The sequence below is a fragment of the Amblyomma maculatum genome, chromosome 2 (genome assembly GCF_055883805.1).
Source record: "Amblyomma maculatum isolate TAMU_Amacu chromosome 2, ASM5588380v1, whole genome shotgun sequence".
NCBI lineage: Eukaryota > Metazoa > Arthropoda > Arachnida > Ixodida > Ixodidae > Amblyomma > Amblyomma maculatum.
In genome coordinates, this window is record NC_139345.1 from 80,761,180 (window position 1) to 80,833,001 (window position 71,822).

General features: G+C 47.1%; 3 protein-coding genes across 3 annotated transcripts; 2 read left to right on the forward strand and 1 right to left on the reverse strand.

Annotated features, from left to right (window-relative positions):
* Positions 1–4,009: 4,009 nt before the first annotated feature.
* On the forward strand, positions 4,010–12,598 carry LOC146199114 (sulfotransferase ssu-1-like). Its single transcript, XM_084592709.1, has 3 exons — positions 4,010–4,027; positions 6,894–7,169; positions 11,987–12,598. The coding sequence occupies exons 1-3, from the start codon at positions 4,010–4,012 to the stop codon at positions 12,596–12,598; spliced, it is 906 nt and encodes a 301-aa protein (XP_084448835.1).
* Positions 12,599–15,258: 2,660 nt separating this feature from the next.
* Positions 15,259–24,405, reverse strand: LOC146199115 (sulfotransferase ssu-1-like). The gene is made up of 3 exons (XM_084592710.1): positions 23,990–24,405; positions 22,867–23,236; positions 15,259–15,453 (listed from the first exon to the last, which is right to left on the reverse strand). Exons 1-3 carry the CDS (start codon positions 24,403–24,405, stop codon positions 15,259–15,261), a joined length of 981 nt encoding a protein of 326 aa, XP_084448836.1.
* Positions 24,406–37,192: 12,787 nt separating this feature from the next.
* LOC146199116 (endochitinase-like) lies at positions 37,193–60,027 on the forward strand. Its single transcript, XM_084592711.1, has 9 exons — positions 37,193–37,268; positions 40,292–40,516; positions 44,969–45,231; positions 47,723–47,826; positions 49,157–49,280; positions 50,849–51,043; positions 54,500–54,622; positions 56,312–56,622; positions 59,746–60,027. Exons 1-9 carry the CDS (start codon positions 37,193–37,195, stop codon positions 59,912–59,914), a joined length of 1,590 nt encoding a protein of 529 aa, XP_084448837.1. The 3' UTR covers positions 59,915–60,027.
* The last annotated feature ends 11,795 nt before the right edge of the window (positions 60,028–71,822 follow it).

Consider the following 71,822-nt stretch of genomic DNA (forward strand, 5'->3'; position numbering starts at 1 on the left):
GTCTTGGTGCCCTTTTCTGCTACGCCGGATCCGCGCAGCCTCGCTGGAGTTGCTCCCCGTCGCTGCCTCTCTAGGCCGGTAGCGTCGATTCATAGGGCACCTCGACTTCAAACTTCTACCTTGTCAGCCTTGGCTCACCGAGGTAGTATGCCACCCTCCGTGTACGTCAGTACGAGGCGTCGACCTCTCGCCACTCCGCCGGAAGTCGCTTGGCCGATCATGTCTCGATTGCGCAAGTAAAACAATTCGTGTCAATTTGCCGAAACACTGCCGGAAGCATAAATGCAGGCCGCTGCTTAAGGAAACAGTCATTCTAGGGCGGGGAAAAACAAAGAGCCAACGCGAATTCCTGGAGGCGTTTCACGCTATTAAAAATGACGAGACTTGTGTCAGCGAAACTTCTGTTACCTTGTACGATAAAGAATTTCAGTTTCTAAGCTCTTACAGCGCACATATATAGCGTGCTGTTAAGGTAATTTTTCCCGTGATTGTCTTTTTGATTATTTCTCTTGCCATGTGCGCATGTGTTGCTTCTTCGCTGAAGGGTATTTATGAATGTCAGTTTCTTAGCAATAAACTCAGTTGTTAGTCCAGCGTTGTGTTGTGTGCTTCTCTCTTTGTCTGCGTCTTTCCGCTGGTTTTGATCCTTACCAATATGTACTAACTGGCCTAGCTCTCCACTCTATTGATCGTGCGAAGGCGTGGGAATGGATGGGCTTCCCTGTACGGCAGGTATTTCTTGCTGTTTTCTTCTTCTTCCTTCGTTCGTACAGAGTGGTGTTGGTGACCACCGCTGTGTCCGTGGCTCAGCGACACATTGCGGCGCAGAGATGAGAACTTCGCTTCTCAGACTGTACACATTTATTTACACTTCTTACAACTTATTTACATCAACGTCGTCAGATGCGACATCAAAAAATAGAGAGCTAACTGCAAATGAGTGAACGATCGGAGGTCAGAGGCTAGCAGAATCAGGCCTTGGCCGCTAGACTTTAGGCCAGAGTCCCTTGACACCTCCGTCAGCCTAGCCTCCCTCCTCGAACAACCCGTCTGTCCTCGACTCTCGTCCGGACCCAACTCTCCTCCGAGCCCAACTGCCTCAATGCTCGCTTCCTTAGCGTTACCAAAATTCGAGTCTAGTCCGTTGACCAATAAATGACTAGTCACTCTGTGGCCAATAACATGCAATGTTTCAAAATGAGCTGGCCAATCACTGTGCCACATATACCCATCTCCTACGCTTGTCACGTAAAACAAACACAAAACACGCACTCAGCAGCGAGGGGTTGCGCACGCACATACATCTGCGATTTACACGTCTCCCGAAGTCTTCCCTCATTTGACGCAAGAGGCGCCAAGCAATCGCAAAGGCAAACGACGTCGAGGGTTACACTTCCGAAAACACACACATATAAACACACACACGCAAACCTCAGGCCCGAAAATTCCGATCGCTGCCCTTGGTCGGTTGCGCGCGGGCGGCGGATTCAAAGGGACGTCCAGGCGTCTTCCCGAGAAGACATGTCAACAGCGGCTCCCTCTGCAGCGCGTTCTCCTCAGCCCGTGTTTCGCCGCGTTTCGGGATTTATGGCCTCCTCGCCCTTTCCCCTCAAACCGAGAGACAGAGCAGTTAGCGCCGAACCCACAACCACTGCGCTTACGCTATGATTTCTAAATGCTCTGTTTTGACTCCTTCGCGGCACGGTCGAAGCGCGACTTCTCCGAGAATCGGGACGGACAGAACCGGCAGCGTCGCCCGCTCCCATGTATTCTGGCACCACTTCTGAAAAGCGGCCGCCTGCGCGACCGTCATAAATAAGCCAGCGTCAAGCTGCCCCTTGACCTTGGCCGCCCCTTCGGAACATCCCCCGCGACAGTGGACCCGCGGATAAGCCCGCAAACTTAACTGTGTGTAAGAGAGGGATGGGTGAAGTCAGTATAGTCACATCAATCCCATATCAAGTCACATCACTTCGTGACCGTCATAACATAACAGCAAAATCACAGCCTATCGATCAGGCCCGTGCTTTTTATGAAGCGGAGCAGTGCCTGGGAGGCCTTCACCGCTGAAGATCGCCGCGGCCAGTGACCTAGACGCTCCAGCGCATGGCAGAGACACTGTCTTTTCGTACTGTATATGAGGCACTCACATGTAGGGCTATTTGCCACACCTATCACAAAAGAATAAGAGTTTGTGAATGCTACACCGATGAACGATTTCAGGAAACTAAATGCGCCTTTCACTTTTTTGTTCCCACCGAAATCTCTTTTTGAGCGTAAAAAAGACATACTGGAGACAAAGTTCAGATTGATTTCCGGCTCTGGTGGTTATTTGGGTCTGCGGTGTATGACAGTGCGAAAAAAATTCGTGGGGAGCTGAAGCCCCACAAGCCCTCCCCCTGGCTACGCCCCTGCAAATCACATATATATGCTCCTCCACCTGTAAGAAGTTTTGCTTTCTCAAGTCTCGTATGACCAGTTGTACTCATTAAGACATATAAATTCATAGTAATACCAAGCTTCGGATATTTCTGAATAGCATGTCGGGGACCCCTATATAACAGGTAACGAGCAGAAAGTTGAAAGAATACGACACTTTGAGCCGCGCGTTATCTTCAATCGGTATAAGCGCCCAATATGTTGTAGCTGACAGCAAATCACGTCTCAAATTCCTGCTGTCGCTATATTTGTTCCCGACTAAGTATCTGACCTGAAAACTATATCGTCAAAGATTCCACGCGACCCTTATATGCCATAAGCGCTGCTCCTGTCTCGCACCCAGTTCTGCGCGCACAACTGCATATAAATACTCAGGATTATCATCGACAAACTTCACAATCTCGATAAACCAAATGTAGAACCTTTGATGGATCTAAAGGAATTTTAGAACGACGAAGCCAGCTCCTAGCAGGCTTATTATATCAATGTCTTGTGTGTGCTTGTGTTGTCTTGCAAAAGCCAGGCAATAAAGAAAAAAAAAATACTGCTTATAAATACTCCTTTTCTCCACTAACAGCTCCTAAACGGAACTCTCTGCCTCACAATTCCTAGTTCTTTCTATCTCCTTGATTGATGTACTGTATCTGTTTGGTGCCACACATTTCGTCATTAGGTCTCATTCCGTTAGGTACACTTTTTGTATTATTCCGCATTGTTGTATATAGATTGTAGAATTTATTACACTTGCTGACCTTTTATGATTGCTAATGTTATGAATCATGAATACTGGTACTTATGTATCCTCTCTCTTCTGCTTGGACACAGTTATTCATAAAATAAATAGCTAGCATTACCGAGTGATGGCGCCCTCGGGCACTACGAATCCCACTCGACAAGTTCATGGCTACAAGGCCGACGCCAAACTGAACGTCTCACTATATAGTCAATAAATAAAAATCAGTAGCTTGAATACTGGCTTGATAGGAATTATTTACATGTGAATTTGCACATTAAAATTTCAGTCGTTGTTCTGTTGTTATTCGTGAGTTTCTGCCCCCCCCCCTTTTTTTTTTCCCCCTTCTTTTTCTGTGTGACGCTGTCTTATTAGAGTGTTAAACTCTTATGTGAGAGTTGCACGCATAAACGTTTTTTTTTTTTCTAACCGTATCAGTCTATGACCCCATTCAGCCGCTCACTTATGACAGCCTTGACAACTATAGTGCCAGAAGACGAAGAAGAACGCTCGTTAGCGCGTGCCTCCGCTGAGCGCTTGGTGCCTTTGCCGGTTGGTTCGGTTCCACAGCGTCCAGCGTCTGTTTCCGCTACGAGTTTCATCACCGACTTCGCGACGTCTGCTTGTTTCGTAAAATAAGCGAGAACTCGGGAGCCTGACATCGTGGGGACGTTTGAACGCCGACGTCTCAGGCGCAGCGCGCGTGCATCTTCGTGGACGAGGAAGGCTCGTGTTCGAAGGGGGCTCGTGTTCGAAGCTCGGGTCGCTTGGAAAGCCAAGCATCGCTCTCGGCAGACTACTCTCCCGTCGCCGGTATCCTCTGCTGTAGGGACAACGATGGGCTGCATTCCTATGGTGAGTACCTGGATGTATGCGATTTTATTACTACTGCTTTGTACGGCTCCTTTCAACGCTGGAAGTAACTTGAGAAAGCGGGGGCTTACCGCTCAGGTCGGCCTCACGATTTGGGTATGTGGACAATGGACCGCCTGCGACGCGTATAGTCCTAGGTTTTCCCCTTGTCTACCCTTCCGCGGTGGCACAGCGACTGATGAGCCAGCAGAGGATGCGTTTTCTATTGCAACCATGGCGGAAGCTTTTCACTGGAATGCAAAACGCAAAGCGCCCGTGCACTCTACGATGTCAGTGCACGTTAAAGAACCTCGAATAGTCGATATTACCGGAACTCTCCACTACGGCATCCCTCATAGCCGTTGTTGCATTGAGTCGCTGAAACCTCCTATACATGGGATGGCCTGACAGGCACAGGGAAGAGCTGTAACGAATAATTTTAGTCAAAAGCCGCAGTAGTAAAAATGATGCGTGACAGTTCCTTTTATTTCGTCGGACAAAGCTGGTGGTCACAGCGAATCCCCCCCATGCAGCGATTGCTCATTGTGCCTGTGCATTTATGCGGCCCCATTCGTGAATCAGTCACCTTGAAAGTTGTTTGAATAACGTGCACTGTTGCAGTCTGGAACAACCGATGTTCGCCCATAATGGTCATAGGCTGTTTCGCTCGTGAGAAGACAAAATGAGGGGGAGGTGGGGGGGATTTGTGAGCCGCAGTTTGACCACTCCTGCTGTGTACCGTACCAGTTATTTCCTTTGCCCTCTTAATGTATTTACTGCAGAGCATAGTAGTGGAAATATTTCAAGTGTAACTTCTAAAGCCGGCGCTACATTTCCAGTGCGAAAACATTTATTTATACGGACGCGAGAAACGAGCAACGACGAATGGTTGTCCATTTCATGACTTAGTACGTCGCAGCCTTGGCACGGGTAACTGAAGTGAAGCTTTTGCACAGTTTCATCGGTCTAATCAGGTTTAACCTCCGATAATTTTAGCCTGCGAGCACTATATATATATATATACTCCAAAATGTCAAACCCAGTCAAGAATGCCGTGACTTGCAGATGACGTGCTCAGATGAAAAAAAAAAAAAAAATGTTAGAGTGGAGCAGCTTCGAGTTTAGGTATGGTAGGAAGCGACTACTAGACGTTGTAGCTATCACCGCTTTTTTTTCTTCTTTATTAAATCGTAGCTATTACCGCAGCCGATCGACTAGTGTGCTGATGTCAACCCATTCTTGCGCCGTGCGATGCACGTCGTCGTCTGCACCAACTTCCGTCTGTCCTCAAAAAATTTCGTACATCATATTCAGTTTAACTACATTGAATCCCTATCTTTTTTGGTGCGAAAGTTGTCGCTATGCGTACCTGCACCTCATTGTAATTGATGAGCACGTGCTTCACCTGCCTTGCATTGCAGTCAAGGAGCATGAAAAAACAAACTAAACAAAACACCGATGAGTGTCGTATAGCATCTGAGATCCATGGGTCAAACACCCATGTGACAGGAAGCGGCACCTAGTTTTCTTAAAGCCTGGATTGACCCGCTTGCACTCCGTTTAGCAGTAGAATCGGGGCATGGAAAACAATAGCGCTGCTGTACTTTATGGGTGCGTTGCTCATTAAAGCAAACGTAAAGGCGCGCGGTCCTTCATACCAGCTCTAATGCCGTTTTCATGGAGATGACGAATAGGTGTGCGAGATACGTGTGAGCTAGATACTAATCGACATCTATATTCTACTTAGTATACATCTTCATCCTGTAACGCCTGAAAAAGCCAAGCATGCATCAACACGTGAAGAAGGTGCACTCGACTAGCCATATTCTTCGAATGATATGTGATGTACATAGAAATTAGAATGGAGATCAAACGTGAGGTCCATTCACAGTCTAACGTCTTTTAGATTACTGCTCGCATGATAACTCGGGTTATCATGCGACACGCAAAGGGGTACCAAGAACATATATTCCTTACACACTTGGAGACCATTCTTCTCTATATGTGAAGTAGAAAAAGAGCAAAAAGGTAGCATATTCTTTCCTTATGTTTATGTTTTTATTAGTAGTTGTTCGTTGCACGTAATTCATGTTTCACATTCTGACTGATATACGTGAAAAGTATCGAATATAGTTCCGTCAACTTGGGCCGAACAGAAAACGAACTTCTCACGTGCACGATGATGGCGGCAAGCAAGATGGTTTTTGGTTGGATTCTGTGCACAATCGTCGCAGAATCGTCTGCATCACGTTAGTTGTTTAGTTTGCTCAGCTGTGCTTGATCTCACGTGCGGAAACTAAGTGGGCATGATCGATGGACACCACATCAGAATACAGTGACTTGAGTGCGGAGGTTCACGTTATTGCTCCCGTGCGGCGGCAGTAAATGAATAAGACGACGACCTGCCGCGGCAATGCATAGCGGTTTTTGGTGATGACGAACAGCGTTCAATGACCTCAATCGCCAATCCTTAAGCACGTGGTTGAAGAGCGCTTGGGCGATGTATGCTGTTTTTTTTCAGCAATGTGGTTAACTTCGGCAGTGTCTGCAACAATTAAAAGGAGCCTTATGTCTATCAAATTTACGTCTTTCCACCAGTCTCTCAAAGCGAGAAATGTTCATCATGGATTACCGACTGCGCGGGGGCTCAGCGGTGATGACGTTCGACTTAAGATCATTCTTTTGCAGGAAAGCAGTGTTTCTGCGGTATAACTTCTGTTTTCCTAATGACCAAGGTTCTGAATCTTTGCCTTTTTTTCATATATTAACTTCAACGCTTTTCTCAGTAATGAAACTTATCCGTGACCTCAAATTCCCCCCTGAACCCAAACTCTTCTGCGATTAAGCGTATCTTTCTCCATTGTCGCAGTCCGGCAACCGGCTGGGCTTCCAACAGGCCGTCAAGAAGCCTAAGTACGTGTACGTAGAAGGCATCCGGATGTCACCTACGCTGACGCAGGAGAACGTCATCTTCTCGCTCAACTTCGAGCCGCTGGACACGGACATAGTGATCGACTCGTACCCCGGCTGCGGCAGTTCCTGGGTGGTGCAGATCGTCTACCTGCTGCTCAACAACGCCCACCTGGGGAAGATCTCCGAGTCGCTCACCAAAGAGGTCTGCTACCTGGAAGCCGAAGGAAGCCAGGTATGCGCCTTAAGTGGAATCTCCCTCTCTCTCTCTCTCTCTCTAGAGAGAGAGAGAGAGAGAGACACCTGTACTACATACAGAACAGCGGACTCCGACGAAATAGTAGTAGTTCGCCTCAGAAGGGCAGGTTGCGCAAACGCTAAAATGAGGTCTTCTGAGTTGTGGTTTGTCGGGCTCCCTGCCATGATTCTTTACTTTTCAGCTGTTTAGCTTTGTATAGTTCTCGGTTTTCTGTTCGGGAACAATTTGGCTTTGGTAACGAAGGTTTTCGTATCAGATTTAATTTCAAGGAATAATTTTGCGAGGAAGATTATCTAAGCGCATTGTTACGGCAGTGTGGCTAGCTGTTCAACGAAATACGCGGCCAGCGTGCCAAATGATCTCGCTTCAAGCCTGAGCGAAGTACTACAGTTACCTATACTGAGGAGCTATCATCAGTGATGATCCATCGAGGAATTTTACTTTTTACAAAAAGGTATCGATCGAAAATTGGACCTGAACAGAAAAAAAGTATTCTTCAGGAGGGGTAACATTAAGAGATAGGAAGCGTGCAGAGTGGGTCAGAGAAATAACTCAGGTTACTGACATTCTAGTGGAAATTAAGAAGAAGAAATGGGCATGGGCAGGACATGTAGTGCGAAGACAGGATAACCGATGGTCGCTTAGGGTAACAAGCTGGATTCCAAGGGAAGGAAAGCGTAGCAGGGGGCGGCAGAAAGTTAGGTGGGCGGATGAGGTTAAGAAGTTCGCAGGGGTCAAGTGGATGCAGCCAGCACAGAACCGGGTCAAGTGGAGAAATATGGGAGAGGCCTTCGCCCTGCAGTGGGAATAGTCAGGCTGATGATATATATATATATATATATATATATATATATACTGCCACACCTCTGACCATCTTCTGGCGCCACCAAGTGGCTGAATGTCTTGGCATGTGGCTAAGCGTCATCTTCGTCTCTCTCGAGCTTCTCTTGATTAAAAAAAGGGCCAGCTCGGTTGTTGTGCTGCTTGTTACGTGTGTTGGTGACATTTGGTGAATTGTGCAGGATAAGATCCCATGTACGTTGCTCCCGAAGACGTCAGTGACGCTGCTCATCAACGCGTGTACATGACTCCTGTCCATAAAGCCAGCCGTCGCCTCCGAGGCCTACAACCTGAATTCTAACCACTGTCCACCCCGCTACGAACCATGACATCCACGACGAGCAGCCAGACAAATCAGCCTTCCAGCAACGCCCCACCGTTCGTCCTTCTCGCACCGCGATCACCGCCATCATTTCATGGTGACCGGTTAGAGGATGTGGAAGACTGGTTGGCCAGTTTTGACCGTATGGCTGAATTTACCAATGGGACGACGAGCGGAAGCTAATGAATGTGTACTTCGCGCTGCAAGACTCGGCCAAGACGTGGTTTGAGAACCACGAGGCATCCTTTGTCAACTGGGCAGCCTTTCGCCGTGAGTTGCTCACAACATTCAGCTCGAGTGCGCGCAAAGAGAACGCAGAGATTGCAATTCGTTCAAGGTCTCAACAGTCAAATGAGAGTGTGGCCATGTTTGTCGAGGACATGACGCGGCTTTTCAGTCGGGCCGACCCTACCATGCCCGAGGCAACGAAGGTACGGCACCTCATGCGCGGAGTGAAGGAGCTGGCCTCATGCGTGACCCCCCAAGAACTTTCGCAGATTTCGCGAGAGAAGCTATCAGCATGGAACGTTCTCTGCAGGAACGGAATGCCCAATACGGCCGCCAGGCAAGCGTAGCGGCCACACCCTGCTGCGCATCCGTGCCAGTAGCCAGGGTCGAGGCATTGCGGGAGCTTGTGAGGAGCATTGTCCGCGAAGAGCTGCAAAACCTCCACTTGAATGCTCCCTCTGCAAATAATTATTCTACCGGGGACGTCATCCGTGATGAAATCCGGCGAGCGGTGCAGCCACCACCAGCACCACAACCGGAGCCAAGCATCATGACTTATAGTGATGTCCTACGTCGATCTGCTTCCGAGCCAGTTCCATTCCGCCCCGTTGTCGGACCACCGCCTCGCTACATGTGCCCCGTCGAGCCGCAATACCAGCGTCCCGCTATCAGCAAGGCGCACTTGTGGCGCACGTCCAACAGACGGCCGCTCTGTTATCACTGCGGCGAACCTGGTCACATTCTTCTCAATTGCCCATACCGGAGAATAGGCTTGAGAGGATTTCCACCTAACGAGCCTCGACCCCGCTATGGCGAAAAACCACAGGAGATTGAGGAGTACTTGGCTGCTAACGAGATGCACACAACGTCACCACAACGGCAGTCGCGATCGTCATCTCCGAGGCGTTTTGCTTCGCCCAGTCGGTACTCCTCCTCTGGGCAATTCAGAGGCACGTCCCCTCACCGGGAAAACTAAACACGGCGACCTCTGGGGGTGAGGCGGCCGCTACGTCTCAGATTAAACAGCCTCCACCCGACGATTTGACGCGACGGCTTGAGCGGCGATGACCCGATCCGATGAACTTACCGACGTGCTGCGAACGCATTGTTTCCGGGGAAATTTTTGTAACCGCCGACAGTTGTGATGTGACCGCACTTGTGGATACCGGCGCCAATTTCTCCGTCATGAGCAGCCAGCTAGCCACGGCACCCCGTAAGGTTCTGACGCCTTGGTCTGGGCCAATGATGCGTACCGCCGGTAGTCATGTGATGACGCCGATTGGCATGTGCACATGCCGCATACTTGTACGGTCGTCCGTTTCGTGTCGTGAGCGGCCATCACTCTCTATGTTGGCTGGCAAACCTGAAAGATCCATCGGGTCGGCTTGCTCGATGGAGCCTTCGGTTGCAAGAATTTGACGTTACTATCGTGCACAAGTCCGGCAAGAAACACAGTGATGCTGACTGTCTGTCCCGCGCCCCTACTCCCTGCCACGCGGACGGCTCCGACGACGATTCCGCTTTCCTCGGTGTTATCGCGACGTCCACCTTATCCCGAAAGCAGCGGGCTGACCCTGAACTTTTGCCCTTCATTGAATACCTTGAAGGAACCGTGTCATCTCCTCCTCAGCTCTTCAGGCGCGGACTGTCGTCATTTTGCCTGCGCGATGGTGTACTCTAGGCTAGCTGCCGTTGTGCACCGCTACGTCCGTACCTGCCGTGAGTGCCAGTGGCGGAAGACACCACCCATTAAACAAGCTGGCTCCTGCAGCCTATCGATCCCCCGAGATTCCCATTTCAACAGGTCGGCATGGACGTACTGGGCCCATTTCCGAAGTCCTCCATGGGTAACAGGTATATAGCGGTTGCCACTGACTACCTCAGCCGCTACTGTGAGACCAAGGCAATTCCCCGTGGTACCGCAGAGGAAGTTGCGCATTTATTCATTCACAACATTGTACTTCGTCATGGTGCGCCAACAGTCGTCTTAACTGACAGAGGAACTTCGTTTACGTCGGCACTCACGAGTGAGGTACTTCAACTCAGTGGCACTACCCACCGCAAGACAACAGCCTATCATCCTCAAAATAATGGACTGACTAGTGGCTAAACAAGACAACTGCCGATATGATTTCTATGTATGTAGACGACGATCATGGGAACTGGGACCGAATTCTGCCGTACATCACGTTCGCATATAACACTGCACTCCAGGAAACAACACGCTTCATTCCATTTCATTTGGTTCATGGACGCGCACCCTTGACTATGCTGGATGCCATGCTTCTTCCAGATTCTGCTGCCTCCACTGTCGTGGGGGCTGACCAATTTATTCGTGACGCAGAAGCTGCACGCCAGCTTGTCCGACAGCGAATTCGGCACCAAGTGCACGACGCCCAGTGCTACAACCTGCGACACCGAGAGGTGACTTACACGCCCGGCGACCAAGTCTGGGTATGGAGCCCAATACGGTTGCGAGGGCGCTCTGAAAAGCTTCTGCGCCGTTACTTTGGACCTTACGAGGTGCTCCGCCGCCTCAGCGCGGTGAACTACGAGGTGCTACCACAAGGCACTGTCCGCTCCTCTCGGCAGCCGAAATCTGAAACAGTTCACGTTGCCAGAATGAAGCCATATTACAATCGTTAAACCATTTAGAGTCCAAGCCAGAGACTGTCGAAGATGCCGTCAAACTACTCAACGTTATGTGGCCAGCTGCCTCCAGTTCCAGCGTTTCAAGCACGCAACCTGCTCTCCACCGGGTCATCTTCAGCTTTTAGCGACTACGAACCCCATTCGAACAGGCGGGAATTGACCTTCTAAGATCGTTTCCCCGTTCCTCCAACGGAAACCGCTGTGTCATAGTGTGACTTTTCCATTATTTCCCTACGCTTGCGGCATCGGGTCGATGCCTCTTGGAAGGGGGCAATATCACACCGCTGACCATCTTCTGGCGCCACCAAGTGGCCGAATGTCTTGGCACGTGGCTAAGCGTCATCCTCGTCTCTTTCGAGCTTCGCTTGATATATATATATATATATATATATTTAGCATTTGCTCTTCTCTGCAGCTAGATCGGTTTCGTGTAATGTCCAGCGATCGAGTGACATGAGATTAAGACCCGGCCTTAGAAACATCCACTATGTGGCGCAAACAAGTAATATGCGCAGTCCTGTACACATATTAGAATTCAAGGTGCATATATAATGCCCAGAAAGCCTATAGAAATACGCTTGTGGTTATTGCGTAGCTGGTGTTCAGTGAGATATCAGCGCTTGCAAGGCTGTCTTGCCAGTAAAGTCGGTGTTGATCTCTCACTGAGCATTGACTGAAGAGCAATACAGACTTAAAAGATGTGCTGTGAATCCTCAGCTATGCTTTCTCGGCAATAGACACGTGTACGCAGGTTGACATTTACAAGCCCCCGCGCATCATTAAGACGCACCTGCCGTTCAACGGCATCGCGTACAACCAGGCGGCGAAGTACATCTACATCGCCAGGAACGTGAAGGACTGCTGTGTCTCCATCTACCACATCATGAAGACGTACCCGGACGACTACCAGTTCTCAGAGGGCACCTTCGAGGACGTCTTCGAGTGCTTCATCCGGGGCGAGATGGAGTACAACGACTACTTCGACCACCTGCTGCCCTGGTGGAGCTACAAGAACGAGCCCAACATCCTGTTCCTCGTCTACGAGACCATGAAGAAGGAGCCTAAGGAGCACGTGCAGATCATCGCCAAGTTCCTGGGCGGCGTCGCCAACGACATAATCCAGGAGCAGTCCAAGCTGCAGTCGGTGCTGCGGTTGTCCAACATCCTCTTCATGAAGCTCAAGACGCGGGACTACGCCTCGGTGATGCCCAAGAGGAAGTTCTTCGTCCGCGAGGGTGTCATCGGACAGTGGAAGAACTTCTTCACGGGCGAGCAGTCGAGACGCATGGACAACAAGTTCTTCCAGAGGACTGTGGAGACGCCCATGAGCCTGCTCTGGAAAGGCATGGGCGTCTTCGACTGACCCTTCACGGGCAGCGTGCTGCGCACGCGTGTAATTTATATTTCCTGCAACACAGTTGTCGTTAAAAATTAAGAGAAAATACTTGTTGGCGAAGTCACAGATAGTGGGAGCGCGTTAAAATGTTTTCTCTCGTCACATTATAAACACGATTCGCTTGAAATGAAGCAGGCGCGTAGATAGCAATGGTTCAATGACCTTTACAGGTAGGAATAACCTGCAGCCATACTTTTTCTTAGCGAGAACATGAGCCCCTTAATGAGCGGAGCTTTGCTTTTTTGAAGGCTCGCATTTGAAATTAGGTTTACTTTTTGGATAACGTAAGCTCGTTGGCCCTGTATCCGGAAAGAACTGGCAACATTAAGATTGTTTCATTTGCCGCGAGAATGTGATACTATTTTGCGTCCCACAGGAACTGTTTAATGACGAATTCATCTGTGACGTTAGTTTCTTTCAATTTTCAGATTACCTACCCAAATCACTTCAATATGTGCCCTGTGCCGGCTTTATGCGCCATATTGAAGACTGCATTTTCGCCTTTGCTACACAATTCTCCACCATCTTTGATATTTACAAAGCAGTGCCAGAAAACTCCCATTTACGGCGCGGGTAAAGCGCGTTCGAGCGTCGCGCGAGGCCGTCGCCTTCCCCACGTCGGATTCTTGGCGTCAGCATCGGAAAAGCATGCTAAAATAATGCTGAAATACATTATGTATATAAAAGCCTGTGTGTGAAAACTGACTGCTTCTTTTGTATAACTCACTCATATTGATATGCTGTTAGGAGTGGTAATTGCTACACAGGAAAGCTTCTGTTTACAGTCACGTATAGCAGCTGCTGCCGGGGCAGCGCCGCTCATTGGCCTGCCGCATGCTTGTGCGCTAGCTCCACGGATATGACTGTGCTGAAACCTAACCAAATTTTCGTTCATTGAGAATGAAATTGGCAGCGATTTTAGAGATGCTTGTATGCATGTATGTGCAGTTACAAAGCATTCCATTTTTTTTTTACGAGCCAATTAGAATTTCTCGGAAGACAAGAGCCACGACGCAGATCTCGAGGCTTTCATTACTGCCGACCATAGAGTTTACCCTTACCTAGAGGGAAGGCTGTGCTGCAGTCTATGGGAGTTTGGAGTCCTGACGACCGGTTCAGCCACCATGGGCGCTCAAAGCATCATGGGCCGGAGAGCTATCGTGTGCAGAACTACAACTTTTGTCCGAAACTAATGCAAAGATAAACGTTGTTCTACCGTAAACAATTTTCTAAAATTCAATTTTGTGACTATAAATTGCAAAAAGAGAGAAACAGCATTCAGTGTGAAATTTGCTCTTTCTCCTATTGGCTTAGTTTTGAGCAGCACAAATACCAATATTTTGCACTTAATAGGCACACTTTGAAAAGAAAGAAACGTTTTGGAAATATTTATGGTTGTGCAATCACTTAAGGAAGTTTTTAGTAGCATTTCGGGAAACAGAGGCCTTTTATTGGCGACGCCTGCTTTTGCGCCTTCACTACTCTGGCTTTTGCGGTCTATGTACGCACCTTGAGATGATGATGATGACGACGAAAAAGAAATATTGCAGTAACGCTACTCCATGCACCCGAGAAAAACCGACTGTCCTGCATCAAGTAGCACACCGGCCCATGATTCTTAGCGCGCCAATGATGGCTGAAGTGCAACGCCCTCAGCTTTCCCTCTAGTTAAGAGTGTAAGAAACTCTATGCTGCCGACAAATGCTATTTGGCTCGTGACGTTCTCGTGGCTCAGTCGCTCGGTTGCACGGGCGACGGCACCGACGCCGGCGATGCGGTTCATCCGTCGAAGGGGCGCTTAAAAGCTGTGCTCTAAAATTTGCATAAAGGCCGTATTGTTTTTCCCTATGTTTATTGGCCTAGCAGTCGCCGAGAGTTTCGTAGCACGCTGCTTTCAGCGACTCTTATAAATTCAGCTTAACTGAGTAGGTTCATGCACGAATTGTTACATTCAAATTATGTACGCCATGCACCATTAGTTTTTGTGCCTAGCATGTCATGGGCTTGTCGCGTAAGCTCACTGTAGGAAGCGGCAAACGTAATCATAGTGCTCTGGCACTTACTTGCCGCTTTACACAGCAGTCAGTAACCTAATTTTAAAACTTTTCCGGTATAGCCAACCGAAAAAATTTCCTGAATCCGGGCCGAACGCAACGTATGCGATCCTTGGGGCGCTGCCGATCGTAGGGGTGGCGGGGGTATATAAACGCTCGGCTTTCGTGGATATGAGTCTTCCATTGGCAATTGACAGTGATCAGTAGGATCATACAACTAAACAGATATTTGAACGTTTAAGTTTAAAATAACCATAGAGTCCCAACAGAGTCCGCGCAAGCATGGTTCTGCTGTGAAATGCTGTCAGCGCTCGCATATTTATTTCTGATGGTCTTAGCCAATAAATGGGATTCACCAGAAATTCGAAATTCCCGCGCACGGTTTGAGTGTGCAGCGCCACGCGGTGGTAGCTATGTGAAGTAGAGTTTTTCCAGGCATCCTGGGCTTTGCCATCGTAAAAGGAACCACAAGCGTAGACATATCGTTATTTCGCAAAAAACAAATGACCACAAGAGGTCAAAGGCTGGGCTGAGAGAAGTCCAGCGGTGCAACTCGTGGCCGAGCTTCGTCGCCTAAATGGGGAACACGTTGTACTCGTTCCACAGCTTGGCGATCTCCGTGCCCTTGGTTTTCTCCTGGAAGACCAGGTCCATGCGTTTGGACTGGCCGCACGTGAAGTAGTTCTTCCAAAACTTGCCCGTGGACAGGCGAGCTATCTGACGGTCGGGGGATGAGCCATTCGTCCCAGAAGACTCGCGCATGCGAACCTGCGTTTAGAGGTATCGCATTGATTCATGCTTTAATATGCATTATTCTACAGATGCAGAGAAGACAAACGCCTCGAGCTTTGCGCGATGAACGAGTCGAAATGAGATTAGAATCGTCGCAAGCCATCGAATGCCAGTCCGGCGCCGTCTTTTGCCTAGCTGCGAAAACAACTCAGCGCAAGCAGACGTGTGATGCAAGAAGACAGACACGAACACATGGTCCGAAAACTGGGCTTTGAGTGCTTCTATACCCCTCTCGCGTCTTTTCCGCTAAGCTGTTTTGTTTTATGTGTTCTATTGCCAGCTGGCTCAACAATCCTCATTAAAGTTCACCACAGCAAGAAAAGTACTTGAGAAAAGCTTGCAAGGCCAGGGTAACTGAAGAGCACACGAGAAGTTGGCATCGCTTGAATTTAGTTGTACATTGGCTCCTTGAAGCAGGGCAGTCAAGGCAAGGCAAGCAAGGCAAGGCAAGGAAGGCAAGAAAGTCAAGGCAAGCAAGGCAAGCAAGAAGCAAGCAAGCCAAGCAAGCAAGGCAAGGCAAGACAAGCAAGGTAAAACGAGCAAGTCAAGCAGGCAAGGCAAGCAGGGCAAAGAAAGGCAAGGCAAGCAAGCAAGGCAATGCAAGGGAGGAAAGCACGGAAAGGCAAGAAAGTCAAGGCAAGCAAGGCAAGTAAGACAAGCAAGCAAGGCAAGCAAGCTAGGCAAGTAAGCAAGGCAAGCAAGACAAGCAAAGGAACCAAAGGTGGGTACCCTATGCAGGTCTTGAAAATAGCTGCTGCACTGTCAGAAAATGCTGGCATGCAGTTTTATCCACTCGCAAAGTCATACAAATAAACGATAGTGCCCATGAGGACGAAACAGAAATCGGAACAGCGAATTGCTAATAACAATAGTATCAGTCATTAATCTTACCAGTCCTCGATGCAACACAAAGGCTTGAGTATGCCAGTGAATGTCTTCCGTCACATTTATTTTTTTTGTTTCGTGTGTGTTGTGCTGTACGACGCATTTCTATCTACTTGGCCGAACTTCGGAGCCACGACGTCGTCGCAATGCCTGGAGCGGCCCCTACTTACGTGACGTTTCAGAACCCCCGCGTCCCAAAGACCTTTCACGGGGACACCTATGAAGACGTCGACGACTGGTTGCAGCACTACGAAAGGGTAGCTGCCTTCAACCTCTGGGATGACGCCGCCCGGCTTCGCAACGTCTACTTCAGCCTTGAAGATGGCGCTCGGACATGGTTCGAGAACCATGAAGACCAGCTGTCATCTTGGAGTGAGTTCAAGCGTCATCTTGCGGCTGCTTACGGTAGCTCAGATCGCCGCGAACGGGCCGAACGCGCTCTCCAATCTCGGGTTCAAATGCCCAACGAGACGGTCGCGGCATATATCGAAGACATGACACGCCTCTTCAAGCGGGCAGACCCTACAATGTCCGAGGACAAAAAGCTGCGCTACCTTATGCTTGGCGTTAAAGAGCAGCTTTTTGCTGGCCTGGTGCGCAGCCCACCGAAAACTGTCGCAGAATTCCTTGCGGAAACATCCACAATAGAAAGAGTGCTTCAGCAGCGAGCTTCGGCACAGAATCGTACCGTCCACGCCACCTCCGTCTCTGCCGAGTTACCATCGCATGGCATGGACGCATCGGCGCTACGTGAGCTCGTACGTTCGATTGTGCGCGACGAACTCAGACTGCTGTATGGCGCACATCAACCAGCTTCTACCTCCATTGCGAGCGTTGTCCGCGACGAAGTGCAGCAAGCGCTCCGGCCTCCGTTTCCAAGCGGTGAACCTCACCCTGCTCCTCCCCTTACGCCACCTGAGTGCCAGCGTCCCACATACGCCGAGGTGCTACAATACTCGCCACCCCAGTCGCCGACCCTCATTCCTGCTAACGTAGCTGCACCAACAACTCCGGCTCCCGTGATCCAGTACGTAACGGATTCCCGACAGTCTAGACGGAAAGCAGACGAGTGGCGTACCCCCAACCGACGGCCTTTATGCTTTCACTGCGGCAAACCAGGACATGTCTATCGGCGCTGTCCCTACCGTCGACTGGGCCTCGAAGGTTTTTCCGCCGATTCTCCGCGGCCTCGCTACGGCGAACGGCCCCGAGCCGTTGAAGATTTCCTCAATGACCAGCGCCGTGGTGTTCCGTCTCGTCTGCGGCAATCTCGATCACCGTCGCCCAGGGCTCGCCCTTCGCCATCTGCTGCGAGGTCCTCATGGGCAGCGCAGGGCCGATTGCCCAGCCCCCAGCGGGAAAACTGAAACCAGCGACCTTCGGGGGTAGGCTCGCTGGACATCGCTGCGCGGGAGACCCCCCATCGACGCGGACACGGAAACTCTACGAATTGACATTGGAAAAGTCCGCGGTTGCCGATTATAACGCTACCTCGACGCCACCACGACGCACCCGCAACGACGACGAATTGCCGGTGGAACCGACGACGCACCAACGCACCCGCAACAACGACGAATTGCCGGTGAAACAGACAACGCAACAATGCACCCGCAACAACGACGAATTGCCGGTGAAACAGACGACGCAACAACGCACCCGCAACAACGACGCATTGCCGGTGGAACAGATGACACGACAACGCACCCGCAACGACGAAGAATTGCCGGTGGAACGGACACCGCAACAACGCGCTTGCAACAACGACGTATTGCAGGTGAAGCATACCGCGTACACCGACGCAGAGCACTCAAACACTCAGAAGCCTGATATTCGCGAGAAGCTGTCGTTGGACATACCAGTAATACTGGATGGTCGCCATGTTCGAGCTTTGTTGGATACTGGCGGTGATTATTCTATTTTGAGCAGCCAGTTTGCCGCGATTCTCAAGAAGGTTTTGACTCCGTGGGCTGGCACACACGTTCGCACTGCGGGTGGTCATCTGGTTACTCCTCTAGGCATGTGCACGGCCAGGGTTCAAATTCAAGAGTCGACATTTGTGGTAAGCTGCCTCGTTCTGAAAAGCTGCTCACGTGACCTAATTCTGGGCGTAGATTTTCTTCGTGAATATGGCGCAATTATTGACCTCCGGGATTTTAAGGTCTCGTTTTCAACTGAGAAAGCAGTGGCACTCAGCAGTACACAGCGACCACTCAATGTGCTTCGAGTTTATGCGGACAGTGTCACGCTGCCACCCCGAACCAGCACCTTCGTTAATGTCAAATGCAATGCACTTCACGATGGTGATGCAATAGCCGAAACTAACCTCTCGTTACTGTTGACGCAGGGAGTCTGCGTGGCTCGCAGTTTGATCCATCTTAACTGTGGCCAGTCCAAGGTACTTGTTACGAATTTTTCGCACGAGTATCGACACCTTTTTCGGAATACTTCCGTAGCTTTCGCGGAACGCATATCTGAAGTCTCCGAGTGCTTGTCCACAGAAACCGTACCACCGCCCACATCCCTCGACAACCTCGATATTAGCTCAGAGCTATCGGTGAACCAGCGTGAACAGCTGTTTTCATTGTTACTTGAATTCAGAGAGTGTTTTGCATCATCGTCAAAAGTGCATCAGACTCCCATTGCCAAGCACCAGATCGTGACGTTCGACGATGTCCGCCCAATTCACCAGCACCCCTACCGCGTCTCTTCAACCGAGCGCGAAGTTATTAAGTCACAAGTTAAACAAATGCTCGAAGATGATGTTATCCAGCCTTCAAATAGCCCATGGTCCTCCCCAGTCGTTCTAGTTAAAAAGAAAGACGGCACGTTACGTTTTTGCGTCGATTACCGCAAGCTGAACGCCGTAACCAAGAAGGATGTATACCCCTTGCCGCGGATTGACGACTCTCTCGACCGCCTTCGGCGTGCGAAGTACTTTTCGTCAATCGATCTAAAAAGTGGCTATTGGCAGATTGAGGTAGATGAGCGAGATCGTGAAAAAACGGCCTTTGTCACACCCGACGGACTTTACGAATTTAAAGTTCTACCTTTCGGACTTTGTTCCGCGCCGGCCACATTTCAGCGGATGATGGACACTGTCCTCGCCGGGCTTAAATGGCAGTGTTGCCTAGTCTACCTAGATGACGTGGTGGTCTTCGCAGAATCGTTTTCACAACATCTTAAACGCCTGCGGTCAGTACTCGAAGCCCTTCGATCCGCTAACTTGACGCTTAAGCCACAGAAATGTCACTTTGGCTACCAAGAGCTTAAATTCCTTGGTCATGTCGTAAGCGCCGCCAGTGTAAAGCCCGACCCTGACAAGCTTACTGCTGTTTCGAAATTTCCGATTCCACGTGACAAGAAAGCTGTTAGCAGATTTCTCGGCTTGTGCAGTTATTACCGCCGTTTTATCGATAACTTCGCTGATCTTGCTGAACCGCTGACTCGGCTCACCCGGGGAGACACCCCTTTTGTTTGGAGTCACGAGCAAGAAGCTGCTTTTACCGAGTTGCGTCTCCGTCTCCAATCGCCGCCTATTCTAGCCCATTTCGATGAGCACGGTGAAACAGAAATCCACACTGACGCCAGTAACATTGGCCTTGGGGCGGTTCTCGTGCAACGTCAAGAGGGTGTGGAACGAGTCGTCGCCTATGCCAGCCGTGCTTTATCCCGCGCCGAGATGAACTATTCAACTACTGAGAAGGAATGCCTCGCCATAATTTGGGCGGCTGCAAAATTTCGCCCCTACCTTTATGGTCGCCCATTTAAAGTGGTCACTGACCACCATTCCTTGTGTTGGCTGGCCAACCTGCGTGACCCATGCGGCCGCCTGGCGCGATGGAGCCTTCGCCTACATGAGTTTGACCTTACTATAGTCTACAAGTCTGGACATAAACATGAAGATGCTGACGCGCTCTCTCGTGCGCCCGTCGAGCTCGCTTCACCACATACGGGTGACTCTGGCAGTTTTCTCGGAGCTGTTGATGCTTCAGATATGTCTCATCAGCAGCGTGCTGATCCAGAGTTACGAGCCCTGATCGATTATTTAGAAGGTCAGCCAGTCACAATACCTAAGTGCTTTTCTCGGAGCCTCTCAACTTTCTGCCTGAGAAGTGGTGTACTCTATAAGCACAGCTCTAGATCCGATTCGAGAACCTACCTCCTCGTGGTACCCGCAGCTCTGCGAGAGGAAATCCTTTCCGCGTGCCACGATGAACCAACTTCTGGCCACTTGGGCTATACTCGCACACTTGCTAGAATACGAAAAACATTCTACTGGCCTAACCTTGCAACTGTCGTTAAGCGCTATGTTAAGAGCTGTCGGCAATGTCAGCGTCGGAAGGTTCCGCAATCAAAGCCTGCAGGCCTTCTCGTGCCCATAATACCACCACGCGCACCGTTTGATCAAGTCGGCATGGACCTTCTCGGTCCTTTCCCTCGATCCTCCGGGGGCAACCGCTGGATAATCATCGCCACAGACTACCTGACTCGATATGCCGAGACCAAAGCGTTACCTAGTGGTACAGCATCGGAGGTTGCCCATTTCTTTGTACACCAGATCATGCTGCGGCACGGTGCTCCGACCTGTATTATTACTGACAGAGGGACTGCCTTTACTTCACAAATGATGGCCGAAGTTTTTCATCTCAGCGGTACGGCGCATCGAAAAGCTACTGCTTACCATCCGCAGACCAATGGGCTGACTGAAAGGCTTAATAAGACCATTGCGGACATGCTGGCGATGTATGTCGACGCCCAGCACAAGACTTGGGATGCTATCCTACCATATGTGACATTCGCGTACAATACGGCAGTCCAAGAGACGACACGCTTCACGCCGTTTCGCCTAGTTTACGGCAGAGAGGTTCGGACGATGCTGGACGCAATGCTCCCTTGCGAAACAGATACCGAGCTTTCTACTGACGCCGAACACTTTGCCCAACATGCTGAGCAAGCACGCCAACTAGCACGCGTCCACATCGCCCAGCAACAGGACAAGGATTCACGCCGGTACAACCTCCGCCACAGACAAGCTTCCTACAACACCGGGGACCAGGTGTGGGTGTGGACTCCTGTTCGACGCCGTGGCCTATCAGAAAAGCTGATTTGCCGTTACTTTGGACCATATAAAGTCTTGCGGCGCCTCAGCGACGTTAACTATGAGGTCCTCCCAGATGGCCCAGAGCAGAGAGGCCGTCGGCTACCTCGTCCAGAGACAGTTTATGTCCTACGCATGAAGCCGTATTTTACGCGGTAACTGAAAGACGGCATCTGCAAACTTTTTTTTTCATTTGCTTTTGTCCACCTGTGTGCACGTGTGCCGTGTGCGTCACGCTTAAGGAGGGAGGAATGCCAGGGGGCGCTCGCAGCGAAAGACGTTGAAGTGGCGCTCGGAGAAAAAGGACGAAGTGAATCGGCTCCGGACTAGAAGGACGTACCTAAAGCTTGGACCTTATAATTCCACCTGCACCGGCTCTGATAGCCTAGCCCTAGTCGCCAATATCGTGACAATATATATATATATATATATATATATATATATATATATATATATATATATATATATATATATATATATATATATATATATATATATATATATGACGGAAAGAATCCAACAGTCGGCGAGGCTAAGGAAAGCGTTGGGGATGGTACTTTATGTCTTTTTTTTTAATGTTTGCTTGGATAATCATAGAAATTAGTAATGTAATCTGTTTAGGGGAAAGAGAAATAAACACAAAGTAGAAGAAAAAACAACGTGCGATGGTGGGAACCGAACCCATGACCTCCGAATACCGCGCCCGGTGCTCTTCCAACTGAGCTACATCGGCCGCTGTCCCCCCTGCTACTTGCTTGGGTATTTATGTTGTCTGTATACGAACCTTGAGAGTGTTGAGCGAGGGCGAAAGCTATATATATATATATCAGACATGACAGTAATTGAATTACAGTAATGAAATTACTGTAAGTTAATTACTTTTTCGGTAATTTATAATGTAATAAATTATTTTTCGGTTTGGAAATTTAGTAATGTAGTGAATTACTTTTTGGTAGTAATTTCGCAGCAAAGTAATTAATTCCTCTCGAAATTACTTTTACTAAAGTGCGCCATCACTCCTTCAATAGACAGCAAAGTAGAGTGCGCGAAAGCAGGAACGACGTGCTGCAATCCGAAGCCAGCGTAACGGATTGGCAAAAGGAGGCAGAATTGAGCAGAACTATAGTCAATTGGAATACTCTGGAGAACAAGTTGTTTTGTTTAATAACTTTACTTAGTTTTTACATTCATGGAAACTAGAAAGTAATTTCAAAGTAATTGAATTACTCAGTAGAAGTAATTGTAATGTAATTTCATTACTTTTGGCGAGCAGTAATGAGTAATGTAATTTAATTACTTTTCTGAGATTTTCAGCGAAGTAATTAGTAATGTAATTCAATTCCTTTTCAAAAGTAATTTTGCCATGTATGATATATATATCGCATTGCTAAAGAGTGCCACCGCACCTCCATGATGCGGCTGTGAGCGGGGCCCTTGGCGATGTGCTCGAGAACCTCCTGCATGAGCGCCACGTTGTGGTTGCTGTTCTCAAAGGCATCGCGCCAGCCGATGAAGTTCAGCACGCGCTCGATGTGTGCGCGAGACTCCATGCGTAGGTCCTCAAACACGAGGAAGAGCAGGTGCGGCTCCGCCCGGTGCGCCCACCACGAGAGCACGTGACCGAAGTAGTCGTTGCCGTGCACCGCTCCGCGGACGAAGAGCTCGAGGAAGTCGTCGAAGCGGCCCTCGCAGAAGTCGTAGTCTTGCGAGAACGTCACCGCATCCTCGAACGCGTGCGCGCAACAGTCCTTGGGGTTGCGCAGCAGGTAAATGTACCTGCGCGCCGATGCGTTGCTGTATATAGAGGCACGGCTGCGATGAACACGGTCGCGTTAATGAAAACAAACAGTGGAGGAACTGCTTTGTATGCCTCCCCGCTGAAGCAAAAGGAAGGTTTGCATGGAGACCTTCAGTCGCGGAGCGCGAAAACTAGGAGGTCACACACATTGAAATTGCGACCACTATATAACGTCTCACAAAGTGAAAACTCCGCTGTACGAAATCCGAGAGCGCCTGCTGTACGAAAAACGAAAAAAATCACGAAGACACTTCAATGTTTAGTTAACATTTTTCGTTTTGTGTTAGACGAGCGAAATGAGACCGCGAGGGAGGATGTGGTGTCAAACGAATTGGCACCATATGGGGCACAGAATTATTGTCCGGGTTGAATTCTACTATGTGCGAAGGATTTGCACAGATAGACTTTATCCTCCACGTGATGGGGTTTGACCTTCGAGAAGCCGTTGCAGGCGAACCAATGGTCGTAGAGAGATGCGGGTGATGCCACGCGAATTGTTTCGTGATGTATACTTAAGCACCTGAATCGAGGACACAGGATAAAAATTCTATAAAACTCGAACTAACGCTTTTCATAGCGCATCTGCGGTGGTGGAGTTTTTTTTTACCCTCCGTTCTTCATTACCATGGGACCTCGAAAACCCAAATATAGAAATGGTGGGGCAGCTCTTTAACCTATACCTAACCCCACGTTTGTGGGCCGTTCTCTGGTGACGTCCTCGCGTGCCTCACCTGGCCTGCGGGTTGATGTTGAGCCTGTTGTAGGGAAGGTGTGTGCGAAGCAGCCTTGGCCTCGGAACGAGCTCCACTTCCTTGCCCTTCCACTCGATGAGTGGGGCGTTCACCTCCAAGCTGGCGTCCGTTGCCGATACCGCTGCCCCCGGTGCGCTGGCGGGGCCAGAGAACTGCTGGGGCAGCGCCGCCTGCGACACCGCAGGGTTCTTGACACTCGAGTGAGCAAACAAGTGCAGCAGGGTGGCCACCGTCTTCCCGCCGCTGTTGGGGTAGCCCGCGATCACAACGTCACCGTCATCGGGTCGCATTTGCATCGCGTACAATACGTTCTCTCGCGAGAAGGAACGCGGGAAGAGCAGTCCTTCAACCTCCACGTAGCGTGGACCCTCCACTTTGTCCAGCGAGTGGCCCATGGTCAACCGCGGGTTTCCAGATGGCTGCGGTGGGTGGAGTGAGGTGCAGAGCGCAACACGGGAAGAGAGATTAACAATGAGGCTTAAAGAACTCGGGAAGTGAGGACAGACATTACAGAAGACGCGCGAGCCTCTTGCTTTGCAAAGCAATGTAGGCGCCGTGAAAGCTTTATCGAATTGAAGGGCACGTTAATCTTTCTGACTGCCTCCATCAAAGGGTATAACATGACCGACGTTCACAACTACAATGGCTTTTGATAGCCCGTACTGTCATTCTGGGGTAAGCATTGCACCTAATATACAAATACCAGCCAGAGTGCTCCCAATAAAACCTGGTTAGACACTATCGCCGTCCGAGGGAAGCCATTCGTGATCGTAGCCCATAGACGTATAATCTTACCAGAACGACAGCGAGCAGGAGAATTGGCCTTGGTGTTTCGAGAAGTCAGTAGAGGATGGCTGGCAGCATACGCGTCGTCGGCTTTTTCTCGAGCACGCGATCTAAGCACATGGCGCATGAGCGCAGGCGCGTTTTCTTCGTCTTTTGCGCTCGGACGAGTTGAAGCTAGAGCGCGCAACGGCAAAGAATTACTCTGATTTCTATGTTGTGTAATGAACCTCCAACACGTTATCCGATATGACACCTTTCGAAAGACTTGTGCTCCCCGTCCAGACTCGACAGTGTTTACATTGACCAGCATGCATAGTCTGGGCATTCGTGTTGTCACATAGATTGCTTTAGGTTATGGGGTTTAACGTCCCAAAGCGAATAAGGCTATGAGAGACGCCGTAGTGGAGGGCTCCGGAAATTTCGACTACCTGGGGTTCTTTAACGTGCATTGATATTGCACAGCACACTGGTGCCTGGCTTTTCGCCTCCATTGGAAAGCGGCCACCGCGGTCGGCCGGGATGCGATTCCGCCTTCATGTGCACAGATGTCGAGCGCCCTCGTTGCACCACCGCGGCGGGGCCATCGTGACATAGAACAACGATGGACACACCCCTGAGGGTCCCACTCAGTTCCCTGTACTGTACCCTGCCATAATATAGCAATTTTGTCTCCTTCTACCTTCATCTAGGTTCATAATTTACCTTTTTACACTTAAGAAACACCTATAGAAAGAAATTATGGTGCCCTGACACCTTTGAAGCGAAAAGCTTTTCCAGGCTAGTCAACTCCGAGTTTCGCGTGTGCTCCGTCGTTAGAAGCACATATAAAGCCCCGCTTTAACCGTATGAACGTGCCTTAGTGGCCTATAGGGGTAACGTGAATGCAAGGGTCCTGGCAGGCTTAGTCTGATATAACCGTCCCATGTGAAACGAGAGACCTAAGTTGGCAGCTCCTGCCAGGAAATCACGGTCATGGACACGGACACGGCACACAGCGACGATCGGTTAGACCTGGCGTAGTATTGCTTTCGCAATAAAAGCCCCAGCTGCGCATGCGCAAACCACGTGACGTCACAGGAGAGGCGCAGGTGGTCGGAGCCGCCGCTGCCGCCGCAACTGCCGCCGCGACTTCGCCGGTTGACCTTTAGCCGGTGCCGCGCGCTTTCAACGGGCTGTGTTTATACAGAAGTGTAGCGGTGATGATGATGTTGGAACCGGAATAAAGTTTAATCTTATGTGATGTACGGCTGTAATCAATGTTTCACCGTGATGATAAGCCATATCTATAAGGTGCAACCGTGAACAACAAGGTAAGCCACAACTACGCCAAGGAACCACAAGCTAAGCAATGACGTCGCCGAAGCTTTTCGCTTCTGATATCCAGGCTTAAACAAGCTAAGCCACGACCAATTTTTTTTATTGCGAAAGCAATACTACACCAGGTCTAACCGCTCGTCGCTGTGTGTCGTGTCCGTGTCCGTGGTCCTTTGGCAAGAGCTGCAAACTTGGAAGGAAGGAAAGAAGGAAGGAAGAGGAAGATGAGGAGAAAAGGCAGGGAGGTTAACCGGTAAAAGAAACCGGTTTGCTACCCTGCACTGGGGGAAAGGGGTGAGTGGATATAAAAGTTGTGGGTAAGAGGGTTGGGTGAAGTCAGTACAGTCACATCACATCGCGTCACAGTCCTACGTAACATAACAGCAAAATCATAGCCTTTCGATCAGGCCTGTGCTTTTCATAAAGCGGAGCAGTGCCTGGGAGGCCTTCACCGCAGACGATCGCCATGGCCAGGGACCTAGAATCTTACTTTCAGTCAGTGGGCGTCCATATAGGCGCTCCAGCACACGGCATAGACACTGTCTTTCCTCACTGTACATGGGGAACTCACAAATAATGTGGCCTATAGTCTCGTCGCACCCGCAGGTTGTATATGCAGGTCTATTTGCCATACCTACACAAAATAATAAGAGTATGTGAATGCTACACCAACCCACAGGCGGCACAGCAAAGTTTCTTCACGTCGGGGTAGACCTGGCGGAGCCGAAGCTTGAGGTCAGGGTCCAGGGATTTTTAGTGGCTAACTTGGGTCTCTCGTTTCACATGGGATGGTTATGTCAGAATCAGCCTGCCAGGACCCTGGCGTTCACGTTACCCCTATAGGCCACTAAGGCACGTTCATACGGCTTGGTTAAAGCGGGGCGTTATATGCGGGCTGGGGAAGAAGAAGAAGAAGAAGAGGAAGAAGAAGAACGCTTGGTCAACCGCAGCTAATGATTTCACCCTATATTCGGTTCAGCAGCGTTGAACCCTTTTAATTTTTTGTATTTCTTCATTTTGATGGCGGTGCAGAAGATTGTAATTGATTGAAGATTGCACGCTCGATGCACGAGTGCTTTTTATTTTAAGATTGCTTGCGATGTTTATGTTCCTGTCAAGTACTATATAGTCTGAATGATTTCTTCTTGTGAGTAGAATATTTACACAACAATGCCGGCGAGAACCAAGAACTAAGAGCTTGTATAGAACTAAAAAAAAAACAAAACTTGAGGACGTCATATATGTAGACGCCGCCTGTAACGAAGATGACCGGCATAAATTTTATTATTTACCGGGTCACACAACCCCTGATAGGAAGACCGGCAAGACTAACCATGTAGGAAAGCATCATAACCTGCAAATCCCTTACCGTGGAAGAAGCCGCAATCGCAACGGCCATAGTATACACCCAAGTCACCAAACATGTCATGTACAACTATATACGAAGATTATTATTTAGCGTCACCAGAGACATACTACCCAACCTTCACCTTAGTGAACAACTGGGAGAAATTGATCGGGTGTGGGAGCCATCACATGCGTGGTGCCCAGGCAACACGGAAGCCTGTACATACGCTCGAGTATAAGCCGCGGCCGAGCTTTGGACGTCGCCTTGGACCTGGAGCCTTTCGCAGAGCCCCTCATCCCATGCCACGATTACACAATACACTACAGACTCGAGAGAAGAGCATATCCACCACACAGCTCACTGTCCAGAGAACAAAAGGGGATGTGGAGAAAACTTCAAACCGATACATTCCCTAACCCATACACAGTTTCAAAATTATTTAATTCAGAAACTAATCCAACCTGTAGCTTCTGCTCTGAAATAGCATTATTAAATAACACAATTTGGGATCGCTGGGCCTCTCTCCCTCAAAGAGAATTCACGCCTAATTCCACACTGTACTCGTGGGATGAAGTAAAGGCCAGTGACGACCCGGACATCCAATCCCCAGCCGAGGTTTGGGCCTGCGTCGCCCGAAATCTTCATGGTCTCGGAGGAATGTGCTGACCACATTCACTACCCACCTTCCCTAACCACCTCTTATTTCCTCAATTAAGTTGCACTTGACGTGTCCACGTGTTCTCTATCTTCTTGAATTACCATCTAGTCGTCGGCTGCTGATCGAAAAAATGACTACAAAGTTTTTATTTAGCATTGTTGAATAAATAAGTGTAAATAGAGTAATTACCATCTAGTCGTCGGCTGTTGACCGAAAAAAATGTTCACTAGGTTTTTACTTTAGCAGTGTTGAATAAATTAGTGTAAATAGAGTAATTACATTGCAGAAAATCCTACCCGTCCATTCTGGAAGAGTTACGCTCACAAGTCACTGCTTCTTGAGCAGGTGTCGCATATCCTTCAGTGATGTGGAGGTAGGTTAGCAAATATTTATGCGATCGCGAGCTCCGAATTTCGCATAACCTAATCACGCTCGCCTCTGTTTGAATCATATGTGAAAAGTGCAAGCGCGCGAACAAGTATGTGCAATAGATAGAATGCCATCTGCGGGACAGCTTACATTTTGCTACTCTTGCCGTGCTAAACCTGCAGGCTCCCTGGAGGTGAAGGGGGGGGGGGGGGGGGGGGGGGGGGTCGGGGGCAGTATTTTAATCTTTGACTCGGATGGCGTAGATTAACATCAGATCACATAATTTTCACGTCACTGGCTGTTCGGTACCGTGGCCGCTTTAGCGTACAGCCAAGAACAAAAGTTTGCGGGCGTGAGTTCGTGGAAAAATATTTAGTTCTGTGTGACTCTACAAACATATTGAATGATATGTGCTGAATCACGAGGGCACATGCACGCCCCATTCAGAGAAAAATATTACAGAAAAAACAAGCGAGGAAACGAAGAATTAAAGGTTTTTCCACAAATCCGCGTCCCGGCAACTTTTGTCCCTGACTGTACGTAATTCAAGCTAAACGCAGAGCTCTGCTGCGAAACATTCCTGACATTATGAGTAGATCACTTATAACCTAGGCAGCGATGCATGTAACTTCACTTCCAACTAAGAAAAAGAGTTATACACTGAAGCAATCGCACTAAAAATTTTAGGCCTTGTTCGCGCTATACGCCTAGACTACACCAGTGTAGGTTGCCTGCGGGTCACGCGTGCATTATCAAATCATTATCAAATCTATATCATCATTATCAAAGTATAAAAGAACATGGATACAGCAAACACATAAGAGAAAAAGGCAATGCTGTTAACAGGGCGGCGAAGTGGTTAAGGTGCTCGACTACTGTTCCCAAGGACGCGGGATCGAATCCCAGCCTCGGCGGCCGCTTTTCCATAGAGGCGAAAAGCAAGGCGCCCGTGTGCTGTGCGATGTCTGTGCACGTTAAAGAACCCCAGGTGGTCGAAATTTCCGGAGTCCTCCACTACGGCGTCTCTCATAGCCTGAGTCGCTTTGGGACGTTAAACCCCACAAACCAAACCAAACCATCAATGCTGTTAGAGCCTTATTAAACTGTTAAAGCTCAAGGCAATGCCGTAACAAAAACCCGAATACTCAAACGAAATTCAGAAACTGTTCAGCTGAAGTGCAAAAACAGCACTGGCTCAATCGACGAAAAACAGCAGCTTGTAGTTATTTTGTAACCATGATCCGTTATTTGCTATTACGTATAGCTCTGCGATAAGTGCACGCATAAGAAGCAACAAATGTAAGCGCAGGCACGCAGTAAAATACACGCACACGCATGCACCAAGCGGCCAATCCGCGAAATTTTATTAGGAAGAATTCTAGCGCGATTTCCACACTGGATGGTAAATGGGTGGAATATAAAAGCCTCCCCATTTAAGTGTGGTGGTGGCCGTTAATCCGTTGCTATTGGTTTAACCATATATATTTTTTAAGGTTGTTATAAATAGGCAAGTAAATTCTTCCTTTTTATTCGATTTTTATTCCTTCTGGAAGACAACCGGCATAGACATCCATAAAGCTCCATTTTACCAAACCGTACAAACATGCCGGCGTGGCCTAAAAGTTGCGTCTATTACTCATCACCTAAGGGTCAAGTTAGGTTCGATTTCCACGCCCACCTAAAGAAAAAAAAAAGCTACCCGAATGGACAGCTTCTGACAACTCTGCCTTATCATATGGTCGCATGACGACACACAGTCTGCGTGTCAGGCAGTGCAATGCCGTGTTACCTGCCATCTACCACCAAGTACACGCTCGGGATTATTAGCTTACAGTGCCAGTGCCAGCGCCTCATTTCTGGAGCTAGAATCATTTAACGCTATCACGTTGAGACCCCTTAGGTTGCCTCTGACAGGTGACAGTGACAGTCGGTGATTTGTCAGCGGGCTGTGTGATGTCACGGGATTGCATGCAATAGCCGAGTCGGCAGGAGGTGCCGACTCGGGTAGTTACTGCACTCTTAATCTCGTTCCACATAGGTTCCAGTTATAAGTGGAACTCAAAAGAAAGTTCCGCTTAATAAGTGGAACTTTTTTAAAAGTTCTGTGGGAGACGGAAAGTGCATGCACACGGAAATTGAATCCGGGACCGTTGCACTCTTAATAAGGTACAGCGGCCCCTCTTTCGTATAATGTGCCATCTTACGACTGTTACGCTAATGAGTGTGGTATGTGAGATAACAGAGGCAAAAAGAATCGCTGATTAAGCGAGAAGCAAAATGCATAGCTGCGAAAGAGCACCAACAAGGGAAGCCGCACACGGGAGCTTTTAAGGCTTTCCTACCATACCATTAAAGGCTGCGAAGCTGCTTTTGTGTCTCTGAAATTTTTAGGAGTGGCTAATGCATATCTCGCCTAGTGTGAGGTCCTCTCAGTTTATATTCATTTAAAGCGATAGCATTAGTAACACCGTGTATAGGTGGGATAAAGCGAAATCATCACTGTGCCTCAGCCCAGTTTTGTGTTCGAATGTGCTTGCCTTTGAACAGGAACTGTTCGAGAATTATAGCTGCACAGTAATAGAGGGGTATATTTGAAAATGCGTGGTTCTTTCTTTGTACATATCCTGTGGGTATTCTTCTCATGTCAAGGCCCTCGCGGCGGCGGAGGCGTGGGATCGACGGAAACTATCATTACTTTATGATCTGTGAATTACATAAGCATTGCCTCGGCCCCTCGTACTTGAAATTCTTCGTGGGCTTGTCGTCGGAAACGCTGAAGACTTGCACGACGAGCAAGGTGTTCGAACGGTGAAACGCAGACCTATTCCGCCAAACTAAGCCAAGCTCTTTTCGCCCGATGTTCCTAATTCTTTCTTTCCTTACATTTTTTTTTTTTGCTCGGCTCTGACGATTGTATGTGTACTTTCGCACTAAGAAAATATTCGTCACCGTTGGCGCCTTGGAGCGTTTGAATTCTTGCAGCTTAGAACGAGGAACATCACGGGTATGGACCTGATATGCTTTTAACGCGAGATAGTTTGTACCCCGAGTCGGATTCGTTTACGTCGCGGAGGACAGTTTAAAGCCTCACAGTCTAGAAACACCAGGCGCATGAATCTGGCAGGTTGTAGGGCTTTAGGTTGTAGGAGTGCGCCCACTACTAAGATCACAACGGTATGACGATCTCATTCAGCTCGAGACCTTCACACAAAAGAGGAATCGACGGGGAGGACTCACATGCCTTTAGGCAGCTGAAAGGAAATAGGTACAAGATAGTAAATGATTTAGAAGATAGCGCTAATGTCTTTCTCGTTTTCCTAATACATACGCAAGAAACCATTCTTGCCCCGTGGTTCAGGGCTAGGGTTTTAAGGTCAGGCTTCAGAGAGTGACCTCAAGATCGTCTCCGGATTTTTCATCTGCAATGTCCCGATCGCGGTGGCTGCGTTTTGTTGAAGGGTCTTAAACAAGCTCGGCTGTTGTAATGTCATCACCACCGCCACCACCACCACCACCACCACCACCACCACCACCACCACCATCATCATCATCATCATCAGCCGGACTATACCCACTGCAGGGCGAAGGCCTTCCCCATATTTTTCCAATTACCCCAGTCCTGTGCTACCTGTATCCACTTGACCCCTGCGAACTTCTTAACCTCATATCCAGTTTGTTATCCTAAGCGACCATCGATTGTCCTCTCTTCGCAGTATATGCCCTGCGCATGCCCATTTCTTCGTCTTGATTTCCACTAAAATGTCATTAAATCGAGTTATTTCTCTGACCCATTCTGCACGCTTCCTTTCTATCAAATTTATCCCTACCATTTTTCGTTCCATAGCCCTGTCCTCAGCCTGAGCAGAACCATTTTCGTTAGCCTCCACGTTTTAGCCTCGTAGTTGAGTACAGGTAAGATGCATCCGTTATATACTTTCCTTTTGAGCGATACCGGTATGCTGCTAGTCATAATATTCGAGTATTTGCAAAATGCACTCAATCACAATCTTATTCTCCTAGTTATTTCTCTTAGTACACTGCATGTACTAAGTAGACATATTCATCGACGACTTCCAGTACTTTCTGTTTTTCTTACAGTGCTGTTTTTCCTTCCCTAGGCTGCTGAACAATATCATAGTCTTCTGCATATTGATTTTTAAGCCCAGCTTTCTGCTTTTCCTGTATAGGCCATCAATCATCCTTTGCCGCTTATCCGCTGATCTACTTGGCAGGACAATGTCATCAGCGAATCGTAGATTACTCAGGTATTGTTCATCCACCCTTATCCCTAACTGTTCCCATTCCAAGTCTCTGAATATTTCCTCTAAGCAAGCTGTGAACAGTACTGGGGAGGTCGTGTCTCCTCGCCTAACCCCTTTCTTTATGAAAATTTTGTTACTTTATTTATTGAGAACAGTGATTGCTGTGCAGGCACTATATATATCTTCCAGTACATTCACGTACCGCTCGTCCACGCATCTTAAAGAACCTCACTCCGAAAAAGTGAATCTGGAGTCTTCATTACGACATTTACTTCGATCTTCATTCAACCCTATCCTGACGGTGTGGCTTGGCTGTCCAATAAGAATCGACATAGCTACCGCTACTTTCGCCTACACACATGCTTTTAAATATGTTTAAATCTGTTGTTTGTACAATGCGGTGGTTTTACAACTGGCGCGAAAAACCAAAAAAACGATGTACCGACGCTTTTAGTTAGAAGTAAACCTAGACGCAAACACTCGCACATAGATAATAAAATAGGACACCAGGAACCAGCGTTAAAAGCCTGATTGTCTGGTAAAACAGTAGCCGCGCAAGTAACTGAAATATCCTGGTCTAACCCAATTATTCCAGAAGGAAAAAAAAAACAAAAAAACATCCATATCCAGCCCAGCACAAGCCTTCGCGAAGACCTGTTTGAGGAATGCCGAACTTGGCTGAGTTTGTCACGAGGAGAGGACGCTCTTGGCGATGCGTGCGATGCCACGCTTTGGCTTTGCAGGCTTGGCATATAACAAACGATGCGCATAAGGGTCGAGTTAACAACAACAAAAAAAGACGCGTATAAATAAAGGCCGATACGTGGCGTCTTTGCTTTTGGAAGCAAGACGTTTCTGTTGCTGTTTCGTATTCTCATCGACTTAGGAGGCGGCGCAAGCCTAGTCGTTTATAAACAAACAATCGTTCGTGGGGAGACGCAGAGAGTGGGGTCAAGTGGGCGCCGTGCACAGTGGCGGCCTGTATATCTGCATGCATCCACTCCAAGGACCGCCAGCTGGGGTCGTTCTTATGCTTCGCTAGGCTGACTAACGGCGTATACCTATACGTCGCCTTTATACAGCGGGAGCGTGCTGTAGTGGATACCGCTTTTACACACACATCACGTGCCTCCAACTCGACCTGGACACAAGAAGAAGGGAAAGCTGGCGCAGAAGAGGAAAAGAAACGCGCCCCAAGAGCGTTACAGCACAAGGACCTAGAACTCTATACGCGGTGCACAGATCGCCGGACTGATAGCGGTCGGCTCGTTCATGGGTCGGTAAACGCGGTCGCCCGTGGGGTAATCGAAATTTCTTCGCTATCAAGCACCGCATGGCAGTGCGAGCTGTAAGAACAATGCGGGCAGTGCCCTTACAAAAGGAATGTGGCGACAAACGTAGAGGGGCTTGAAATCGGGGTCTACAACAGCCGTAGATATATCTCGACAGCGCGTTTCATTGCGAGAAAGTGATCGATCTTCAGTGGCTTGCGAGCGCCAAAAGTGGCTCTGTGCTTTTTGATTACTCGTGACGTCTTTGCTTTTGGAGGTTGTGAAAATGAATATATTTGCAGCGTAGCGTTAAGGCGATCAGATAGGCAGTTTCTGAGGCGGTTAGAAAGTGCAGTAAGCCAAGCCATGATGAGGATGTTTTTGGTCTCGTGCTTGTGGTTCTGACCTGCGCAATTATTAATCACTATACGGGTCGTGGCGTGTGAATCGCTGCTAAGTACTTTGCTCACACTCGTTTCTTTTCGAATGCATTAAAAAGCGACGTTTTCCTGGTGTGCCTCCATGGTGTATTGCGCATTTGCCATCTCGTTCTTTTAAACAGAATCTCATTATATAGCTAACGCGAGCACGCACGGACGCACTCACGCATAAGCTACGAACGCTGCATTACCGATACCAGCGCGAGCGTTTACTCTTAAGTGACGTATAAAGGGAAAAAGCCTGGCAAACAACTGCAAGAGCTTGGTTTCGAAAAGAAAAAGAAGATAATAATTGGTGAGTACTTAATTACATGTCCTTAAGTGACTGTGGATTGTTGATAGACTCAGCCTCACAACCTAGTAATATCCACTGAACCTTGCGCAGCCGAAATGTTGAAGTCTCAACTTGCATACCGGCGCCAAGCTTGAGGAAGAGTGAGGAGGGACACTTAAGCTTCGCCTTTAAGGGTGTGACGTGACAGTTATGGCTTTATTCGGCGGCTGCGCTTCCTGATCCTCATTCGCCTACGTACTCTTCGTTCTCGACAAATCCCCAGTCGCTTAATTTGTGCCTATGTTACGTCAAGCAGTTTCATCACCATGCATTTGGAAGCTACTGCCTTACGTCCAAGATCCCCCAACTTAGACATAAATACTCGCTTCAACGAAACCGTACGAACCTGCCTGCGTGGCGTAAGGGTAGCGTGTCTGACTGGGGAAACCAGCTGCCCTAATTTGCGGCTCCAGTCAACTCGATCGGGCATGTCTTACGGTCCAATGATGTCACTTAACCTGCGGATTAATCAGTGCCCGGCACCCATTTTTGTCAGTGGCATATTCATATGGTTTACTCAAAACGACGAAAACGCTGGGTTTACTAGCGAATGGTGTGTCTAACACTGTCGCATTAAAATTGCGATAGGGCAAGATAATGAGTCAACCTGAGAACAAACCCTGGTCGGACTTTCTTACCCGAGTCAGCAAAGGTAGCCACTGATAAATTAAGACCACGTCCAGATTCATTTTTGGAGTAAGATGTGGACTTCGTAGAGAAAAGCGACACACAGAGCAGGTGTCATGTGACTTTTGTATGGTAATATAAAATGGACAAAGAAGGTAGCGATGGGATTGGAGAACGCAAAACATCAACTGCAGGGATGAGGTCAGAAAGCTCTCGGGTGTAGGTAGGTGCGGCTACCGCAAAGCATGACTAAGTAAAAAGCACATATAGAGGATACTGTCGTGCAATGAATTTAATGTGGCTTAAAGATATATTTAGAATAATGACGCCTGATCTCCGATCGTTCTGCAGCTTTCCACTTGTGGGCTTGTCTTCTTTTCATTGCTGTCCCAACGACCTCAGGGTTATTTTCCAGCTCTGTACGACCGCCTACACAATCCTGGATAAGTGTTTCGGGCAACCTCCACTTAACGTTCGCCGAAAACTAGAGCCGCACCTTAAAACCGAAAGCGAGGCGAGCAAGAAAGCTGGAGCCTCTAGTTTGTGTATCGGCTCAGCTCTGAGTCATTCAGACACTTCTTTCAGTGAAGTAACGTCGTTTGCTCCCCCATCCTTTGTACCTCCTCTCTCTTTGCCCCAACCTGTCTTTTTACCGCTTGCTTTCTCTGCTGCCTTTTAATTTGCCAGCGATGGAGGAGGGTGTCAGCCCCCTCACCTTCCTCGGGATTTGCTCGTCAGCGGCGCTCACAGTCAGTGAACGCCCGGGTGTCGTCCTACATGCGAGAGCCGTTCATTCACACGCGCGACCGCCTCATCCACGAACTGCGCGCTCCGTTGATGCTTAAAGAAAGGGAGAAAACGAGAAAGAGACGCAGAGCCGTACCTGGCTCCGGACGCCTCTCCCTTCCGACGAATCCGCTGGGGCGGATAACACGACACGGCGCAGCCACGAATCCCAAATAAAATTCTAACGACACAAAGATAACAAAGTACAGAACAATGTCTCGCACCTTGCACGATGTGCGTCTGTTCGCGTGCAAGCTGTTCGGGGGCATGAGCAGCATGCCGGCAGGAATGCATAAGTAGAGAGAGGAAGAGAGGGAAAGAGATAGAGAGTGTTCTCTAACGAGGCCTAAGGATGCTAGCCCGAGTCGGCAATGCCATACATGCAAACCGTAGGAAACGAAAATGATAATAGAAAAGCGCAAGCAGCAGCAACGCGTGCGCGACGAATGAAAACAATGCCGCGCTCATCATCCGTCCTCCGACCGGAGGGGAGCTCGTGTCAAAAGGGGTTGAAGCGTCGTCGTGCCTCGCCAAGTGAAGAGGAGGCGCGGCGGCGAAGCCGACTGTCCCCATTCCTGGACGAGCGTGCGGAATCTCCTTCCCGCGCGCGCGCGTTCTAGCATCGATTCCCACCTCTCGCGCGTAATATCTCTCTTTCTCTCGCCTTCCTCGAGCGTTGCGTGTGTGTCTGTGTGTGCGGTTCCAGGCGGCGAGTCGTCGTCCGCAGCCAAAGTGTCGGCGTGCGAGTGTGTGCCGTATATCCGTTCCCAGCGTCGGTAACGGGTCATTGCGCGAAATCTAATCGACCTATAAAAAGTGCCGCAGGAGGGAAAGAAAAAAGACGGCCCCGTGCGGTTGCCGTCGTTGCCGCTGCTGGTCCCACTGGTTCGGTCTCCCAAGGAGAGAAGCCGGCCGCTCCGCGCATCAAGCGCGCAAAAGATCTACCCGAACAACAGGAGAGCTGTCCTTGCCGCAGAGAGCCTGATCATGATCGTGCTAACCGCCGCCATTCTCCTGATCACGGCTGCGGTCGCGTTTAGCTCGTCAGGAGGCGTAACAAATGGTAAGCGCCTTTCTTCACCTCCTCATTCGCGTTGACCGGTGCCTTCTTTCGTTAACTTTCTCTTCTTTAGACACACACTGTGGGCCAGTAGAAAAAAAAATAAAGTAAAAAAAAACGCACTGATTAGAATGCGCTTTTACTTCACTTGTTGGTTGGTTTGTGGGGTTTAACGTCCCAAAGCGACCCAGGCTGTGAGATACGCCGTAATGAAGGACTCCGGAAATTTCGACCACCTGGGGTTCTTTATCGTGCACTGAAATCGCGCAGCACACGGGCGCCCTGTTTCCGTCTCCATCGAAAAGCTGCCGCCGAGGCCGGGATTCGATCCCGCGCCCTTGGGAATAGTAGTCGAGCGCCATAACCACTGCGCCACCCCGGTGGGATGTTTCACTTGTCTTACATCTGTTTAAAACGTTACCTCAGACGGGGATAGTCAGCACTATGTAACTGAAAATCCATTCCGTACCTGCAGGGACGAAACCATGAAGACATTTCCCAAGAAACAATAGTTGGGTATAGTTAGCGCCGCTTCGGCATCGTTGTGGACCTGAACGCGCTGAGGGATCACGAACATGTCGCACGAGAAAATGTTTCTGTGAATTTCTACCCGAGTACCTAGTACGACTGGAACGATACAAATTAATCGAAAGTGAAACCGTGCATGATCGGAGACATCGTAATAGAGAGGCAGGGAGTAATTGCAGAAGTCTCATACCTATATATGCTCTGCAACGCACGTATACCTAAAATGACGAGGAAGTGAAAATTGATGCATATGCAGAAACATATTGCTCATACACGCATATATTTCAGCTGGTTTAAATGGTATGGACAAGTGCTAGATCCTGGAGAAATGGCCGAAGAATTTCGTAATGCTGCGCAACGCATGAGCAGAGAGAGGTCCGCTAAGGCCAAAGAAGATTGTTTTCAGATTGGTAAGGCAGTCATTGGGCAGTTTTTACGCAGCAACTGAATATTCAGGGGATATTGCAAGTGTCACAGTCGACGTTCGCGATAGCGCTGAGAGCTGGCGGCATTAGAGACGTTGTTAATTCCATTTATATATTTATATAGACAGGGTTTGGTTTGCGCCGCAGTTAAATTAACGCAACCTGGGCAAGCTCGCAGCCACGCGACCACGTGACAAGTGAGGCAGTTTGTTTCATAATGAGAAACGGGGCAGTGGCATGACGCCCGACTGCTTTGCCGGAGTACCCGGGTTCGAACCCGACCACGGCGGCTGCGTTTCGATGGAGGCGAAACGAAGTGACGTCCATGTGCTGTACGATATCAGCGCACGTTAAAGATCTCCAGGTGGTCGAAATTACTCCGGAGCCCTCCACTGCGGCACCCCTTTCTCTCTTTTCACTTTCACTCCCACCTTCCTCCCTTCCCTTACGGCGCGGTTCAGGTCTACACAGAAACAAGTGTGACAGATACTGTGCCTTTCCTTGCCTGTGTACCAATTATTATTATTATTATTATTATTATTATTATTATTATTATTATTATTATTATTATTATTATTATTATTATTATTATTATTATTATTATTATTATCATTATTATTATTATTATTATTATTATTATTATTATTATTATTATTATTATTATTATTATATTGCATCGTAAGGTGTGCGATGGGCAGAGTCGCACTGAAATGGACAGGTTCCGTTCGTTTCTTTAGAACTGGCTGAGAGTATCATAGAAAGTGCACCCACTGACTGCCTTCTCAGAGCCTCCGCTTGTCTGGATTTTATGGGGCATGCCGTTACAAGTCAGCTCGTATTCGTATTCACGTGAAGCCCAAACACCTTTGTGTGCAAACAGTTCAGCTCAATTAATCGCTGCTCCTTCGTGCTAGATGACTTGAGAGATTGCAGAGCCACCCGTGCTCCTCTAAGCGCGTATATAAAGGCTCCTTAAACTAGCCCTCGGACATTTACATGAATATTTCATCAATTCTTTGGAGAATGAAGAAACCACCTCTCTGTCCCTATATGCCACTTTGCGCTCTCTTCTTTCCTTAAGCAGTGTAGCACAGCAGGCTACAAATGCGTTACTGTATACGGCCAAAGCCTCCATTACTCCACGCAATAAAAAAAGGAGGACGCCAGGCCGTCAGAAAACTGGAGAAAATTGCACGCTTAGGATAAAGTTTTGTGGCAGCACCAAATGCGATCTCCTCGAGTTGCGGAAATAATGTGAAGTGATCATAATGGAGCCTGTATAGCTTATAGATGGCGAAAAACTCCAAAGTAAAACCTTAGGCCCCGAGTAGCGGCCGCTGCTGAGGAAGTATCTCGTACGTCTCAATTTTTTTTCTCGACCTTTTCGTGATCTTCTGCCTTCAACTTGCGTACACGAAAGGGAACACTAGGGGTGGGAGGTATGTTACAAGCTATGTGTTAGGAGGTAATGTAGGGCAATGGGAAGTTCGTATCATTTCGATCGTATAAACGAAACATAACGGGCACTTTATTTAGGAAAGACCATTGTGTTCTTCAAGTTGTGCTGATGTGAGCTAATGAGAGGAGTCACAAAAGTGAACACAATACACAAAGTTAAACGTACTTCTTTCAAACTGTGGAAATAAAACTCGCGCGGCTGTAGGCTAATCAAGTACTTAAAACTCTCTGATAATTTGTAGAAAGATTTTCTCTTAGAAATAATCTGCGCAACGTGAACTATTCATTATTACCCTTTGAAAAGTGTAGTACTACGGCCTCAACGAAGGCTGACCAGGGGAGAATTTACGTAAAACATAGCGCGATCTTTATTTTGAAAAATACGTCTTGAAGTTGTTTAGCCTTAGTTTCTTCTAAACCGGACAGTTTCGACTTGAAAGCTCAAGATTTCACGCCCACGTACACAACAAATCATCCTTGACTACCAACAGAGTTTTAATGAACATGTTTAGTTTAGTACACACGAACTATAGATGTGAGTGTCGTGATTAGGCCTTCATTAATTATTGTTGACGCTAATGTGTATTTACCAGACTGTGTATCGGACCTTCCCAGGAAGCAACGGTGCCACTGGGAACCGTGTGGTCGGCGAAAATTCCCGGCCCGCGGTCGTCGTGTGCTACTACCAGACGTGGGCTTACAAGCGGCCCTCGCCCATGACGTACGACATCGAAGACATCCCCACAGAACTGTGCACGCATCTCGTGTACTCCTTCGTGGGACTGGACAACACCACCTGGACCGTCATGCACATCGATGAGGAGTTCGACCTTGGAAAAGGTCAGTGGTCGACATCGGGATAATTGTTACCAGGAGAACAACGGTAGCGTTCCTTGCTGTGTTAATACGTGGCTCAAGACAAGAAACTAGGTAGGTTCCTTCTTTCGCAGAAACAGAAGAAAAAGAAGAATTCCGTACTCCGGTACTGTAGGTTCGATTAGAGGTATCTGCGTGGCATAGCGTCTGGTCACCCCACCACGGCGCAATGCATACGTGCGTATGGACATATATGTAATAGCTTCAAGCCCTGCAGTGCGAGATAAGCAACCCCGCTGTGGAAATGTCAAGTTTGGGCACTTTTCCTGCCTCTGTCGATAAACACGACATTTAATAATGGAAAGCCGCGTCCCACATTTACCTGAGGCTACTGCAAAAAGCAGTGGGCGACCTGCAGGTTCGATTTTGGCCGTGGCGGCCTGTTTTCAACGGCGGTGAAGCGCAAGGCGTCCATGTATTGTACGATGTCAGTTCAGTTCAGTCGTGCCCGACTCTTCGTGACCCTATGGACCATGTCACGCCACGCTTTCCGGTCTCTCACTATCTTCCTAACATCACATAACTTCATCTGCAGTTCCTCGAGGATGCCATCTAACCATCGCGTTCGCTGCCTACCCCTTCTCCGGCGACCCTCAACCTTTCCCAAGATCAAATCTTTCTCCAGCGACTCCTCTCTTCTCATCAGATGACCAAAGTAGCTGAGCTTTAACTTTAAAATTTGACCCTCCAATGAGCAGTCAGGGTTTATGGTCGACAATATCGACTGATTTGATCTTCTGGCAGTCCAAGGAACGATGTCAGTACATGGCAAAAAACGCTAGGCGGTTTAAATTATCTGGAGCCCTGCAGTACGGCGTTTCTTGCAGCCCGAGCGGCTTTTAGGCGTTAAATCCCATAAAGCATGCGCCTGAAGTTTCCGTAGAATTCACACTGTTCTTCGATGGGCACCGGACTAACTGATGCAATGCGTTCTGTGGTAGAAAGAGAGAGACATAATATGACAAGCAGGCTCATGGGCCGGAAACTACTGTTGCAGCTGGCACCTTATTTCAAACCTAAACTGAGTGAAAATTAATTGGGGGAATCCTTGGCTATTTGAACAAAGCCATAAATCATCTATGGTTAACGTAATTTTGTCTTTTGCCCTCAAATCTACAGTGTTCAGTTGCTGACCTAAAGGTCGCGGGATCGGTCCCGTTCTCTACCGCATTTTGGTGGAGCCCAAATACAGCAACTCTAATTTGGTGAATATCGACGCGCTGATTTAACTGTGATCATCGCGCAGCTCGCGTGTCGATCTGAAACGTCAAACGCACAATTTACAGTGCGCGCTTGAACACATTGCCATTTGACGGAAAAGCTCTGCGCTTGGCTACAAAATGCGCCCCAAGAAACACATTCACATTCTAGTCCAACAAAGTGTATTCTGGTGCACATTGATAAGGCGCGTCAAGATGAATCAATAACACGTTACACATAGATCACTACGACTGATGCCATAACATCAGTGTACTTCCCGAACGTAGCAGCAGTTACCGCTGATTGGCTGAGGCGTGTTAGAGGTCGCAGTTACCATGCAACAGGACCCTACCGCTTCACTCTCCCGATCCAATCTAGCAATCATGGTGTGTCACTACTCACCATTTTTTCTCTCTTCCCATGACACCCGTCGCTTTCTACTCTTTCCTCCTTCCTTCGCCACCTTCTATTCCAGAGGACATTTCTCTCTCTTGGCTTCGTCACATGCCACTACGGCTTCAGTCAGACGGACAGACCAACAGATTTTTTTTCAACTAATGCTAACGCGGTTGTGCTACAGAACGGGACGGAGCGACAGTCCTCTCCACTTCTCTATTCTGTATAATGCCTTGCAGTGCCGTTTATTTGTCTCGAAACCTTCATATTGTCAGTAAAGAACGCGCACAAAAAATTATTGGTGGGCACAGCCTAGATAATACGATAAAAATGCGTCGATAAAATTTGCAGTCGCTTTGCACCTGCTATGCGTCTTCTTTAGGGCCACTTAGATTACCACATTCAATCATGATTCGTAAAGCATTTTACATGTACTTTCTTTCATAAATTAGTGCTGCCTATAACTTCTACCAACACTAACCCTTATACCAAGACCCACTTTCAGAAACGATTGGGTGCTCTTCACGTCTCGTGACGGCCCTGCTTGCTGTCATGCCAGATGAGCGCTTGAAACAGCCACAAAAGGCCGAAGGCAAATGCAGACTACCGCCTCGTTCGCAGCCTTTGCGATCATTTGACGTCGAGTCGGGGTATGTGACGTCATACCCCGCGCCGTCCGCTGAGCGACCTGCATCGCCAGGAGCATGCCTTCGCACCGTTACGTGTCTATGGTCACATCATTACACGTACACAATAAACCAGCCATTCAACCGTAAACTATGGACACATATATGCCATTTCTTCACGACGGTGCTTCTAACGTTAACGCGTTAAAAGCGAAAAAAGAGACAGTAGCTCTAAGCCAAGCTCTTCGGAGCATCAGTCAGTGTGAGCTGAATGGCATTTTCCTCTACAAGGTTCAGAGTTGTAGAAGGCCTCTCTACGGTCGCCAGATCATTCGGCACCCGCATTTTGCCCAGGAATGCTCACGATGGCTTCGCTACCCATCCCGTTTTCTTTCCTACAACAACGACGCAGCGAACTAGATAAAACCATTGTCACCAGCGGCGGTGCATGACCGTTTTTCTTCTTTTCACATTCTTGTATAAGTTTATGCTCAGTTATATACACCACCAAAGAATCGTTTTCGAGCTCGGGCGGTTGTTTCTGCTGGCGTTCAAACATGGTGAGCTTCAACACGTTCGTCGATGTTGCATTCCATACTTCGGAATCCGCCTGCTACTCGCGTCCATGTACCTGCTCTTTCTTACGGCGTGGTTGAGCCGTCCACTGAGAAAAGAGATAAATTCTGCGCATTTCATTTGCTGAAGAATAGTTTTTTTTTTCTTTTCCTGACGCTGTGTCCTGCCTACAGTTTTTAAGACAAAAGCCTTTAATGACTCATACTCGCGGCCATGACCCTATCCGTCCGGTCACGAGAAGTGTGACACTTCTTCGCGAGATTCTGCGGGATACTGCGAGATTACGGGATCGTGAAAGTCACATCATAATTCTCCTTGTCTACCATGAGGAAGATAGTAGCGATGATAATGACGCTGAAGTTAGTGATAATGACAGTGATCACATTAGTAATGATAATTTCGGTGCATTTAGCTGATAATGATAATGAGAACAAACGTGAGGCGCCATGTGCACCAGCAACGCTTAGGCTTTAGCATTTCTGCAGTGTAGATTCCACGGTGCTCTCAGAATGTTTTCCTCTCAGGCATCGAAAGGAAGTCCTCTTCGTTCACTACCAACCTAACTGCACTGTTCAAGTGGCCATGGAGAAGTAATACAGTGATGAGTTTCTTCGTTCCCCGAAAACACCACATACTTTTCCTTTTCCCATCGAAAATAAATGCATCTCCACGAGCTCGCTTTCGCCTGTTCTCGCGTAGTGGTTCCTTTCTCCTCTCGTGTGCTATAGTCTCTTGAATGCCTCATTGCCTTGTGGGTCACTTTTTCCCTCGGAGGAAGTGGCGATAGCCCTAGCCGCAACGCACACCGCATCGAAATACATAGTTACAGATTCCCAGGCAGCTTATAGAAACTATATGCGTGGCAGAATCACGCCACTATAGCCTGCAAAATTCTGAGTCAATGCAGGACTTCAGCTGCACAGAAGGAGCTAATATGGGTACCATGTCACCAGGGAGTTGAAGGAAACAAGCACGCATACGCTTCGGCCCGAGCTTTTCTTCCCCGGAATCCCTCTACGTCCTTCCTTGCTAATTTAGGCTCTTCCTCTTTGTTAGCAACATATTCAGAGATATTACACCATTTGCGCCTTGAAAGGCAGACATTCCCGAAACCCGCTAAGGGTCTTAATAAATCAGAAGAGTGTCACTTTCGAAGGTTACAAACTATGTCATTTAATAATCCAGCAACACTTCACGCCATTGAGCCCGAACACCTTTCGGCGCAGTGAAAAGTTTGTGGCCAGAAGGCAAACTTATACCACATGGTATGGGCTTGTGAACAAAATACCAGTATTGACATAATAAATCAGCCAACGTGGGAAGGCTGGGAGGCGGCCCTGTCCAGCTCGGACCTTGAGCAATGAGCCCTCGTCGAAAGAGCACGGGCAGCGGCTTTTATCAACGTTGTCGCGGACTAGGGACCCGACCAGCCTTCCCTTAATCTAAGCCAATGTCAATAATTGTTTTCATTATCATCCCTCGGAAACCCTTCACTGTCAAACATTGAAAGATTCAACCCCTGCTGTAAAACATTACTGTCATTTTCTGAGACACTTGGTTAAGGCAGAACAAAACCAGTGAATGAACGACTGAATTCATGAATGAATGAAACACGCAGATGGCCTGAGCCGGTTCGTGTCTCTGAAGAAGCGCCACCCGCACCTTAAGACGCTGCTGGCCGTCGGCGGCTGGGCGGAGGGCGGCAAGAAGTACTCAGACATGGTGGGCGTCCGATCTCGCCGCAAGGCGTTCATACAGAGCGCCGTCGACTGGGTCCTCAAGTACGGCTTCGACGGCTTCGACCTAGACTGGGAATACCCGGGGGCCAGCGACCGCCAGGGAAAATTCTCTGACAAGGACAACTTCCTCAAGCTCGTCAAGGTACGCGCGTGCACGCAATCTCCCCGCCCCAGTTTTGTTTGTTTGACACCCGTTAGGTATCGATGCGTGCTGGCGATTCGCCAACGCGCAGGGAAGTGCCAGATATCCATAGAAAGTGCAGCTGTGATTCCAGAGTCAAAGCAAGCATATATTAGCAAAATCAATTTCGTCTCTTTAGTTCAGTGCAACATGCTTTTACAAACGGTAATCAATCAAGCTGTCACCAGACTACGTAGCAAAAAAAAAAAAAAAGAACTAAGAAACGTAGAGGACTTTGCAAATTTAAGGCTGTTCATGGAAAGGTACAATGCATAAGCGCGCACAGTACACTCTCAGTTTAAGCTGGGTGCCTGAGCGCACATCCCTGTGCTGTTCTCATGTCACGCTTCATTACTATCTTGCCATTATGAGTTTTGAACGCGCCGTAGAATGAAGGTGCAAATAGGAAAGCTAAAAAACAAACAAACAAACAAACAAAAAAAAAAAAAAAAAAAAACAAGCGAGCTCAGCCAACCCGAAAGGACGGATTAGTGAATCATTATATTTCTTTGTAACAAGCAGCATCTTGGTTTGCTTTATAGTTGACGGGCTCCTAAGTAATTTTACCCGCCTGACTTCTTTATCGTACACCAAAATTGCGGTGCACCGCTAAAAGTGCTTTATGCCTTCGGCAAGTAAAACAGCGGGAATAGTAGAAATCTATAAGAAATTACGAAAGACGCGTGCGCACTTTCAGCTGCGGCCATCTACATAACTCAATGGAACGGGAAAAAATAAAATGAAAGGAGGTAGTTGTGATGATAATGAAAGATACAGACAAGCGCTGACTACAAACTAACAGTTTTGAAGAAACAAAACACATATCGATAAAAATGGCTTTAACTGCAAGAGGATTGGAGACTCTCCCCGAATTATACACTTTGCCAAAAGTCAGTGCTCTAAAATGTTTGTTTCTGAGCCGTACCGTGTACCTCCAAAAACACACTTAGAATCATCAACATCTCGAAATATTCAAACTGAGGTATTTTCACATTTTTGAGTGATAATAAAATCGCATTCCTTGGAACTTCTTTGCTCCTGCACGAAAAGACGTTTTATTTCTCAATAAACCGAGAAAAGGTATTTTCACACAGGAAAAAAAAAAAAAAAAGACAATCCGAAACTAGGTTGTGGCCAGCGATGATGACATAATAGACTACCCAGTGACGTCATGAATACTGTAAAAAAATATGCCGTGTACACCTTGTTTGGCTAAACTAGCGACGGTCAGTGACATATTGGGCAGGTTCGGTTACTTGTCTGAAATGATAAAAGAACAATCAAAAAGTTTAGTTTAGGATCAAGCGCACAGCGAATATCGATGGCTTTGCGTCAAATAACGTCATAAGAGCACAATTTTCCTCAGAAATCTTCGCAACTAAGGTCATGAAATGAGAAATTTAAAAAATGATTTCCGCTGCCACAGTGCAACGCCATGCTTAAATATTTCACAAAAATCAGAAAAGACAGAAAAGAAAAGATAATGTGAAGTAGACATTTTAGTAAACTCTGTGGAGTTGGCCTTGCTATAAGGATATTTTTATTCCAGCCTATTCACCAGCTAAGACTTCCACAAATGCTTCCACAATTCAGCGTTGTGCACATTTGATAAGCTATGCGGCTGAGGGAGCATGAGTACAAAGGTGTTGTAAATGTTTAAAGAAAGGTAAAGTACCTAAGTCGTTCTGTAATGAAAATATATTGAGTGTCGAAGGCAAAGCATACGACTATCTTTGAAAACTGCGCTGGATGTGTGACGTGCCAGTAATCGTCTTGGCGTATCATATGATGTACTGTATTTGTTACTAATTCAGGGATGTTCGAGATAAAAAAAAAAAATCATTGCTGTGTAGCTCATAAGTATACAAGGCTACAATTCTGTTTCTATATGTGTTGGTAAGTTTTATGATGTGATATTTGGAAAATAAATTACCCGACAGCAATCCTGTTTGGATGTTCATAATAGCGTTTAGCTATTGTTTCAATGTTTAACGTTTAATTTATACTGGTACTTTTTGTAACATTGGTAACAGTAGCTGTAATAGACTGTCAGAGTTCAGGATCCTTTAAAAACAACGGCAACTGTATTAGGAAAGTTTTACGAAATTGTCCGCGTCATCACCGCAGTTGCGATCTAGATAAATAGCCTTATCAGTATGTCAGCAGGCGCAGCTACTCCCTGAAGTCACCGCTAAGATAAAGTGATACCTTCCAGCCAGTGAAAATGACTTCGCTCACTGGCCTGCGAGAAGTGGGGATTCCAGCGAACCTATGCTTGCGGAAATGCGACTATTGAGATTCGGGTTCACAGGGGCAGTGAGGTCAAGCACCACAGATTCACAGGAGGTACGGTACAGTCACAGCTGTCAGATTTCCGTCTCGAGAAAGAATGAAAAGAGTTGCAGTTTCTTTCCGGCGTCATATATACGACACGTCGTCTTCTCGGGCGCAGGAAATGCGCGCTGCTTTCGACGAGCACAACCTTCTCATCACGTGTGCCGTGCCCGTGGCAAAGTTCCGGCTTGACGAAGGCTACGATGTCGAGCAGCTGGCCAAGTAAGCGCCCTTTGATCTTGCTCATTCGGCATGGGAAAATATGTTGGTCACCATGCTCTCCGTCCTTGAAAGGAATGAGAGAGATTGGCAGAATGCTGTTATCTTTAATTTAACGCCGTACAATAAAGGAACTACTCGACTGAATACATATATAGGAACGTGATTATAAAACGAACACTAAAGTTTGCACTGCGGCATTTAGTTTGTAATATCGCTGACATGAAAAAAAAAAAATACTTAGCACTGTAATCAACTTCTACCTGGTCATATATTGAAGTGAAGGGGGAAAGAGTGTGTAGGGGCTACATGTGATGGTTAACGAAAAAGCAGTAAGGATATGCCTGCAGAATGGCACTTCAGATGCGTAGCTGTCAATCAGTATAAACATCTCAAGGCCTCTTTAAAGTAACTGCAACCACACTAACAGTTCACACAGAATAAACTCAACTCGAATGCCAATAGAGATGTGTTTTATGCTTATGTATCTGAAGGAGATACAGATTCCAGGCTATATCAGCAGGGTGCGCGTGCTGGTGCTCGTGGTGTAACAAATAGAATTTACTTGTTTTCTAACTAGAATTTCTCTTGGCGTACAACATTCTCAAGTAATTTTTCACTTCATTTGAATATAATTAGGATTAAATTCGTCTTTTTGTGGAAAGTGATCATTCCGTTTTATTTTATATTGAGTGTACCTGTACATGCCATTATCACGCCCTTATGTTCACGAGCGATGAGCCATGTTATGAATGACCAGTTGTCTTGAGGCAATCTGCATAAATTTCAAATTATCGGTATCGGCTATTAGTGGCCCAAAAATTTCACTTTTGGAGACACGTTGCTGAGTTAGTCGTTTCATACCTGGTAAGTTAAAGAAAAAAAAAGGTACTACGCAAAACAAGCCAAAAATACCGCGAAGTACGCAGGACAGCGCCTACGCTTTCTTCCTGTATTCTGATTATCCACTTCTTGGTTTTGTGCTTTAGGTAAGACAAATGCAAATTTCACAGTGCTATCAATGATGTCATGACCGTTTTACAAGTGTAAGATGCGTTTTTTTTTTTTTTTTTTACTTGCGGTATCTATGCAGCAAGCCAGCATTGTTAGCAGAGTATGCCAGATGACATGCGGCACATGTGGGCCATAGGTACCACAGCTTGTGACCTTCTTGTTAAGCGACAGCTGCAGGCGTCTGAAAGGATCGATACATTTATGATGCGATGCTTCGAAATGACATAGCGCTGGCTTCCATCCTTTGTTCTTTTGATAAAAATGAGAGTAATTCATTACTTATTTTTTCTCGTTTTATTCGTGTTGGTTCCTTCCACAGGCTGCTGGACCACATCCACGTGATGTCGTATGATCTGCGCGGCAACTGGGCCGGTTTTGCCGATGTGCACAGCCCACTATTCAAAAGGCCATTCGACCAGTGGTCTTATGAAAAGCTCAACGTGGTGAGTTTTCTGGGTTGTTTTCTTGATCTCTCTAATAGTGCACAGCAGGGACCTAATTCTATAAGAAACGAGCCCGGCCGAAGCACAAAACTATATGTTCGAATCTATCCCAGGATGGATTCTTCAAGCCAGGGTATGACCAGAGGTAGTTAACAATCACTCTACCTAGCTTGACCCGGCTCGCCAAGCCCGGCGTAAGGCCTAGTTCGGGCTGGCTGTGTGCAAGTTGTCTCTCATGACACAAATGAAGACGCATACAGCCCGCGAAGGAGCTGAAACGATGAAGCAAAAAGGAGGCGCTGAAGTAGTAATGACGCTTCAAAAGGTTGATTTAGTGATCGCACAAAAATGGACAAAGGAGTAGACTAGGCGGGTTTGCCCGCTTGACATTTTGGAGAAAGCTGTCGCGTGTGAGTAGCTATATTATCACTCACGACCACTCACGTTTTTGTGTGGAAACGATGTTGTGAGTTGTGACCGTTCAGTAAAACAAAATATACCTTCAATTGTCCTGCGTACAGATAATTCAGAGATGTTTTGCATACAAGGCTAGAACGAGGCACTGACTCACCTACACCACATGAAAATGTTAGGGCTTAGCAGCAGTTCAAAACACAAGTTTGATAATTGGTTATTGCACGCTTGGGCACTGCCTCTAACGGCCCTTCACAATAGGTTTACGAGGTTTACGAAGTGTGGCAGACGCCGAGCGATGACCCTAGCTTAAGAAGGACCATAGTGCACGTCTGAGAAATTTTTGTGTCAGATAGGTTGATAATTAGTGGGTTTCTTTTAAATTAGTGCGGCCTGAAAAGCAAATGACATCACTGCTAAAACGCGCACCGTCCATGCAAATTTAGCGCGGAATGTGGCGCGAATCGGTGAAGCCACATCGATGCACAATAGCTGGGTAATTAAGCGCGCTTTGTACGGAATTGAACAATATTCATGTAGAGCGCAAACTTACTCAAATATCTACCGAAAAGATGCAAGAAAAACTTCTTTTCGACTGAGCACAACAGTGCACTATAGCCGCCCTGGCCAGCATGCCGGATAACATAACGCTGTAAATATCAAAACAGTCTCAAAGCGCAGCTTTTATCAGTCGACATGCCTGACAGGCAGAACCAGCCATTTGGAGATAGGTTTCAGACTGTTCTCAGACTGTTTTCAGTCTTAAAGCGTTGTGCTTTCAAAGCCATGATCTAGTGGCCGCCCTGGGCAGACGGTATTCAAGGTTCGAGAGCAGGTTGATACGAACTTTTAGTCACCTTCAAAGCTTCCGAGAAGGCTAGTAGGTTTCTTTTTTGTCTGTGTGGCTAAAATGAAAGGGTCGTCAATAAATTTTTTGTTTATTTATTCATTTCCCCAAAGCGCCAACCGGCATTACAGAGTATATGTGAGTATATATGAAAAGAAAACATGACATAAGAGGCAGAAACAAGTCAATTATTGACTAGTTTCTTAATTGACTACTTTTCTTCCTCACGATGGCTTACATAGCAAACTCGGGCGATAGTAAAACCGTGTCCTTGTACTCTGTGAGGCAAGAACTGCGCTCATCGCAGCACGATGGCCTGCGGCTGTGGGCAGACCGCGGTGCCCCACGGCACAAGCTCATCGTGGGAGTGCCGCTCTACGGCCGCACCTACACGCTGGGCAGCCGGGACAACCACGGACTGCGGGCGCCCGTCAAGAAGTGGCTCAACGGTGGAACCCCGGGCCGCTATACCAACGAGACCGGCTTCCAGGCGTACTTCGAGGTATTCCAAGGGGCACTCCGCCCTGCTACTTCTCGCGTATTGTACAAGAATCCATTCCCGGCGAAAAGAAGTGAAAAATATGCTCGATATTTTGACTTCGTGTCATGGCACGGGGATATGAAACCAAGCATTCAGTCAACATTTCGCAAACTCTTATTTGCTTTTATTATTGCATCGGACATAAAACAACTTTAAGCAGAGCTTTAATTCTCTCCTTTTATTACAAGCTGGCTCACATATAGAGTGGAAATTATGGGATCTCCTGCCTCTCATATAGAGCGGAAGTTACGGGATCTCCCCACTCCTCCAAGCATGCTTCGACATGACGCTCCGGGGCAGCGATCGGCTAGCGCGCGTCCTTGACGATGGGCAGCAGCGCAACCAGCAAAGAGCATAAAAAGGCAGATCGCAGCACGTCCGCGGCAGTGTGCTCTGGCCCTCTGGGGAGATGTAGTTTTTCGAATAACTGTCGCGGCCGCTCGCTCTGGGAAAGTGTTTTCCTTTTTTCTTTTTTTTTTTTTTTCACTGAGCCCGCGATCAACTCATCGTTTCTCCTGATTTTGTACGACCGCCGCTACCGATCAGTTCTGCGTCTACGACGCCTCATTTCATTTTGCCACAGACTGTCGGTTAATTGAATATTGTTTTCGTCTTTTTTTAAGCCTTGATCTGGCTTAGTATTTTACACTGTGCTTTCTGTGTAACTCTTGCCCCTACTTACTATATCTGGAATACTTGTTTGTTATCTTTATAGTCTTCTTTTATCGTAGTGTTTGTTTATTATCCGTTTTTCCTCTCCTCATTTACCGACTAATCTTTTATCACTTTCGTGTCGTGTCGTGGCGTTTTCTTTTCGTTTTGTTCTATTATTAGGCGGTGTAATTTGGACTAATATCTATAAATATCCAACTGTTGTAAAAGCAAAAGTGACGTTCTTGAACTTATTCCTCAACCACACACCGACACACGTATTTCACGGGTTGACCGGCCTAACTTTTAACTTTGTTCTCAAACCTCATAGAGGGGCGACGGGTAACCGTAAAGGGAATCCGCATCTCTGTTGCCCGTAAGGGCGGAGGTCTGTGACACCTTTACATTTATTCAGTAATATTTATTTTACGCAAATGCAATGTTCTGTTTCATACTGGTTCGACGTGCACGGTTGCTACGAAGAACGTAAAAGGGTTGCTGATAGTGGTGCAATAAAAGTAACTGTTAAACAGGAGCATTGCATGATAGGCTGTGGACGTAGCCATGATAAAAATAATTAGCAATTAGGGAGGTACCGTTACTTGTCATATAGCGGTTTCATAATAAAATCAACCTTTTCATAGGCAGTGGAAACTTTCGCATTCACGTTACTAAATGTTGCGCTTCTGGATAAAAGGAAGTGATCAAAGGAACCTTGCAGAAGCAAGCGCTTTTTGTTTACTTGCAACGACTAATATTTCCAGCGACCCGTCTAGCGCTCGCAATAATCTTGAAGCTTGGTGCGCAAATGAGCTTATTGTAGCAGGGCGCCCGAGGACGTCGGCGTACGTAGCGGAAGCTGCGACAGGAACCTGCTGAGGAACGTTTGGTAGCACCTCAACCACTTGATCCCGAATCACAGCCTGAAGGGTTGGAGCCAGGTTGGATGGAGTGCCCTGAACGCTATGAAGAACGGACAGTTGTCACGCGACCTCCTCGCGCACAAAGTCCTTGATCTGGTGAAGCAGCGAGCTGCTGGTCGCCGACATAGCCAGGCCGGAGAGTGAATCAGGTTGTAGTTGCATGGATGATGGTTGTGCTGGAATGCGGTGCTTGTGGAGCTCATCATAGGTCTGGCAGAGCGTGAAGATCTTGAAAATGGTGTTAGGGCTGCGAGCGACAAGCATCTGGAAATGTCTCCCTTTATGCATTTTAAAATGTGCCTGATGCGATCCGCTTCTGGCATGGATGCGTCTAATTGGGTGCGCAGGCTCACAAAATCTTCTATATAGCTTGTCAAGGAATCACCGTGCATCTAGCTTATAGACCGCAGGCGCTGCTCGGTGCGCAGCTTTCGGACAGCACGGCCGAAGATGTCAGCTTAGTTGCAGACACCGTGTGGTGCTAGTTCCTTACAGTGGTACAGGTGCAATTCCTTTGTAGCCTGAAGCTCCGTGGAGTGCGCTGCAGCAGGGGAAATGCTCTAACCGTTCGCTTTCTACCTTGTCATGCATTGCTCCCAACAATCATACATCGTGCACTGGAGCCTAAAAACTTGCAATCAAATATATGAATCTGTTTTTTTTTTTTTTTTTTTTGCTATCTTCTATGTGGACTTATCCTTCAGTTAGCACAATATGAGTAGTATCGAAAAATAGCAGAAAAATCTGGAGAGACGTGCGCGTTGTTCGTATAAGGAAGTTTTCGATTGCACATGTTACAAGTGCATGGTTATTGCTTAGATGATGCTACTTGAACATTGGCTACAATGATTTCAGCGTGGATACTTGTTCTTATTTAGAAAAATTGGTTGCGGTTTCGCTCTGGTTAACCCTAGTTGAATTGCGAAAGCAACGGCGGAAGCTTCTTTTGCCTGCTACATTATTCCCCCACATGCCTGCGTGTCGTAGGGGTAACGTGAATGCAAACAGTTCTGGCAGGCTGATTCTGATATCACCCTCCCATATGAAAGGAACGAACCGAGTTGGCAGCTCCTGCTCGTGGCATAGAGGTAATGTGAATTCAAACGTCATGGCAGGCTGATTTGTTTATGAGGGACCACGGACACGGACACGGCACACAGAGATCAGTTAGACCTGGCGTAGTATTGCTTTCTCAATAAAAAAAATATTTCCATAAGTACAATTGGTCGCGTTCATTTGGCACGTGAGCGTTTTTCATCTGAATAAAGCCTTGCTTCCTGCTGAAACTATTTCTATGACGTCTTTATTGCAAACGCGCAAAGCTTCAGTGATTGGGCTCAGTATAATAGAAGTATTATAAAAAAGCAAGAGAAAGGCAGATGGCTCACGATAGACAGAAATTGGCATATGACTAATAATCCTACGTAACACGGCAGTCTGAGATAGCACAATGGTAGGACCTGCTTTTCTGTACCTGTTGGCTAAAGGAAGCGGGGATTTCTCAATTTATATGATTGTGTCGGCGCTATGGGCACTGCTGCACACAAATGATACGAATCGGAGGAACGGGGAACGATGCCGAAGCCCTACCTCGCCATTTTGCGTATAGATGGCGTCACAAATCGTTCGGCCATCTCGGCGGTGGGCCGCCGCTCATCTTTCCTCGTCTCCTTTGCTCGCACTCCTTCCTTTTCACTCACACGGTATAATGCCTCCGACGCTAATGGCGCAGGATCAGAAAACGGGCTTCTAAGTGTTTCCGCACCGAAAGAATGCCTGGACGCTTTTGTCTGAACTCTGGATCTCTAGCGTATTGATCTTTCCGCGGTGCTGGCGTTTACAGGTGTGCGAGAATGTGCTAAAGAATGGCTGGACGAGAGAGTGGGACGATATGGGCAAGTGCCCGTACGCCTTCAGGGACAACCAGTGGATTGGCTACGAAGATGAAAAGAGCATCGCTATCAAGGTATGGACTGTGTGTTCCTGACAATCTGCTTACAGGAAGTTTTTCCTTTGGTAATCGTTTTGAACATTTTGGACAAAAATTTCGAAACTGCCATGAAACGGCGAAGAAAACACCAGTGCAACCTGTATATTCATATCCAGTAAAGACACCCTGAAATCATTTTGGCGGTGATATTCCTATGAAACAGAATCGTGGAGGAGGCTTTTGAGAGTATTATAGTCAAATTTGCTTGCTTTGTGAACACTATAAGTAAAAATGTTTAAAACTTGTTTCAAGGCAAAACTTAAGGATTGGTATATAAGAGTGTAGAGACATGCATGTGAACGAGGAACCGCAAAGACAGCCGCAGAGGGGCGCTGTCGTGTCGTACCTTTTAAGATGGAGCTTGAGAGTACCGCATAATGTTTTCGTGCACATTGTATTGGCTCTGTGGCATGCCCTCTCATGCATCCTGCCCGTTCACCAGAGCAGCCAATCTGCTGCATTGACGCGTCCCTGTTCCTCCATTATGGGCGTTGCCGAAGCCTCTATCCAACCGTGCTAACGAGGCTTTCCTGGTCTCGATAATACGGGCCAAGTACACAATGACACTATTCGACCAAGTTCCACAGCTCGAGCGGGAACGCCATGGAAAAATAATTGGAGGCCTAATTCGTGCTATACTCCCAAATTTCCCCACTGTAGGAATGAATACGTGCTGTTGAATATTTTGATCAGATGCGCAAGTGAGGTCGTCATCACAAGAAACCCTAACGCACGAGTTTAGATATTTCGCTCATTTGTACTTATGGTGTACACGTCAGTTTAGAATCATAGCTCAGTTCAGCGTTTAGGCGCGAGCTTTTTTTTTTATTTCACTTGTGCAACTGTGCTACCTGTCCCAGGTGAGATCGGTCTGACAGACGCAAGTAATTAGTATACACTAGCGCTTATTCAAGGATATTTATCGACATTTTTACGAGCACGGTAGGCCAACTAGACAGGTAAAAACTCGCGCTCTGAGCGAAAAGTGAACTCTATAACCAGGTGCGCGGAGAAGGAGGAAACATTCATTTATAGGACCCAGTATGCCTGGCTCAGTGTTCTTGAAAGGGAAGGAGGTAAGAGCATATTCTTGCGTAGCATTGGCTGGCTGTTTTTACGTCAAGGATTAGTAATTTTTGCTGTTCCTTCGTTGTATTTGTGTGACCATGAACACCACTGCAAGTTCGCTCTTTCCAGGAGAGCGCACAAGCCGCAGAGTCCTGATGCACTTATGCCAGTTTATTTCTGTACGCCGGCTCGCCCGAGTTTTTTCTCTTGCTCCTGAGAGCAAAGTTATCAACATAAACAGTGTGTTTGGGTTCAATTATTTTTTAGCTTTTAGAGCAACGCTAGAAAGCGTGAGAGGAAGTATGTCTCGATAGGAAATACGTCGTGTAAGTTGGTGTGCCATAAGGATGCTTGAGCTGCTAATGTGAGTTTGCACTTGCCGGTCGGTGAAGGAGGCCAGGGATATACTGCGCGAAGCGCTATTCATAAGGTGGATGACATGTACGTTCATTAAGGGGGAAATCATGTTCATTGTTACGACATGCGTTATGTAATCTACCGCAGTGTGCCTGATATAAAAAAAAAAGAACCCTGAAGGCACCTTTCAGCCAACCTATATCGTCCGCGTGTAATTGCTGGTACCGCCGATGCTTCCAGATGGACTACATCAGGAAAGAAGGCTACGGCGGAGCCATGGTGTGGGCCGTAGACATGGACGACTACCGGGGAGACTGCAGCGACGGTCGCCGGAACCCGCTCATGAAAATCATACACGATGCCATGAGCAGGTACCGGGTTCCACCGCCTCAGAAAGCTACAGCCGAGGCACACGGGAAACGTGGCGGTACATCTTACCCCACGAGCTCCAGTACGACCGCCAAGCCGAGACCCAGGCCTCCGCCCGGTAGCAAACCAGACTGTACTGATTATACTTGGGACTTCTACCCTCATGAAACGGACTGCTCAAAGTAAGTGTCTCGCCCTATGAAGCATGCCTAGCAACACTATCGAATCCGTCGTAATGAAAGACAGAGGAAGCCAAAGTACAAAAGAAAGAACGAAGCCAACAAAGCGAGAGGACTTATTTTTATTATTTCGATAGTGATCTATAACTATAACCGAAAACAGAGACAAAGAGATCAAATATGGAGAAAAATACTGCTTTAAAGTCAGAGTTCGAACAGCGATCCACGCTGCTGGCGATACTTGGCGAGTATAATCTCCGGCACAGTTCTCGTATACCTTCACGCAGAGATATTACGAAAAAAATTGTTTTGTTTTAAAACGATACGGCGTTGAAGGCTCCGTTCTGAGGAAAATCCGGTTTTGTCGATGTCGTGAACAAAGAATCCCGGGCAAGACTCAGGCAGGCATTCGCTGGAAGGTGACATGGCTGGGTGCTGATTGGTCGGTGGGTCGTGTGACGTCACGAGATAACGTGACATGGCAGGAGTCGCGGTTGAGACGGTTGAGTGCGATGGAAACTGGACCCTTCAGTACACTTGCGTGACTAGTAAGAGGACGGTACTCCTATACCATGTTGGCATGTCCATGCACCTTGTTTAAACTCGGCCTTTGTATACATATATATAGATATCGGTAGCTAGCGATTGTATGCTAATGAATATGCTCGAGATAATGGAAGCGCAAATTAAGAGTTTAGAGATAAAGCCAGAGTTAAGGCGGATGTATGTGAACGAGGATATGAAAATGTAGCTGCACACGGGAGTCAGTAACGCTGTCGCATCATACCCTTATAGTCAAAGCTTAATAATCATTGCGTTTTGTTCACAACGTTTTCGAGCTATGCAATGAATAAGAAAAACGTTTACATGCGAGCATGTGTGCAGTATGCAGTGAAGTGGGTTTAATATTAGAATAGCCGAAACTGCATGAGGTACAGGGGCGCACATAAGTTAACGGAGCACGCTTTTTCCTTCAAATTAAAATCGCGCCTCGTGCACTGGAGATAAGAAAACAATATTTGACCAAATGAAAGGGCAATCGCGTCTACTACCGGTTCACACATAACACCCATTTGAATTATGCACCGCGTGAAAAATTTTAGAATGAACTAGCGTGCTCCGTTTACTTTTCAAGATACTTCGTTGGGCGAGTTGATACTTGTTCATTATTAATATAAACAGCGCGAACACGAAGAAAAAGGACAAGATAAAGAAACAGTACAAGCGCTGACTCACAACTATGCCTAAGCCCTTTACTCCAAGGCCCAGGAAAAACAAACATGAAGAAAACGAAACAGTCACGTGAAACAACCCCTGGGTTCACCTGCTGCCCCAAAAATCACTTAAAAAAGACACCTCTTTGCTTGAAAGAGCAAGAGAAGTCTTGCTGACACACTTATTGTCCGTTGAAATAAAATATGATCCAACTATCTCTCTCGTTCATCTTCTCTTTGTGGCGATACAAAATCCTAACCTTGTCTTGTCAAACTTAGGAGTGCACTTCTTCTCCTTCTTCATTATTTCACATGAACGGCAATGTGATACCAGAAACGTTTTGTCCCTTCCACTTTCCAAGTTGTTCCGGTGTTCCTGTAGTCTCTTATTAATACATCGTCCTGTTTGTCCTATATAACTGGCTCCACAAGAGAGTGGAAGCCTGTACACAACACCTGTCTTGCATCCAACATATGGGTTTCTATGTTTCACCCCACATTCTTGCTTCTTCGCTTCTCTTTCCCTTTGAACAGCCGGGCAGATCCTCTTCATTTTGAGCGGGGCGGTCAATGCGACGTCAACACTATACCTCTTGCCTACATTTTTGAGGCCATGCGAAATTCTGTGCACATACGGTACCACTGCAACCTTCCTCTTCCTCTCACCCATGCTGGGCAGGGATTTCGGTCTGTGCGTTCTTTTAAGGCTCTTCAGTACCCGGCAACTGGCCTCAATAATAACCGACTCCCGATAACCGGCCTTTGCAATTCTTGTCACTTGTCTTTCAAAACTCTTGCCCATGCCGTGGTAAGCGGGGTCTTAAATGTCGCGTGCTAGCCTAAATCATCGCCTGATGCCCTTATAGGTAAGTGTCCCCCATAATTTTTTAAGATGGAAATGTCGTGATCGCGTGCCGTGTGGATAATATGAAGAAAGAATTCAAGTAACTGTCATAACTTCTTAAGCCATAGAGTACGAGCCTCATGTTGCAGAAAACCTGGAGCTATCATCATCAAATGCACCGTCTGTGACCGAATAATCCGAGGAAATATAAAAGGGAACAATTTAGGGAAAGGTCCAAATGAAGCCAGTGCTGGTGAGGATGTCGTTGTCACAAAAATAAATTGAGGTAATTAGGGTGAGCGTTGCGGCCGAATAAGGGCTATTTGGTATCGAGGTATCGCCTCAATCGACGACAGGTCGTTGATTGAGGCGTCTTAAAAGGAAACCTAGTGAATGCGTTGCTTTCTTTGACATATAGCGTGTGTTGAAGGCATACACTGAGGCTGATTGCAATTAAGAGCAGGCTTATTAGGACTTAGTGTGAAGAAGGAGGTGTTGGCATGGAGAGAAACTACCGACGTGAAGTAAAAAAACAACAACAAACGAATGGATAGACAAAATCAAGCCGTTGTCTCATTTATTCATGGTAAGCAGGAGGTAGCGAACTTGCAAGCAGAAAAGGCGACGACGAGGTCCACGAACGCTACCGCGTTCCGCTCTTAAGGCAAGCTTAAGCATCTGCAAATATTTTTTTTTTCTTTTTTCTTCTCGAAGCCTTTTTATTGATTGTCCAGAACCGAAGAAAGTTATTGAATAAGTGAACTGACAGTACCGTATACAGTTACATCAATGGCTTCAGCCGCCTGTTCCTTCGCTTTAGGAAAACCTGTGTCTATACGTGATGGCACGAAATGTTTCGCATATAGTGTCTTCGTGCTGTACCTTGCAACTCAATTGCATTGGGTGAGGAATTTGCAGGAGTATTCAACTACGTCAAATTACTGCATATTGAGAATTTCTATCATTACGCCTTGTGGCTGGTCATTCTATTAGAGTGTATTGCATGTACACTGTCGCAATGAAGCGAAGAGCTTCGCAGTTACAACGCATGCCTTGTGCCCGCCGCAGGTACTATCAGTGCGGACACGGCAAGCCTATGCTTCGCAGCTGCAATTCGGGCACCGTCTGGGACATCGACCGCAGCATATGCAACTGGCCGGAGAACGTCAGTCGCGAGGAATGCAACTCTGCCAAGGACCAGGAGGAAGACGAGGACGATGATGAGAGGAAGCGATGAAAGAACTCCGCGAAGCCGTGCCGCCGTTTAGAATCGATTAGGGGCGCCTTCAGTGCGAAGTACAAATTACGGAAATCAAAGAGACGATTTGATGAGACGAAATATATTTTCATCAGAACTGCACTTATCCTCGCCTAAATTCTCTTCTCATTCATATTCTATATTGATAAAGACCAGTGTGTATGCCGACCATATATATGTCACTGCTGCTTCGAATCTTTTACTTTTAGTGGTTGGAATCTTTGAGACAGCGTGCCAGGTGGTCCCATTTCTAGAAGACTTGTCTCGCGGGGAAGCCCCATATTTTTACGCCATCATCGAAGATTACTGGCTGCATGATGGTCCTTAAGGTTGAAAGGTAAATGACGGATGCATGTGTCTTGAAGCACGCGAACCTTAAAAAATGACGGATACATGTGCCATCTAGTGTTTTTTTTTCTCTCGGAGTGCAATGGACAGACTTCGGTTTACACACTCGCTTTTTGGAGGCGGCTGGTATGTTTTGTCTCTTTGTGACCTGTCTAATATAAGCTAGCCCAAATGCGAGCAAACATCTCCGAAGCAAAAAAGGCTAAAATCGATGTAAACAAAACATGATCCCTTGTCATGTCATGACTAGAGTGAGACAATGCAGACATGATTTTTGTGTGTTGATATGTGGACAAAATAACAGCTTTATTTAGACCAAACTAAACCAAACTCGAAGAACTGTTTATGACATGTCTATACCAGGCGTTGCATGCTGTCGAAGTGTGTATCAACTGCGCTTTTTGACAACTTGATTTTGTAAAAAACAAAACGGTCCAAAAACGACCACATAAAAAAAACAAAAACTGCCAAATATAAGGCGCCTTATGCCTTCTTATAGTGCGCTAAATATATTCCGCAAAAGAAAAAAAAAAACGCCATGCTAGCTATGCATATATGTGAAATAACTGTTTATGACTGTGACTCTGGAAGACAAATACTCATCGTTTGGCTAAACAAAACAGACAGTTCTGGTTGCTTTTAATGGCACTTGTCTCCTTTTTATAGTGTTCGTCTTATGGCTTTTATATAATTATTTTTGGATTCATTAGTGATTCGTCAAATATTTTGTTCAAATATTTAGGGTCCCCCATGGCGAAGCAGATTTGTAATAAGGGAATAATTACTCATTTGCATCTACCCAAATGCAGCCATATGGCTACAGAGAAAGCTGTACATCTTTCAGAAACTTCGTATAGTTAAAGAAAAATTCGTCCTGGTCCGAGTATCGAACCAGGGACCACCGCCTTTCCGAGCAGTCATTAGTGATTCATTTCTCCGTGAAAGTTACACGCAAAAGACCTTACCTGAAAGAAATTGTCTCGAGGTTGGTCACCTTTTCGCTGCAATCGGTGACTGCCTCTGCGAACGCTTTTCACCACTTAATTTCCAAATGAGAGCGCCCTTACCTACTCTGCAAGAAAGATGCTGCATAAAATTTATAGGCTAAAACTCAACAAAGAGCTACAAAATCGTGAAAGTAGCCATAAAATGACCTACGCATAACCAGTTGGAGCCAAAAAGTAGCGTACCTGATGGCTTACTTCCAACCAATTGAATTTAAATGTGGCCAAATTGCAGCAGTTAGTTGCGATTTGGTGACTTTTCGGCAGCAATAGGTTGCAGGTAGGCCATTTACGGCTATTTGCCATTTTTTTGTGCGTGGCTATTTTTTCAGTCAAAAACCTGGCAACCTTGGACCGCATCTGGCTCGCAGAAGAACACTCAGTCTGATACAGAGTGATGGAAATATGGCGATACAGATTTTACTGCCACTTCTTCACTCCTAAGGGGCGATAGAAAAGTATAATACCCAGAAATGTGGCGCAACAAACACAAACACAAGCGAAGAGACACAACACATGCGCACAAGCCGTTTGCTTGGCCGCATATGGATGGATGTTAGGAGCCCCCCCTTTGAAACGGAGTTGTGATAATCATCGTAATTCTCAACCTTTCTTTCTTTTAACGCGGTAGCGTTAAGGAGCTCGTGTCGCAGAAAAGCCGGTGTCGTCGGCGGCGTTGGCGTGAGCGATAAATCCCGGCATGCACTTCATAAATAAAAAGCAACTTCCAAGATAGGCTGGGTGGGAATCGAACCAGGGTCTCCGGAGTGTGAGACGGAGACGCTACCACTCAGCCATGAGTTCGATGCTTGAAAGCGGTACAAAAGCGCTTCTAGTGAATGCGGTGTTGCCTTAGAAACGTGCCGTAGAACGTTATACTGTGGTGTATATCGCTAATTATGAGCATGTTACTTACAGAAGTCGCAGTTACACGAGTAGTGAAGTACGTTTCCGCTACATGTCTTCTGCGCTCTGCGCACATGCAGAGCCATCTTGCAGCAAACACAGAAGAACCCCTCCTCGCAATGTGCGGCGCTGCCCCGACACGTGGCGCGCCACTCGCCCCTGACGTTTCGCCGTGCACCCTCACGGGTTGTAGAATCAAGCGCCTTTCCTTTCTTTAGATCACTATCTTCGCTCACCCGCTTCTCCCCTTCGGGCCGCGCGGGTACCGGTGCGAGGATGCCCCAATACCCTTGCGTTTAATAAGTTTTCTCGACGAGGTGCAATAACGCTATCGCGTTCCACTCTTGAAGGCGAAGCTTAAGCGTCCTCCAAATTTTTTTTGCTTCTTAATTTAGATAACCCTTAAACTTTAACGACTTTACTTTTAGAGCCGGGCTATCTTTAAATACCCGTGCTTTTTTTTTTTTACTTAGCTTCCCTACCCCCTCCCTGCTATTTATCCACTAGACTTCCAAACGTATCTTGCTAACCTCTACTGCCGATTCGTTCACGCTTCCTTTGTTACCTCTAAACTCAGCATCGACATTTGGATGGATACTGCCATACTCCAGTATACTATGTTCAATTGTTTCTGGATATCTACCGGACACAGCACAATATTTATCTTCTTGATTGAACTTTCTTTTGAAACTTCGGGTTCTAAGACATCCTGATCTAGCGTTAAAGAGGAGACCGCGGCCTCTTGAGTTGTCATAGAAGGTTTCCTTCTTAATCTGAGTTTCTATATATGTCTCGTGTCGGCTTCTTTTCCATTGAATTAAAGCCCCTGTGTTCTTTACCCATTGTTAATTGTTCTTTATTTCTTCGTCTTGCCTTCCTAAATATTTACTGGTTAGTTTTCTGGTCCTTTTCTCCACTGCGAGCCAATGCCCTTTTGGTATATGTATTAAAATACTTTAGGTGCCCACCTATTGCCGTCTATTTTCCTGAGGCGTTCTTCGTATATTATTTTGCTCTGAGCCTTTCGTGCTTCGAAGGACAGCCAGTCCATGTCTCCTTGTACTGCTTCGTTTGTAGTTTTGCCGTGGGCTCTAAGTGCTAACCTTCCCACAGATCTGTGATTTATTTCTAACCTCGACTGAACTTCAGCCCTTAATCACAAAATCGCAAAACTTCAGCCCTTAAGGACAAAAAGCAGAAAAAACGTTCATCATGAGCGCCTCCCAGGGCCGACCTCAGAATCTAAATGATAAGCCTTCGTTAGTGAAATGACAGAGTCGAGATATCGTTTTCTTTATTTACCAGTAAATATGGAAGGCTTTCAGGGCTAAAAGCTGCTCTGGGCAGCTTGACGGGGCGCTGAATTCTTCACTTGGCATTAAACAGATGACAAAGCTGTGGACAGAACAATATAGGCATGGAACGAAAGAACAAAAGCAAACAGACAAACAAGCAAACAAATAACCAAGTAAGCAAGCAAACGAACAAACAAGAAAGAAACCGATCACATCTCTCGGCAATTTCACATCAATTTCACATCAATTTCATGCGACATGCGTATTCTCGTAAGTTATTTCAATAAAGCGCTGTAACCATTCATTGTTCAGCGCCGGACAGATTTCGTACCCTGGCTTCTTCATCGGCGAATGCGCGCTCGCTCAAGCACGTCTTCTATACAAGCAACGAAGGAAATCTGCGATAAAAGTAGCAAAAATGTGCGACCCTTCAAACTTCGCTCTCAAGATCGCAGTGACACTGCTGAAATATAAAAACGCGATTTTTTCTCACCTAATAACTATCTTCGTAATGTGGACTCTCCCGACGACTCAGCTGGAACAAGCCTCGTTTTAAATACTCGCGCCGAAAGGGCCGCAGTCTGCTTGTTTATGCTTAACACTTCATTCCTTTCCCCTTGCCATCTCCTCCTTTCTTGCTATCTTATCGCTCACTCACGGCGAATCCTGTGAGAGACAGGTGCACAAAGAAACTATCTCCTCAAATTATAAAAAAAGAAATAAAACACACTTTCTGGGAGAGTGCTTTTCGAGGGGGAAGTGTGCTTTACTATACCGGCTCTGAAAGGATGAATTTCGCCAAGTGTGCTTCTCCGTGAAGGGTGTCAAATGTTCTTTTCGCACTCTATCCGAAATCATTCGGCGCCAACGCGGGGCACGTCTTTCGGTGGTAAATGCATTGAATATTTCTGAGCATGCATATACGTGTATAGTATTGTATGCGTTCGAAACTGTGCAGAGATTGCGTGCATGCGCGCGTTTTTCTGTCTACACAATTGCTCCACGATTTAATGGCTATACACCGCGTATGCATCAGCGTATACATCGAGCTTTGAAGGCGCTCGCTAGACTTCGGGTCCTTCACTGACTCGCCCCACGGACTTCGTTGGCGGCACCTACCTCTTGTCGGAAACAGTGACAGGCGGTAAGTTCCTATTTTGGCTCGAGCGCGGTTGCTTTGCCTCTGCGAGAATTGCCTACACCCCTCTTCCGTCGAGAGACTAGGTGTGACAGACAGATGTAGGATTCATAGAAGGTGCTATTCAAGCATTGCCTACAAGGCTATAAGACTGCCTAGTACATATTTCGCTCCGATCTTTGCGAAGTATATGATGCTGGTAGGCAGTTTAGTACCTCAAAAGTATGTAAGCAGCTCTCATAGTTCTGATTGTCAGTTGCTGGTAGGGCTGCTATTTAATCAAATACGGCAGATATTTTTTTCCCCTGTCGCTACAGAAAATAATTTAATGAAAACAACCGCGACGGAACGCTGTAACTTTGAACAGGACGGTTGTTTTTCAAGGTTGCTTCCCAAGTTTATAAATTTCAAGATATTGATAGTTGCTTCTAACAAATGAGACAGTGTTACATACGAACAGCAATGTAGGAAGCGGAGTTGTAATGCAGGAACTGTTAATTTCGTACTGACAGTTATTTAGGCCTTTTCCTTGGCTACTCCGACAGTCTGCAAACGTTTCTGACCATGCTTATTGCTGACGTTTTGTTACAAACTACATGAACGAAGACAAAAGCTCTTCATATTCGACGGGCCGACAGCACTTTATATGGTCCGCGAGCTTTGGAAGTAAGCTAGTTACGCAACACCCGAATACGACTTTGACTAGCAATGCAAAACTTGTGCAGAAGAGGAGGTTCTAAAACAAGAGCCCTCTGATCAAGTTTGCTTACACTCTTCTTGGCGGTGTCGTGGTGGCGGCTCCTCGCTGATCCAAGTGGTTCTCGCAATCATTATCCTTGGGTTAAATAAAGTATTCACCACCGCAGCCCTCACCATTACCGTCCACAAGCTTATTAATGATCATTATCGTTACAGCCTCACTATATCCACTCTAAGGCAAATGCCTCTCCCGTATTCTTCCAATAACCTGGTCCTGTGCCACCCGTTTCCAAATGATTCCAGCTAGTGGCCTAATATAACACGCCCGCCTAACTTTTTGCCTCCCATTACTACGCTTGCTTTCCCTTGGAATTCAATTTGTTACCCTAAGCGGCCATCCGTTATTTTCTCTTCGCATTACGTGTCCTGCCCATGTACGTTTATTCTTGATTTCTGCTAGAATGTCAATAACTCGCATTTGTTCCCTGGTCAACTCTGCGCGTTTCCTGTGTTTTAACGTTGCACCTACCATTATTCGTTCTTCTTGCGATGCCCTACACTTAAGTTGAACCCTCTTCGTTATATAACCTCCACGTATTATGCCAAATAGGTGAGTGTGCTGGTATTGAAACATATACGGCAGCTGCCACATACTAACATACGTAAGGCATCAGATGTTTGACCATTTTCAACGCGCCAACACACGTTGCACTGACCCGGCGGGTGCGGAGCAGCGCATGGTTGTGGCAATACAAGAGAGAGCTCATAGCCTCTCAGCGCCAAATTTCACACCACCAGTGAATGTGCTTTGTGTGGAGCTACGTGCGAGTTCGCGACGCGCGGAAATAGAGGACCAAATATGTTTCACATTTTCTGTCTTCTTGGTGTGTACAAAGGCACGTTCAACACTACTTTGAGAAACTCGGTAGACAGCAGTGGCGGTCGATTTGCATCAGGTGGGATCATCAGAAATCAGCCTTCTAAATCTGGCTTGTCATCGAAGCGCAGCCACGGCACCCTTGTGTGTGTTGAGAAATTTTCAGCGCCGGAAAGATCTAAAGGGTATGATAATTTGTGTCCACGGATTACTGGAAGAACATCTGCAGTTCCGCAACATCGTTGGGCTCTTCGGACTGTAGATGAACCTCTAGATGTTCTATTGAACGTCTAGAGGCTCATTTAACATCTAGAGGCTCATCCACAGTCCGATGATGTTCCATTCAATGTTATAAGTGACTGTGCGCATAGTGGGGTAGATTTAACAGATATTAGGATTTTTTTAACACATAAGTGACGCTACGGGGGAGCAATTGCCGGCAGCATAAGCAAGGCTAGTCACAAATGTAGCAAAAAACTACTCGACACGACTCAACTCAACTCAACTTCCATTCAAGCTATACGAAATCAAAGCAGCGCTTCTGCTTGTAAACTTTCTTTCTCAGAGCTCGATGGAAATACCTGCAGTGCACTTCGTTCCCTGGTGTCAAAAGCGGAAGCCCTCTTAAACTCATGAAACCACATCAATGAAAAAGAAGCTGCATTGTGGCTTTCCTCAAATTAAGAAAATCGGCCTATGACGTGACATGATACACACCTGTAGCTCTCGCAAGCTTTTTCTTTTATTCGAAGGCTTGCTATGTGGCATAGAACGGGGTTGTCTTTAACTTAAAGTCAGTCGTGTCGAGTATTTTCTTCAAGAAACCGGGGCAAGCTCCGGCTCTTAAAGTTCATTAGCCACAAGCGCAGGTATTCTTTCTTTGTGGCCGACAGTCCAACCTCTTTAGTCATCTGCTTGATGTCTGAATCTCTTAGCACGTCCATTAAAGATGGCGAAAGTCCACATCGGCTGCCGGCACGATTATGACACGTGCTGTGCACATTCTCTTCTTGAGAGCCCCGTCGGCACGTTACCAATGAGGTAAGGGCAGCCCCAGCCCTAATCTATAGTAAGGGACTTCTCCTACATTTCGTTAGATTGTGAGGAATGGGTACGCGCACTTTTCCTAAAAACAGATGTCAAGATTGGGACAGCGGAGCGAGGAGCAAATGGGAGGCTTGTGGTTTAGGCACTCGTGTAAGGGGCTTTTGCCATTTGCTCATACGACATCACTTATGCGCCTCCATGCCGCTGCACCACCACCACCACCACCACCACCACCACCACCACCACCACCACCACCACCACCACCACCACCACCACCACCACCACCACCACCCACCACCACCACCACCACCACCACCACCCACCACCACCACCACCACCACCACCACCACCATCATCATCATTATCACAATCATCATCATCATCATCATCACCACCACCACCACCACCACCACCACCACCACCATCATCATCATCATCAGCCTGATGATACCCACTGCAGGGCGAAGGCCTCTCCCATATTTCTCCACTTCACCCGGTTCTGTGCTAGCTGCATCCCCTTGACCCCTGCGAACTTCTTAATCTCATCCGCCCACCTAACTTTCTGCCGCCCCCTGCTACGCTTTCCTTCCCTTGGAGTCCAGTTTGTTACCCTCAGCGACCATCGGTTATTCTCCGTATGAAATTTGTGTACTACTATTTTGCTCCCCCTTCAGCATCCATCTGCTAATAAAGTTGAAGGCTAATTCGCAATAGGGATTGAACCGACGACTTATGCACTCTCGATTGTATGGCATGCAATGACGGCGTTAAACATACTGCCAAACTGTATTTTGGTTTCAGTGCTAGGAGGAGGAGGAGGAGGAGGAAGATGAGGGGGAAATGCAGGGAGGTTAACCCGTAAAAGGAACCGGTTTGCTAGCCTGGACGGAGGGAAGGGGCGAGCGGATATAAAAGTTGTTAAAGAGGGATGGGTGAAGTCAGTACAGTCACATCACATCACGTCACAGTCATATCACGTAACGTAACAGCAAAATGATAGCCTTTCAATTCGGCCTGTGCTTTTCATAAAGCGGAGCAGTGCCTGGGAGGCCTTCACGGCGATCGTCTGCGGTTTCAGTGCTAAACCGTCAAGATAACCATGCTAAACTATGCAAGACATTACTTTCACAAAAGTTAATCGGTTTAACTGGAGTTAAGCCCTGGCTAATTTTCGATACATGGATGCTATATGAAGTCTTCATCCCTCAATAAGTGCTTTCCTCCTCCTCCTTCTATAGAAAGGTTTGCAGTTGGTAATATTGGCCAGTTTTGGGGAGTCGGCAGCAACGGTCGTCGGAGTGCACATAATTTCGGCATCCGACTTTTTTTTTTCTGCAAGGTTTTCTGCAAGACCGACATGCGTTACATTCGAACGCGAGTGAAGTAAGCAGTTTTATTTGGATAGCTGAAAATTTAATCATTCATTATAACCTAAACGACACTCCTTGAATAAACCTTCATACTAGGCGTGCTAAATCCTTAGCACGTTTCGCAGCCTTGCTCCAAAAGACGAGTTTTTTCGATGCTTTCTGTGCCGGAGATAGCAGCATAAGCGAACAGAAGTATACGCTAAATGCTCTTGTTGCCACTTGACTTGGACAAGCACCGCGAACGCGCTTTGCGTCATTCTTTTTCATGTTTTTTTAAAGTGAAAATTAGACGCCCGTGCAGCTTATGCTCAAAAGAACAAATAATTGTATTAACAGTCGCAGTCTGTTTTATAAAGCCAATAATACCTTAAAAACTCCTAAACACTTACAGTACACTATATAGTTTCATCCTTCTTTAGTCATCCGTTCCTTGAGTTTTAAGGCACAGGTATATCTGCGTGAACACACGCAAGTATACTCATACCGGGACTTTGTGCTTCTTTGCCTTGTGACCCAATTCTATCCGGAATCAAGGAACGATTAGCGAAGACGGTTTCTACGAGTTCTTCTATGTCGAGATACGGCGATAGCACATTGCGGTTTGCTAAAAGCTTTGAGTATATTGTTCGCTCTGTCACTGATGCAATGCGAAACGCTTTATAATTACGACGTATGTCATCGTGCTCACTCCAGGTATTGCGTGCGGACACGGGAAGCCTATCCTTCATCGCTGCAACTCGGGCCCAGTATGGGACGTTGACTATACGCATATGAAAGTGACCGGAGAACGTTAGTGGAAGGAAACTCTGCCAAGGACCAGGAGGAAAATGAAGACGATGACTAGAGCAAGCGACGAGGGAAGTGCAAGAGCATCCGACTCCATCTAGAGATAACAGGAGCACTTTCGTTGAAAGCTGGAAATTAACCTGCAGTATTGCATATCAGAGCGGACCCAGCGCATGCGTCCGATGAAGAGGAGGAGGTCGTTAGTTCTTAATGCGCGAGACCTGCAGCTGCTTGACCGCTGCTCTATTTCGACGTCCTCCAGCCGCTACATCTAGCGTGACCTTGCCGCTGCCTTCGGGTCTGAACCCAGAACTGTCCAGATCCCTTACATTTGGTAGAGGTGCGGCCTGACCCTCCACCTTAACTCCGGACCAGAGCCTTGCTGCCGACGTACATTTTGCCTGATGATTGCAAATAAAGTGGGCGATGTGAACAGACAACATATGTTTTCCTCCGATCTGTATTTATGTCGCCATGCCTCGTTCCGCTTCTAGTGCTCGCTGCCTCCTGTGGCTTTCTCGCAAGAAACAGTAGAAACAACAACAGCAACAAAAACAAGGCATTTGAACATTGAGCTCGCACAGCGAAGCTGTCGTATACTAAGAGTCGTGTCTATCAACCATACATTTCTGATCTTTAATATCCCTTACATTATCTGGATACTATATTAAAAAAAATGTGTGCAAAATTTATTACAAGAAAGCCACCTTTGAGGCAGTAGTAATAAATATTACTATTGCTAAACTGAGCAGGTGAGAGTATTCGCCCTAGCTGGGCAGCTTCGTTAGTCAAGGAGTACGTAGGCCCTCCTGTTCGCCGTCTTTTGGTAAAGCAGTATATTTTTATACTGTGCTCGGAAACTGAAGACGGCTTGGTGGACTGTAAGAATGACACGTAAATCATGGAAGAGCACGTTTTTGAGCGCGCCGGCCATACAGTTCGATGGATTTCCTTAAAAGTACTTCATTCTAGCCATACACTTTGATAGGTGTTCAACAAAAATACGCTGGGTGATGCCTACGGTGCAAGAAACAGGAGCATTGCTGTTATTGCCCTTCACTGCTTTTTTGCCGCGCTCTATTGACTAGAAAACGTTCATCTACGTTCTGTCATTAACCGCTCATATTGAAAGCAGCAGGTTTTATCTACTGGCCATAGATGTTCTTGGGACATTGTTGAAAAGCGCCCTTTGAAATTTTAGTCGGGAGTTTTTTGCTTCTAGAACACTTCATAAATTTCGAGGACAATAAACAAGTCAGGGGCTGTTGCATTTCACGTTTTGAAGAATCTGGTCTCTCTTCGCACTTTTTTTTTACCTCTGCAACGCAAGCGTACTCGAAATGTGAGGAAACTACTTCAAAGACAAGAAGGCTGGATTCACCCAAACAACACTTGATCGCTTGCATTTAAACGGATATTCTCTTCAAACACATACAATATATGTTTTTGTCAGTGTGCAACGAGAGAGTGAAACAATTCATGTACGAATCACGGGCTTTACGCCTTACGATACTTCGCCTTTGATCTTGGATTCAACCGAATTTATTACTACTGCATACGTTTCACCAGGTATTGCATAGCAGGCAAGCAGCAATGCCGATTGCTTTATTAATTTATGTGCTTTCGCAGGGTCAGTTCTTATGTTGCGTGTTAGCACATCACTACATGCCACGGAAAGCGTGCAGCATGATTCACCAAAAGTTCCTAAATTTGATAACTAGGAGGTTAACCATTTCCAAACTAGGCTTTGCCTCAAATATTCAGATTTTTCCGTCAGCAGCCAGAATGAGAACGCATATAGCCATATTAGATTTGTGCAGGGAACTGCGGACACGTTAACTGCCACCATTATAAGGGCGATATAAAATGTGAACAGTGCGACGTTTACACACTCCGCTATTCTAAATTTCTTGTGTTCGTGCTTGCAACTGAGCAGTAACAAAAATATGCGAAAGTAGAATATTATAGAATCACAGATGACTTTAGCGTGTTTTTGTAACCATCCAGATAAAAACATAGTTATAACCAATTCGAAGAGCGGAGCGTGTAAGCGCAGCACTGCTCGTATTTATTCTCAAGAGGGAACTTTAATACTTCAGTCAGGAACCAAACATAGAGGGTACAACGGTGCAGTATATGTCAACCCATGAAGCATCACTCTTGGAAAAGAGAAAAATGCTTAGTTAAGAAAATTTAAAAACTTGGCGGAGCGCGAGTTCTCAACGATCGGGAATAGGGCTAGCGCCGGTTACTATGTTAATGACGGTGATAATAAGACAGCGCCGTACGTTGTACTCCATCATCAACTAAGGGGCAATGGAGGCTATGGAGGCGCAGTCGCTCGCACTTTGGTGGACTGTGTTTGATCCGAGGTTCTTTTTTTTTGCTTTTGTGTTCTTGTGTGTTAACGTAATGGA

Excerpts from the sequence above, each read along its gene's own strand:
- LOC146199115 (XM_084592710.1), bottom strand. The coding sequence starts at position 24,405 with ATGGGCCACTCGCTGGACAAAGTGGAGGGTCCACGCTACGTGGAGGTT. Across the intron at positions 23,237-23,989 it reads AACATCAACCCGCAGGCCAG|GTACATTTACCTGCTGCGCA; the intron begins GTGAGGCACGCG and ends ATCGGCGCGCAG. Across the intron at positions 15,454-22,866 it reads CTCACAGCCGCATCATGGAG|GTTCGCATGCGCGAGTCTTC; the intron begins GTGCGGTGGCAC and ends CTCTAAACGCAG.
- LOC146199114 (XM_084592709.1), top strand. Across the intron at positions 7,170-11,986 it reads TGGAAGCCGAAGGAAGCCAG|GTTGACATTTACAAGCCCCC; the intron begins GTATGCGCCTTA and ends ACGTGTACGCAG.
- LOC146199116 (XM_084592711.1), top strand. The coding sequence starts at position 37,193 with ATGATCGTGCTAACCGCCGCCATTCTCCTGATCACGGCTGCGGTCGCG. Across the intron at positions 49,281-50,848 it reads CTTATGAAAAGCTCAACGTG|CACGATGGCCTGCGGCTGTG; the intron begins GTGAGTTTTCTG and ends CGCTCATCGCAG. Across the intron at positions 56,623-59,745 it reads CATGAAACGGACTGCTCAAA|GTACTATCAGTGCGGACACG; the intron begins GTAAGTGTCTCG and ends TGCCCGCCGCAG.